This window comes from Malania oleifera, chromosome 8 (genome assembly GCF_029873635.1).
Source record: "Malania oleifera isolate guangnan ecotype guangnan chromosome 8, ASM2987363v1, whole genome shotgun sequence".
In the NCBI taxonomy this organism is placed as follows: domain Eukaryota; kingdom Viridiplantae; phylum Streptophyta; class Magnoliopsida; order Santalales; family Ximeniaceae; genus Malania; species Malania oleifera.
The window spans coordinates 94,933,137-95,005,225 of NC_080424.1; the positions used below are offsets into that span (position 1 = coordinate 94,933,137).

General features: G+C 37.8%; 2 protein-coding genes across 2 annotated transcripts; both read right to left on the reverse strand.

The window, feature by feature from the left end:
• Nucleotides 1–13,081: 13,081 nt before the first annotated feature.
• LOC131161555 (zinc finger protein GAI-ASSOCIATED FACTOR 1-like) lies at nt 13,082–16,401 on the reverse strand. The gene is made up of 4 exons (XM_058117389.1): nt 15,916–16,401; nt 15,401–15,797; nt 14,956–15,176; nt 13,082–14,293 (listed from the first exon to the last, which is right to left on the reverse strand). The coding sequence occupies exons 1-4, from the start codon at nt 16,049–16,051 to the stop codon at nt 13,341–13,343; spliced, it is 1,707 nt and encodes a 568-aa protein (XP_057973372.1). The 5' UTR covers nt 16,052–16,401; the 3' UTR covers nt 13,082–13,340.
• Nucleotides 16,402–20,245: 3,844 nt separating this feature from the next.
• On the reverse strand, nt 20,246–52,729 carry LOC131161554 (uncharacterized). The gene is made up of 16 exons (XM_058117388.1): nt 52,536–52,729; nt 51,006–51,217; nt 48,699–48,835; nt 48,504–48,614; nt 48,295–48,396; nt 47,996–48,104; nt 47,680–47,880; nt 37,730–37,898; nt 37,469–37,550; nt 37,271–37,367; nt 36,673–36,769; nt 25,332–25,425; nt 24,278–24,350; nt 21,511–21,684; nt 21,278–21,400; nt 20,246–20,746 (listed from the first exon to the last, which is right to left on the reverse strand). The coding sequence occupies exons 1-16, from the start codon at nt 52,546–52,548 to the stop codon at nt 20,582–20,584; spliced, it is 1,959 nt and encodes a 652-aa protein (XP_057973371.1). The 5' UTR covers nt 52,549–52,729; the 3' UTR covers nt 20,246–20,581.
• Nucleotides 52,730–72,089: the final 19,360 nt, after the last annotated feature.

Below are 72,089 nucleotides of genomic sequence, written 5' to 3' on the forward strand. Positions count from 1 at the left end.
AACATTCCGAACCAGATATGGGCATTACGAATTCTTGGTGAAGTCGTTTGGGTTGACTAATGCACCAGCAGTATTTATGGATTTAATGAATCAGGTGTTCCATCATTACCTAGACCAGTTTGTTGTGGTTTTCATTGATGATATACTAGTCTACTCAAGAATTTTTTAAGAGCATGAGCATCATCTGAGACTAGTGTTGCAGATATTGAGAGAAAGAAAGTTTTACGTAAAATTCAAAAAATGTGAATTTTGGTTAAGGCAGGTTACTTTCCTCGGGCATGTGACCTCCGAGGACAGTATATCTGTTGACCTAAGTAAGATAGAGGCAGTGGTGAGCTAAGTAAGGCTAGGAAATGTTTAGGAGGTCAGGAGTTTTCTGGGTTTGGCAGGCTACTACCGACGCTTCGTAGATGGTTTTTCTAGATTATTGGGTCCACTAACACAACTTACGAGGAAAAATGTGAAGTTTGATTGGACCGATGATTGTAAGCAGAGCTTTCAGGAGTTAAAGCAGCGGTTGGTTTCAGCACTGGTACTGGCTATTCCATCTGGGGATGATGGATTTGTGATATACAGTAATGCATCTTTGAAGAGTCATTGCCTACACATCTAGTCAACTTAAAGAACATGAAAAGAATTACCCTGTGCACGACCTAGAGTTAGTCGCAGTGGTGTATGCACTGAAGTTCTGGAGGCACTATCTTTATGGTGGAAAATGTGATATTTCACTGATCATAAAATCTTAAAGTATTTCTTCACCCAGAAAGATTTGAATATGCGGCAGAGAATATGGTTGGAGCTTATCAAAGACTATGATTGTACTATTAACTACCACCCATGGAAAGCAAATGTGGTGGCTGATGCACTGAGCGGGAAAACAATAGGAGTAGTGGTGTCAGCAGTGGAGGTTAAGTGCCCTATTCAGATGGATTTGGAGAGGCTAGGCATGAAACTGATAGAGGGTGATCACTAGGTATTTATTGCTAACCTGGTGTTACAGCCTACATTGAAAGAAAGGATTAAAACTTCCTAGAGAACTAATCCAGAGTTAGCAAAGTTGATAGAGAAAGTGCAAGACAGGCAAGAGGAAGAGTTCAGCATATCAAATGACGGAGCCCTGCGGTTCCGTACTAGATTATGTGTTCCTGCAAATGTTAAGGTCAAGAGGATTATCTTAGAGGAGGCACACAGATCTCTATATATTGTGCATCCAGGTAGTACTAAAATGTATCGAGATCTATAAGAATCCTTCTAGTGGAGCGATATAGAGAAAGATATTGTTGAATTCGTAAAGCAGTGCTTAACGTGCCAGCAAATAAAGGTTGAGCACCAAAGACCCGCAGGGTAGTTGCAGCCACTCTACATTCGTGAGTGGAAATGAGATCATGTCTCCATGGATTTTGTGATAAGGATAGAACACTATTTGGGTGGTCATAGATCGATTGACGAAGACCGCTCACTTTATCTCTATTAAAGTCAACTATACTATGGACAAGTTAGCAGAGTTGTACATTTAAGAGATAGTTTGCTCCCATAGAGTGTCGATATCCATAGTCTCTGATCGTGACACCCGATTTACGTCACAATTTTGGAAGAGTTTTCAGAAGGCCATGGGGTCACAGTTAACATTTAGCACAACTTTTCATCCTCACACTAATGGGCAGACTAAGAGGATGATTCAGATACTTGAGGATATGTTGTGAGCTTGTGTGCTGAATTTTGGGGGTAGTTGGACCCAGTATTTGCCACTGGTTAAGTTCGCATATAATAATAACTATCACGTCAGCATCAGCATGGCACCATACAAGGCATTATATGGTAGGAGGTGTTGTTCTCCACTGTACTGGGATGAAGTGGGTGAGAGGCGAGTTTTGGGACCAAAATTCGTATAACAGGCATACGATAAAGTCTGACTAATTAAAGACATAATCAGTACAACTTAGAGTCAGTAGAAAAGCTATGCAGATACTCGCCGTCGGGAGTTAGAGTTTGACGTGGGAGATCAAGTATTTTTTAGGGTAGCTCCACTGAGAGGAGTTATGAGATTTGGAAAGAATGGTAAGTTGAGCCCTAGGTACATTGACCCATTTGAAATACTTGAGAGAGTGGAGTCAGTTTCTTACAGGCTAGCTCTACCACCAGCCCTATTTAGAATTCACGACGTATTTCATGTTTCCATGTTGAGGAAATGCGTCCCAAACCCTTCCCACGTGATTAACTATGCAGGGGTAAAGCTCAGAGATTCATTAGCATATAAGGAAGCACCAAAGTAGATCTTAGAAAGGAACAGGAATTGTGTACCAAGAAAATTCAGTTAGTAAAAGTCCCGTGGAGGAATCAATGTCATAGAAGAAGTTTCGTGAAAGCTTGAAAAGGAAATCAGATAGAAATACCCACACCTATTTAGTGGGATACAGTAATAGTCAGTATTGTTCAAATAACAAAAGTTTTATTTTAATTAGTAGAGAATGATGAATGTATAGTTGTATTTTAGATTATAAGGAAGGTAGTGTTTTGGTTTTGAGAAAATTTTCTTTTATGAGTATATTTGTAATTTCCCAGAATCCTGAATGTAACCACGGTATTCCTCCGCCATAAGTGAGGGTAAGTAATAAAATAAGTAGTTTATTTTCCCTCAAAGGATAGTGTTCAATATAGATAGTAAATTTTGAGGACGAAATTTTATAAGGAGGGGAGAATGTAGTAACCTAAATAATTATGAAATTAAATAATAAAGAAAAGAGGGAAAAAATAAACAGTCTTCTTGGGCTTGTCAACGTGGACGCGTGTCTCATCGACGAGAGTTTACCGAGGGGCTATTTTCAGGGCATGAAACTCGTCGACGAGGCCACGTGGCAAAGGGTCTATAAATAGTAGAAAATTGGGTTTTAGCGAAAGAATTTCATTTCTCTTTTTTCTTTCTCTCTCTAACTCGGTTCTCTCTCCTTCTCTCTACGATTCTCACCTTGTTTCTTTCTGTTTCGACTATCAGAAGCTGTCACGTTGATCCTGGGGAGATTCTCTACAAGTCTGCCGGAATAGATTGTTGGTTTGGTCAACTTGATTTGTAACATTCTCAAAATTTCTCCATTTTTTTTTTTTACAAATTACTCTAATATTTGAATATAATGGGCACCCCTATGCAGCGGAAAACATAAATCACATAACCACATATACATGTATATACAATACCAGAATTCAGTATTTTCAACCATAGCTACATAATACATCCCTCTCTCCAGTGTCAACTACCCAAAAATACAAATCCCTACACAAAACTTACCCTATAACTAGGGTGACCAAGTGATCTCTATCCACAAGCCTGATCTGCTCGCCTAACTAACTCACCTGAAAAATGTTAAAGTAATGGGGTGAGTCAACACTTAGTAAGTGGAAATATGCTATTACTAGTGTGTGGTGACCGAGTCATAAAATTATAATAATAGTATTTAAAACTGCATGATCTAGAAAATCTATAAAACATATATATAAAAGCTTAAAACATTTGTATCATCTGAGCTTATTATCATTCATATTGCTATAACATACTACATACGATAAAAACTATAAAATTGTATACATATACATAACTGTGTTCTTTCCCTGGGACTTTATATGTCATGATTTGACCCCTCATGACAGGGTTGTGTGGCCCATAGGTGGGACTTAACCTGGTCGGCCCCCCAGGTAAGTCATCATACTCTACACTACCTCAGCCTGGCTAAACTACATCCACTCCTAAGCGCGGGACTAGCTGCTACCTCGTCTAACCAGCCCCCTCTACCCAGCGTACTAGGGAACTGCATCCTCTCCGAGCACTATTAGACGGTACCCACACACTATCTGAGATATGTGGTTACACTCTATTTGTATATAGCAACGGTACCATACTCTGTAAACTGTATCTATCTGTAATATCTCCACAGGGATCTAATACTATATAAGTACATCTATATATATATATATATATACCTTTGCTGTTTTCATTATGTTTCCAAAATAACCATAACGCTATAATTTTGTACTGTAAATACTGTAAAATCTAAGTAACTGTAGCATCTCGATGCTATAACTGTATAATCTGGCTTTATAAACTGTGTGTTATGGTATTCAGGAAAACATAGCATTCTGTAAAAACTATGATATACTGAATTGAATAAAATCTATATAAATCTATCTGTTAATCATCTGTGAATAACTGTATATACATGCTATATAACATGATATACTGAAGTACTGTATAAATTTTACATCAGGTAAATATCTACTCAAGCCACACAACATTAAAACATTCGTTCTATAAAAACTGCATAATAACTGTTATATATGTATCTATGAAAACTCTGTTAATATTCTTAAAACCCTAACATAGCATATTTCTCTTACCTTGTCTCTAAAAAGCCCCTACTGTACTCTAGCCCGATACCCGCAGGGTTCTCCACTCAACACCCTAAAAACCACATCCCTCAGAACAAAACATCAGTATTTCTTCGTGTATTGTATTTATTATAACTGAGGGAAAGACAAGTACCCAATAAAATGTCTTTCCCTAAGATTGGGACGAAATCCAAACTAACTCCACCAACGATCAGCTCTAGTAGACTTGTAGAGAACTTCGCCAAGAGCGTCGTGGTGGCTTCAGGTTTTCGATCTGGGGTAAAACAGGCCCAGAACCGAAGAGAGAAGGAGGGAGGGGCGTAGAGAGAGAAAGAAGAAAGAATTTGTGCCAAATAATGCTGAAAAATCTGGGTTTTCACTATTTATAGAGTTGGATTTGTCGACGAGACACGTCATCAAATCGACGAGTCCCCCAATAATTTCATCGACAAACTTCCCCCCTCATCAACAAATTTCAAACTGTCCAAAAAAAACCCTTCTCGGTATCTTCTCGTCGACGAGGCGTGGCTTCGTCAACGAGGTCCCCTTATGCACTCGTCGACAAATTCCCTGTGTTCGTCGACGAGGCCATATGTAAGAATTTCGGGTTGTTATCTCCAAAGTGCAATGTCGTCGACGAACGCAAGCCTACTGCCTCCTTCTGTTTCTGTTTCCATTTCCCTCTCTCTTTATTATTTAAATATCATTATTTTTCGGGTCGTTACATGAGTACCATCCCAAAATCAGGGTAAGTAGATTATTTGGGTATTTTTAGTTTTATTAGGATTATTTGAGTTTAGATTTTGAGTAATATGGGAATATACTGGAGTTTTGTGAAATAAATTAGGATACTATATTTCCAGGACTAGGGTATTTTTGGGGACCCTGTAGACATGGGTTGGGGACCCCAGTGAATATTTCTAGGAGCAGGGGTAAATTATAATTTAGAAAATTACGAGTATGTAGGTTTAGAGAAATATAGTTGATTTATTGGAAATATGTATTATTTCAAGATTTTAGGGATAGTACGCCGTGAGCATGAGGATAAAGTTGGAGGTGAGCCTTCCAGCCAGTTAGATAAGGGAAATATGCTATGCTAGTAAATTCATAAATATTATCAGTAAATCATAGTATTAGTTTATGGTACAGGGTATAAATTATACAGTTTTACAGATTTCAAAACATGAGTTCTTTTAATTATGTGGCCTGAGTAGATATTTGTTTAGTACAGAATTTATATAGTTTTCAGAATATCATGATTTACAGTATATATATAGACAGATATATTTTACAAGCAAATATTTACAAGATAGATATTTATCAGACAGATGTTTTACAAATATTATATAGACAAGTATTTTTACAGTATTTATAGAATGTCATGCTTTTCAAAACCATAACACTCAAAGCCATCCCTCTTTTTCCCAAAGATTGCCAAACCCTTCTCTCTCCTAAACCACACATTGTTATAAGAATACCCAAAACAAGTGGAGATCAGCCCCCTTCTTAGGCCACCACACCGTCACCAACCCAAAGTAAAAAAAAGAAAAGGGAGATAGAAGAAAGGGGAAGATAAAGCAAGAGGGGTTTTTTTTAAAAAAAAAAAAGAAAAAGAATTTGACCTTCAATTTGGACGAATCATTCAAGCGACACCAAATTAGAAAATAAAAATATTATTATTTATCTGTTGACATACTTATAATAATTAATCGAATAAATTTTAAGTGACAATTGAGCCTGAAAGTTTAAACTCGTCAAAGTTTAATTTTGTCCTATTACTTTGATCAAACAAAGTTGGGCAAATGAAGAGAGATTTAAAGCTTAAAGCAATAACAATGATGGGGATATAATTTGGCAAGCACTGGCCATAACGCTATAATTTTGTACTGTAAATACTGTAAAATCTAAGTAACTGTAGCATCTCGATGCTATAACTGTATAATCTGTCTTTATAAACTGTGTGTTATGGTATTCAGGAAAACATAGCATTCTGTAAAAACTATGATATACTGAACTGAATAAAATCTATATAAATCAGTCTGTTAATCATCTGTGAATAACTATATATACATGCTATATAACATGATATGCTGAAGTACTGTATAAATTTTACATCAGGTAAATATCTACTCAGACCACACAACATTAAAACATTCGTTCTATAAAAACTGCATAATAACTTTTATATATGTATCTATTAAAACTCTATTAATATTCTTAAAACCCTAGCATAGCATATTTCCCTTACCTTATCTCTGAAAAACCCCTACTGTACTTTAGCCCGATACCCGCAGGGTTCTCCAGTCAACACCCTGAAAACCACATCCCCCTAGAATAAAACATCAGTATTTTTTCGTGTATTGTATTTCTTATAACTGACGGAAAGACAAATACCCAATAAAATGTCTTACCCTGAGATTGGGACGAAATCCAAACCAACTCCACCAATGATCAGCTCCAGCAAACTTGTAGAGAACTTCGCCAGGAGCGTCGTGGTGGTTTCAGATCTTCGATCCGGCGTAAAACGGGCCCAGAACCAAAGAGAGAAGGAGGGAGGGGCGTAGAAAGAGAAAGAAGAAAGAATTTGCGCCAAATAATGCTGAAAAATCTGGGTTTTTACTATTTATAGAGCCAGATTCATCGACGAGACACATCATCTCGTCGACGAGTCCTCCAAAAATTTTGTCAACAAACTTCCCCCCTCATCAATGAGTTTTAAACTGTCCAAAAAAAAACCCTTCTCGGTATCTTCTCATCGACGAGGCGTGACTTCGTCAACGAGGTCCCCTTATGCGCTCATCGACAAATTCCCTGTGTTCGTCGACGAGGCCATATGTAAGAATTTTGGGTTGTTATCTCCAAAATGCAATGTCGTCGACGAAACCTACTACCTCCTTCTGTTTCTGTTTCCATTTCCCTCTCTCTTTATTATTTAAATATCATTATTTTTTGGGTCGTTACATAAGTACCATCCCAAAATCAGGGTAAGTAGATTATTTGGGTATTTTCAATTTTATTAGGATTATTTGAGTATAGATTTTGAGTAATATGGGAATATACTAGAGTTTTGTGAAATAAATTAGGATATTATATTTCCAAGACTAGGGTGTGATGACCCAAAAATATATACATGATTAAAGCACAATAATAATAAAATAATAAAAATAGTCATTGAGTTAATATCAATACAGAAGTGTTTTTCTGTAGGATCTTTGATTCCATGTTTGATGCCTAAGAAAGACCTTGTCTAAGCGAGTGCTCAGAGACCATTGCGGTTAAGTCGCTCCCTGGAGGTCGGCCTAGTCAAAATGGAATTTCATAGGATAAACAGGATAGACACTGTTTGTACAGGTAAATAAGTATATATATTCATAAAATGGTGTTTTGACAGACATAATTTGTAGAAATACATAATAAGATGATAATAATATAGGTATCATATGTGGGGCCCACAAGACTATGTGGGGTCCACATGAGTCCCGGAGCCACAAGACACTGTTTATATATGTAAATAAGTACATAAATAATGTTTTGACTGATATAAGAAATATATGATAAAATAATAATAATATAGGTATCCTGTGAGGGGCCCATAAGACTGTGTGGGGCCCACATGAGTCTCGAAGTCGTATGGAGGTTTACACGAGTCTCAAAGCTATGTAGGATGCATAAAATTGTATAAGAGTTATTCGAGTTACGTAGGATCCATTCGGGTCTCGAAGTTATGTGGGGCCCACAAGACCATGTGGGGCCCACATGAGTTTTCAAAATTCAAATTTAATTTTTGTTCAAAAATAAATAATAAAATAAATAAATACTAAAAATAGTTTAAAAGTAAAAACAATGATAATAATGATTAAGAAAAATAATAAAATAATAAAATAATTAATTAACTAATTGATTAATTAATTAGGTAAGTGATTAATTAAAAATTTATTTAATAAGAATGGTGGCAAGCACTCCCACATGGCCTCCATCCCCATCCCATACTCAACCCATATCTTGCCCATCCCTTGCCCATTCTTTAATTTTAAAAAAATTATAATTTCACCCATCTCCCCACACTTTTATAAATTTTATTTCTTCCCCAAAATTTTCCTATAAATAGGGAGCTCTCAACCTTCATTTTTCACAACAATTTTTCAAGGAAGAGAAGGATTAGTGAGTGAAAGAATTTGTGGTAGAGAGAGAATTTTTGAATAAATTCTCAATCACCCACTTTTTCCGATCTCATTTCTTAGAGATAGTTACAGTGTTCGTAAGGAAGAAGGTAAGTAAATTTTGATTATGTTAGTTTTTTTTTTATTTAAAATTTATACCCAAGTTTATTTTATAAGTAAATTTCAATTATGTTAATTAGTTCCACAAAATTTCCATGAGTTTATTTTTACGCATATTTAATTATACCAGTTCTATCTTTAATATACTTGCATCTATTTTTGGGTTAAGAAATGTTCTAATCCCCTCAGGTAAATTTTCAGCATTTCTTTCTATTCAAAAATAAAATTATATATATTTTTAACACAAAAATTGTGTGCATGAGTTTATTTTTACGTTGCATTTTTTTATGAAAATATGAGTAAAGATGAGATTTTTACGATATTATTTTAAATTGCATAAATTATAATAAGATGATTTTAAAACCCCTTATGGCAACGAAAGTTCAAAGTTACAGATGCTCGGTACCGCAGCTTAAAGTTTATACGGATTAAAGTGCACCCACACTGTTTACAAAGTGGTTATTTATGTTAGTGGATTTTTCTTGAGTGCACACCTGGTTCCGGACCAGGACTTAATAAAGAAAATCTCACTTAAAGTTTACGTATGTTGATTTAGTTTGGTCGGCCAGCTAGCTAAGTCCAGTCTTTGGACCGCACAACCCAGTCATTAGGGTAAACATGACTTACGGCAAACAGGCCTAAGGGTGGTTTTTATAATATATGTTTATACATATTTAATTACGTGTACAAAGTTACTGATGATTTGAAGGAAAAGTGTAAGTTTACGTGAAAAGAATCATTTTGGTGCTTAAATGATGATCTAAGGAAAACGTATAAAGAAAAGTATATGTATGTTTATCATTAAATGTTTATACAGTTTTAAAGTTAAAAGTTTAATTTAACAGTTATAGTATATAATTATAAAATTTTACTATTGTAATTGATGACAAAAGTTTTGTGCAGAAATTTTTAAATTTATATTTATTCTAAAAGAAAATTTGAAGTTATAGTATTAAATATTGTTTTACGAAATTTTTAAAAAGCTCATTTTGGCCACACACTAATAATAATCTTATTTACTTACCAAGCGTTGTCTCACTCCAATCATATTTTTATTTCAGATAACTCTGAAGAGCATGTTGGAAATAAGGCTTAGCAAGCATGCGGGTGGGGATTAGAAAAATAAATATTTATTAGAAATATTAGTATGATTTTAGATATTTATGTTTGTGTAATTTTCTTCTTTTGAAATAAGTGATTATAATATGGATAATTAGCGCTCTGGTTTAATAATAATTGAGTTTATTTGCTTCCGCTGTAAATCAATGGTAAAAAGTTAATATCCCAGGCCCCTCGGGGTTGGGGTGTTACATAGGGTGTTTTTGGGGACCCTGTAGACATGGGTTGGGGACCCCAGTGAATATTTCTAGGAGCGCAGGTAAATTATAATTCAGAAAATTACGAGTATGTAGGTTCAGAGAAATATAGTTGATTTATTGGAAATATGTATTATTTCAAGATTTTGGGGATAGTACGCCGTGAGCATGAGGATAAAGTTGGAGGCGAGCCTTCCAGCCAGTTAGATAAGGGAAATATGTTATGCTAGTACATTCATAAATATTATCAGTAAATCATAGTATTAGTTTATTAAGGTACAAGGTATAAATTATACAGTTTTACAGATTTCAAAACATGAGTTCTTTTAATTATGTGGCTTGAGTAGATATTTGTTTAGTACAGAATTTATATAGTTTTTCAGAATATCATGATTTACAGTGTATATATAGACAGATATATTTTACAGGCAAATATTTACCAGATAGATATTTACCAGACAGATGTTTTACAAATATTATATAGACAAGTATTTTTACAGTATTTACAAAATGTCATGCTTTTCAAAATCATAACACTCAAACATTACAGATTATTCAGCCAGATATGACAATCAGATATTACAGTTATTACAGTCAGATATTACAGTTATTTTAGTAAGATATTATAGTATTTTCAAATCAAATTTATAATATTATGGTTATTTTGGAATCATAATGAAAACAGTAGGATATCTATAAAAATAGCATATACAGTATCAGACCCTGATGAATCAAGTTATGTTCAGTTAGCACAGCACAATACCATAGCTAGTATAGATCAAAGTGCAACCACACATCTTAGATAGTGTGTGGATGGTTTCCGTCAACCATGCCTGGAGAGATTGTAGACATCCCAGAAGACCGGGTTGAGGTGGTCGATTTGACGAGGTAGTTACTAGTTTCGGACCGAGGAGAGGTTGCAGTTTGGCCTGACTAAGGATTGATAAAGTACAGTTGACTTATTGGTAAGTCAACCAAGATTAAGTCCCGCCTATGGACTGCACAACCCTGTCATGAGGGGTTAAATCATGACGTACAGTTTTCCAAGGTAAACATCTCAGTTATGTATATGTATATAGATTTACAGAATATCAGCAAATATAGTATGATACTAGAAATATGAAAAAATAGAAAACTCAAATATTACAGTTATACTTTAAATTATGATAAATGCAAGTTATACTATATATTGATTTACCAATTTTTACATTTTCAGATATTGTCAATATAATATTTACGAAACTCAGTCGCGACACACTAGTAATAGCATATTTCCTCTTACTGAACGTTATCTCATCCTAGTGGTTTAACATTTTTCAGGTAAACCAGTTAAGCTCGCAAATAAAGAGATCTTTTGTACTACCTATTTAAAGGGTAAGTGTATTCAGGGGATTGTATTGTTGAGTAGATAATACTGGGGGTGACATGTAAATATATATGTATGGTTTGGGAGCACTGAATTCTAGTATTATAAATATGGATGTATGATTTTATGTTTTCCACTGCATAGGCGTGTCAATCTATGTACAGGAATACCTCAGTGTCCATCTGGACCCTGAGATGTTATAGGAGGTATTATAGGGGTATCAGGGTAAATAAGTAAAAAAAATGGTTTTGGGTCGTTACATATTTGTTTCCGCTACTTGGTATTTTTATAAGTGTTGGATAAATTATAAAATAAACTTTCACTCATTATTTAAGAGATTGAATTTCGAACTTTTAGTTTGAATTGTGTAAATTTAGACGGAATGTGACATAAAATTGTTTTAAATTTCATTAAAAATAATATAAATTTAAATTCAAAACTCCAAAAAAATTACCAAACAGAACTATTTTACTTAAATCGCCCTGAATTACTTAAAACCTATACTTGTATACACCAGTGCTTAAATGGAAATAATTAATGGGACAAGTGGAGACCATAGAAATGAGATACGACGAAAGAAAGGAGTGATAAATGAGTAGTGTTTGGCCTTTCTCCGAAAGAGGCAACTGCAGTACAGCTGTAGGCCACCAAATTGCCCATCTCAACCACCACTTCAATGAAATTGGCATATGGCAAATTCCAAATAGCGCAAATGCCCCACTCTCTCTCTCTTTCCCCTATGTATGATTGCGACTCATGAAGATGGGAGGGGTCAAGACTGAAGACCCACACTTGTTTGCCAACCCCATCACACTAATTGCCTCTTCCCCCCATCCTATTTCTCCTCCCTCCATTATCTTCCCTTCCAGGACTTCCTCAATTGTCCCCTAGCTTCATTTTTTTTTTTTTTTTTTTTAAATGATCCTTGTTCAGTTTGGTCGAAATCAATAGAATAAGACAAGCATGTATAATCATAAAATCTAATATAATTTTGTTTTACTCTATTTTCTTTTTTCCAAACAAAACATTACCTTCTTACCAAATACCCATCACATCTAAAAGCATTGTCCTAAATCAAACTTAACATTCGTCCTGAAATCGTACCACGCGAGCAATTAAGAGAGAATGGATGAGGAAAAACAAAGACATACCCCCATTGGACTTTGAAGTGTGAACAGAAGCTTAACAGCCCGCATCGTTCATAGTTTGGTCTCTTTCGTAAATTCAAAGCACCGACAGGGGAATATTATAAGTATTCAGATCACAGACCTGAGTCCCGGAGAAAACGAAAACCAAATCCCATAATTTGTCTCTATATCCATAGCCCTAAACCTTGACCTACATATAATACAAAGCTCATTCTAGGCCTTTTGAATTTGATTACTATTTTTTGTTTAGTATTCCAAAACCCTTTTCTGTGTGGAAACCGCACATGCGTTTTGCGAATTTCAAACTGCCGACATTGACCACCTCCCGCTGAGTTAAAAGCCAATGACGACATTCGCACTGAACCCCCCAAAATCTGCAGGCCCGCAAACCATGCAAAATGCAGCTTCTTCTTCCCCTTTCCCCTTCCTTTCTTAATAGTTAATATGATTGATATATGGGAGACTGCTGGCATGCATCTACTAAGTAATTGTCTGGACAGAGCCCCTCCTTCAATTCCCCACTCCACGCACTTCCACCAAACACTCCCACGTTCATGTCTCCCCGCATTTACAATTTTTACTCCTCTCAAAAAGTGATCCAACATTAATAAGTTATATACCAAAAAAGGCATTTGCCACAGCACAATTTAAAGACGAGAAAAGGGGGGGAAAAAAAAAGAAGCCAAAAACCAAAAAGCTCCCTACCTCTATTCTCGTTTCAAAGGACCCAAAATGACTAGGTAAAACAAAAAAAAAAAAAGGGTATTTAACAAAGAGGGAGAACTGAAGCTTCTGTTTTGCTAATTACCGGTCACAAAATAACGCCGGGGTTTAAATATATTGGAGTGGTGGACTAGAGCAGCGCCGGCCGATTGGGCTTCCTCTCCGGCGGACCCTCCCACTTCTCTCCGGGAGACTGAGAACTGGCTCCTCCAAAGGACGCGGCAGCGGCGGCTGCCGTTGCAACATCAATGCCACCTCCCATGGAAGTCAGCAGAGCAGAGAGTTCTCCGGTGGAGGCGCCTCCGGCGCCAATGCCCAATCCCAGAAGATCAAGCGTGGTGGGCTTGTTCCCGAACAATGACGGAGGACCCATCATCAGGTCTGTCAATGCGGAGCCGGTGCTACGGGAGGGAAGACCGAGTCCGAGGCCGGCCGCGACAGATGCGGTGCTCTCGGGCTCGATCTGGCCAGAGTTCCACTGCGTGGTAATTGAGCTGGTGGCAGTGGTGGTAGTGTTGGTGGTGGTGGTGGTGGCGGCATGATCTTGCTGGCCGGAAGTCGGGGAGGAAATTGCGAGACCGAGGCCGTGAAGCCACGAGCCCTTGGATGCGGCAGCGCCCATTTGGGCGGCTTTTTGGAGCAATGCGGTGGCAGACATGGCGGGGGGCTGTGGGGATTGGGCGTAGTGACGGTGGTGGTCTTGGTCGAGCGCTGGGAAGAGGGAAGAGGAGGCGTTGGAAAAGTAGATGGGTGAGGAGAGACAGAGGGAGATGGGCTCTGCGGTGGGGATTGGTGCGAGGCTAGTGGTGGGTCGCTCAGTGCACTTGGTCAGGTGTTGGGCACCAGAGATGAGATTAGAAAAAGAGGATGATACTTGTGGCGACTGTGAAATCACAGTTGTAGTAGAAGGCGCAAATACACTTGCAAACACGCTGGGGGTTCGGGTGCTACTGCTGCTATTGCTGGCCAAGGTGGGATTGCCACTGCTGCTGCTGGTGGCGGTGGCAGTGGTGGTGGCGACCGCGGTTAAGCGCATTGGGGCGGTTGTTCGCGGCAAGAGCCTGACTGGGTTTTCCGGCAGCTCTGTTACCAAGAAAAAACATGATGAAAAAGGATTAGAAAACTTAAAGAGTAAGCACCCAAAAAATAAAAAAGGGAAGATAATGCAACCATCACAAAGCTAGTTGATAGCCGATACACACACAAGGAAAGCTTTTCTAAAGATACTTTTTAAAGCGTGGAACCCCAATTAACAAGTAAGAAGCAGCAGCTTGAACTGTAAAAAGGCTTTTGTTTAAAAGGAGAACCAATCATGGCTTCCTTTCTCACAAACAAGCCAACCCCTCTCTTTTTCTTTTTCTGCTTTTCGACCTTTGGGCTGGTTCTTTTTATCGCGCATCGATTGAGAATTTAGAACAAGCCCTTAGGACAAAAAAAAAAAAACCTCTCTCGGAGCTCAACCTTAATCTCAGATAACAACAAAGATCTTTCGTTGTTTTTCATTTTCATTTTTTTTGGGTGATAGGATGAGAACAAAGATCAGTAGAGCAGTAGATCAAAGGTAAGGTTTAGAAAGGGTCGCGTATACTAAACCAGGAGAATAATTGAAAACAAACAACATTACCAATGGTTCAATGATTCAATCCCATGTCCCAGCAGAAGCGTACAAAACGTCCTCTTCAAGATAGACATAACTATTTTATAATGTATGGACTGGACCCTTTGGTTTAGTTTTGGTATGTTACCTGGGTTTTGGATCGACAAAACCGGCGTTATTACATTTGTTGCGGGGCAAACCGGTGGCGTCGGAGGCGCCACTAAGGGCGGTGGCGGAGGAGGAGGCGAACTTGTTGTCTGAAGCTTCACATTCTCGTTGGCGTTCTTAGGAATGGCAAGGGTATGAGCTCTAGCACCTTCCTCGGCCAACGCATCGCAAAAAGCTCTGTGGGTGACAAAGCTGTCCCTCCTTTAATTAACAACAGCAGCAACACAAAATACACCAAAACATTAGAAAACATAAAATACCACACGAACGCCTATAAATTAACATTTAACAACGGGAAAGTAAAGAAAAAAAGAGAGAAAAAAGTAGGGAAAATTTCTTTTCCTATGGTTTCTCGGGAACCAAACAGGGGGATGAGGATATAAGAATCAATCAAAAGGAAAATAATGATTCGACGGAAAGGAAACCTAGAGAACAAAGTTCCGCAATCGCATTTGTATTCTCTGGTACCACAGGTCTTCAAATGCGCCTTCCAGTCGGACTGCACGGCGTACTTCTTGGAGCACCTCTCGCACTTCCATTTCTTCTCGCCGTGTTTCCTGCAAAAATGCTTCTTTATGCCGGTGAGATCGCCGAGAGCTCTGGACGGACTGTGGTGCACGCACGACGGCTCCGGACACACGTATACTCGTTTCCGAATCTCTTTGCTGGTTCGCTGCCTCAGCTTCCAAGGCAGGTTGTGGCCTCGCCGGTGAAGTTGCAGATTCTGGTCTCGTTGAAATCCTTTATTGCAGATCTCACACACAAATCTGTTTGTGGCCATTAGAGTTTTAGGAGACAAAGCAATCACCTCTGCATTTGGATCTGGGAGAATCGAAAATTGAAAGAGCTCTTAATTTTTTTGTGAATTAAACCATTTTTCAGACTGACGAAGCTATTAATCAAATTATCGCTGGAAGTGTAACAATTTTACTAATCTTACCAGGCATTCCAGGGAGGTTTCGCTTCTTCTTTGGCGGTGCCTCAGCTGGCATAGTTTGATTTCCCGAAGAAGACACGCTTGCTTCTGCAGAAGCCGTTGAAACAGTCACCGGCGACGAGTTCTCCAGCTCCACCATAGTTTCGACTATCCAATCTGCCAAGAAAAATCAGAATCGAAGAAAACTGAAAGACGAAATTTCTCTCAAACGCTCCCCAATCTCCGAGCACAAATTAAGTAGCTTAACCACTCAGCTCTCTAGGGTTTCAACACCCAGCTCTCAAAACCCAAAACCCTAACCTCTCCTAACTCTAACTACAACTATCGATAAAGTTCCTTGACCATACTCCCACCGTCCCACTAGCCAGAAGATCGTGCTCGGTGAACAACCGTCGCATACGGCGGCGGCTTCATTAGCGGATAAGAATGACTAAGAAGATGCAGACAGGGAGACGAGAGAGAGAGGAGAAAAGAAATTTGAAGTATTATATTTAAAAAAAGTGGGGGTAAAATAGTTAAAAGCGGCGTCAGGTAACCATGGTTAGAGATTTTGGCTGCACTGTTAACCATGGTTAAGGGCCTAACCCAGAGTCCAAGTCTGTTGTATCCAGTCATCGGTTGGCTGCGAGAGCAAATCGAGCCGTCCACGTGTCGCAACGCGCCAACGGACGACACATGTCGGAGGAAGTCGGACGAAGCGGTGGTTGTCGTTTAGCGCGGGGGTTTGAACGGGGGTTTATTATTATTCCGTGTCTTTTTGTGGACTATTCTGAACACCGACGGGGTGAAAGACGGTAATGCCCCCACCAAGCTGCCCAATTTGTTGCGCGAGAGGGGCAGTGCGGGGATTTCGGTTCCCGATCCTTTTTTTAAGCGCAACAAAAAATTTTGTTCTCTTATAAGGCAAGTAAAATTAAAAAAGGAAAAAAATGAAAAGAAGGGAACCTGCGAAAAAGTGAAAATGTGTTTTTCCGGGTGGCAATAATAACAGTAACGGAAGTAATGAGGCGATAAGGACGACGGGAGGGAGATGACAATTTAGGGTTTTGTCGTGGGGTGATGCTTGGGCTTTCTCGTGAATCCTGGTGTTGAGTTCAACAGGTTTGGCTTTTTTGAAAAATAAATAAATAAATATTATTTTTTGGGATTGGTTTACGATTATTGATTTTAGATTGGAATGAAAAAATAGTCTATCTTTCTATGTCTTTTTTTTATATATATATTATAAATCCGAGGTTTATAACATAAAAGTTTTAATTTCTAGAGGTTTTAATTTTAAAAAATTCGAGTTTCACTTTACTTGTCATTTCAATGTGTGGGCCTTTTTTATTTTTTATTTTCAAAGAGCTATAGCAATATTGAGAATTTTGAGAGAATTTTTTTTCCAATTTATTAAAAAAAATTCTTAAAAGGAAAATTTATTAAATGCACTGACGCTCCCTTGTTCTTCCCACTTTGTCATCTTTACATTCATTTTCTGTGGGCCCTTTGAGAGTATGAATTTTATATCTTAAATTTAAATTTAAGTGGATTTTGATAAATTTTAATATAATTTTATATTATATTTTATTAAAATCTTATATAAATTTAGTATAATTTTGTCATATGAATGTATTTTCTTCGAGATGGAGATGACACATACAATTTTGTCGTAATTTTCTTAAAACAAAAACCCACAAAATTACTAAGTGGAGAGGGTGCCCTCGGCATGACATGGCCTTTGAACAGTTTGTTCTATTCCTTTCTGCTCCCTTTGAAAAAGAAGCCAAAAACTTTCGGCAAGAGTGTCTTTGGAGGAGCTCCCCGTCCAGATTCGGAAAAAGACACAAAGCCATCCCTCTTTTTCCCAAAGATTGCCAAACCCTTCTCTCTCCTAAACCACACGCTGTTATAAGAATACCCAAAACAAGTGGAGATCAGCCCCCTTCTTAGGTCACCACACCGTCACCAACCCAAATTAAAAAAAAAAAAAAAAAGGGAGATAGAAGAAAAGGGAAGGGTTTTTTCTTTAAAAAAAAAGGAAAAAAAATTTGACCTTCAATTTGGACGAATCATTCAAGCGACACCAAATTAGAAAATAAAAATATTATTATTTATCTGTTGACATACTTATAATAATTAATCAAATAAATTTTAAGTGAAGCCTGAAAGTTTAAACTCGTCAAAGTTTAATTTTGTCCTATTACTTTGATCAAACAAAGTTGGGCAGATGAAGAGAGAATTAAAGCTTAAAGCAAAAACAATGATGGGGATATAATTTGGCAAGCACTAAGCACATGATTGGCAAAGGGAGATCGATCCTGTCTTGGGATGGCCGCTCAAAAAATTTCAGATGGCCTAGCCTATGAGGGCCGAGTGCTAACCCCTGCTGCGTGCTGAGGGACCAGTGGTGGTGTCTAATTGTTATAATAGAAGCATGATCGCATGAGCATTAGCCATGGGGATAAAGATAAACATTGGTGAGGATCCAATGGAGGTGATTCGATTTTCAAAGCGATCTACTTTTGACGAGTAGCAAGGTGGAAGATTTGATCCAATTATCCAAAGTCGTACACAGTACACAGCTGGAGGGGGAAGGTGCACAGCCATGACCCCCCACCTCCCTCAAATGTCAACATAGTTTTTTGTTTTCCTTTCTTTAAAAAAATAAAATAAAATAAAATGAGTGATGGGGCTTTGGCGCAATCATCACCCCTTTGATTATCTGTTTTCGCTTTCACCTTGCTTTTTTCTTCCCTTTACTGATTCCAATACGCTGCAATGCCTGCATTGAAGAGTTTTTATTGCTATTTTTAAATAATATATTAAATAATTTCCAGTTCGGAAAAAGTATTCTCACACTCGCGTAATCTCTTGCTACTTGACCTAATGAGATTTGCCTAATGAGATTTGCCACGTGTCAGGCAAATCTCCCTGGACCAAACAAGTTGATGCATCTTGCTCGACACTTCAAATTAACTTTAGGTTGATTATGAACAAATTTATTTTTAAATTACTTAGACTTAAACTAGTCCTGACGCGTGATAAATCTTGGTTTTGATCTAATGAAATTTGTTTAAATCTCATTATACTAAATAGCAAGATTTGTTTAAATCTATACCAAGTAACGAGATTACGTGAGCATCATTCTATGAATAATTTTTTCGAATAGGATATTATTTAATATATTATTATAAATTAATAATAAACTGGAAAAAAAACTCCTGAATCTTGGTTTGTTTCACACCACATCTCTGTGTGCGCGCGTATATACATCGCCCACCTTTTATAGCTTTACAAAAATGGGTGACCGCTAGAGCCAACCTAGCTATAATGAATTGGGGAGACAGACGGGTCAGTTGCCACCTGTGTATGCATGGGTCAATGCTTACTCATGAATATATATGAGAGAGAGAGAGAGAGAGAGAGAGAGAGAGAGAGAGGTCAAAAACTTTTGGCCATTGTTATATCTTCAACCCAGTACGCCGTACAGCACCAGTGAGAAAATCCATTCGGGCATAAAGTGAACAATCTCAGCAGTAGTGCCGTTTGGTGAAAGGTATGCAGCAACCATTATGAGGTCTGAGAATAAGTTGCACTAATCACTATTGATATTTGGTGAGGACTAGAGTGTGTCACAACCAGCTTATGTGGGAAAAATGTTCGGCAATTCAATAACATTAACAATCTCTGCATCCAAAATATTGAGTTTGTTTTTTATGGAAGGGAGGGAAAATTACCACATCGTTAAGGACATGTTTGAGGTGTCCCATAAATTGAATTGGTTCACAAAATGGTAAAATCTTTAAAGACAAAAGTTTTGTATTTCCAAGACGTGTAGTAGAGAAAATGGAGTCTTAATAATAAACTATAGACCCATAAGAGGAAGAAGTCATTTCATTGAACTCTTAAATTAGCCCTTAGTCAAGAGAAAAGGGGATCCCATACCCCACAAGAAATAGGAACCACGGAGAGTAATATTTTCGCACCCATTAAACAAATATATTTCATCCAACTAAAACAAGTCCCTAAAAAAAAAATCAACCAAGCATTTTTTAGTTCAGTTGATGCACCCAACAGTAGCTTCGAACAATTCAGAAAATTCAAACAATACTAAATTTTTGGACGCTTGCAAAGCAAAAATCATAAAATAAAGGGATTCAAACAAAATAGAAACATAAAATAAAGTTGCAAACGCAATTTGCAATGCAAAGGGAAACTCATCCAGCACGTCCATGTCTCCCACTCCTAACAAAAATTAATTTGGGATCCCTAATTGTCCAATGTACCTAATTGTCCAATGTATCGCTAAATCACGCCAAGCAGGGCCATATATGCCATCACAAACAGGATCTGAGTAGAACCAATTCCAGCATGCTGGCCAGAATATGACACTCTTTTATTTCGGTGAAACCGAGTGTTTACAAATGTAATGATCTTGGGCTCTGCTATCATTTCTTACACAGAATTTAAGGACCTCAATAAAATTAAATTACTGTATGTCTGTAATTTTCGCAAGAGGTGTTGGTACATATTCCAACTTTGTCAACCATTTCCCCTCTCTAAGCATAGAAAAGTTGCTATGGACATGAAAATACAAATACAAACACAGTGAAAAAGAAAAATAAACACGAAATGGGGGAAAAATAATGTATTGGGACTGATGTGTACTGAAGATCTCACCCCGACATTACATTGATTGGCATGTGCTGAAGATCTCACCCCGCATCACATCAATTGGCATGTGCTCCAGTGTATAGCGTTCAGGACCTAAGTACACACCAGTTTTCTCCAGAAGAGCCAGCCCCTCCTCTCTTCCGAATCTTGAAGTGTAGAGCTTTAGGTACTCGATGTCCTATAATACAACACCAATCAGCAGTTTTACAGTTACAGCAACCATGGCAAATTTGGGATCCAAATTTTGATGGATGACAAACTTAAATTCAATAATTAATTCAAAATACTGTAAAAGTTCTGGAAATTGATGAAAAAACACAAAAGACTCCGAAGATTCATGAGAAAATAATATTACAAAAAGAAATGCCAAATAAAGAAAAGATACAAAAATTTAATAAACTACATCATTATTGAGACCCAATTAAAAAGAAAAACCTCCTAGCAATTGAACCTAATAAACTGTTTTAGGATTAGTTTGAATTCACTTCTTAATTTCTAGAAACAACAAGATCCCCCAAGGAAACCAAATAGTTACATTTGATGGGATTTTTTTTTTTTTTTTTTTTATGAGGGGAATTACCCTTAATTTTGCATTTCAAGTGCTTGAGAATTTTGTCATTGAGATCACAAAAGCACACCCATACCTAAATATACACTTCAACATAAAAAAAATAAATGACCATTCAAGGAATGGCCTAAAAGAGTGTACCTGCAAGCCACTCAGAATACGCTCTAATCTAACTGAAGCAACCAGTTTATGCGAGCATGAGAACACCTCACCAGGGTAGAACAAAACACCGTCACCGGGAGGCAGGCCACGTCTAAATCTAATCTGTTCATTAACACACCTTGCTTTGTGAAAACAAAAAAAACAACATAGCAACAAAGAAAATTCTGAAGAAATCCACGCGCTATGTGAAAAAAGTCTCCAAGCTAACATACCTCAGCACTGGCAACCGTTGCCTTCTCATAACAGTTGGCGCCCCAATATAAGAAGCCCGTGCCACCTTCTTTCCATACACGCCACATCACAGCACGGTGTTGTGTGCCTCGCATACCAAGATGCCAATTGGGATGAGGATCAGATGGTCCCATACACACATATGTCCACCATTCCTGCCAAGACGACAAAATTGCTCATGTACCAACTACTACAATGCCACATTGCCACTAAAGAATTTTATCAATAGCGTCCAAATCCAATAGGAAACAATTAACCCCCTCCCCCCCCCCCCAAAAAAAAAAGGGGGAAAATAAAAGAAAAACGAAATAATGAAAAAATAGCTAAAACAAAAACTTGGGTTATCTTTTTAGCTTCTAACTAACTTCAAATCTCATGAATTCCTCAACAAACTTTAAATTTTGGCAACCAAAAAATGAAATAAAATCAAAGAAGAGAGATTTTTAAAGAGGCAACAGTGCCCAATGGACAAGTAATCCACTTCAGATGCAAGCCTCAGCACACTTCTAACATTTGAACTCTAGAACAACACCTCAAGTTTCAGAGTTCTTCAATGGAACCAGTAGCTAATATCTCATGGATTACTCAATTGTATCTAGAAGCCAGTTAGGGGAACAAAGCCATAAATACGAAAAGGATTTTTCTGAACGAAGACTTAAACCAATACCAAGGACTTCAGCGACAAACCCCACCACCAGCCCTTACCAAGAACCTCCAAACAGACCGAGAGAGTAAGTAAAAGACCAGGAAGACTGTCTACCCTAGAAGCCCACCTAGTATCCCGCACCACAAACTGGCCCCTAGATGCTTGAGAAGAGGGCAGGCATTCCCAATCCTTAAATCGCACACCCCAAATACTCCTAAAAAGGCATATATCAACCTCCTGGAGTTTACTTTCTTGTAACAAAACGTCAGAGAGACACAAAATAATCTCCCAGACTGCCCTACGTTTATTGACATCCCCAAGAGCCATCACTTTCCAACTACAAAACTTCATTAAACAAATGACAACGCCCTCCACCCCTACCATTCTTTTTCCCATTATTAATAGAAGCATTCAACTTTTGCAACTCCCTCTCAACTCTTTCTTTTGCCTCTCATAAGACCTAGGACTAGGAGACACCTTTACTCTAAACTCTCGATTGAACACATACACTAACTTCAGCCCCAAGTCCTTGAGAAGCTCACAGGTAGACTTAAATAACATGGCTCAATGTAGTAAGAAAGGATTTGGCAAACACCTAAGGATATTGTTCTAAATTGTGCATAAAAGCGAAAAAGAATTCATATAGCTAACCCCAACTAGGGTGCTTACAAGGCTTGGTGGTGGGGGTGGTTGTTTAAACTTCTTCAATGCAAATTTTCACCCCCCCCCCCCCCACCAACTCATTTTGAACAAAATCAGGCCAATCACAATATGATATATTGACACTAATCATTAATGAAAACAGATGGATTGTAATTAACTGACAAAAGGATTTTATTGCGACAGTAGTTTAGAAGCACAACTGATTGTAGCACACATGCATAGAAGAGGATTAACAGAAAAAAAAAAAAAAAATAAGGTTTGCTGCGTTCTATCCCCACCCTTCTGTTCTTCCATAATTAATATCTCCGCTGTACCACAGAACCAGAATTACCCATGACATTGTTCTGCTACTCTGCTTAATCAATATCATAAAGTTTTCAATCACCTGATTGTTAGATTTCTTATCAAAGGAGCAAACTTGTGCTATCAGAATTTTAACAGCAACAAAACCCTCCTGACAGATGAAAAATGGTACAGGCCTCAGATCTGTACCAGTTTCATGTGTGCGCATGCTCTGGAAAAACTGCAACACTTATAGGGCAGTTAGAAATGTTAGACCTGCGTGATTTGCGTTTCTGTTTTCACTTTTTTAAAGCCTGACCACACAACACAATTTTTTGTTACATGTCAACGGTCTCCAAAATTCAAAATACGCTTCCAACATACATCACAACAATGGTTCAAGGCTGCACATAAAAAGAAAAGGGAAGCGGGTGGGCTAATGGCCCTAGCACACTTAGATCCATTTTTAGAAACAGAATTTAAATGAGCAATGACTAAAAAAACACATTATAGAAAGGCCAGTGCAAGGAACAAATTTAACGATGCAGGACCACCACAAAATGGGTCCTACTCAGGAGATTTTTGTTTGTTTGTTTGTTTGTTCATTTTTATTAAAAATATATATATATAGAATCAGAGAGATAATTAGAATCAAAAGTCATCATTATAGAATCTTGACAGAAGATACAAATAGAACTCCATTGTAAAGTAAAACAGATTCACTGAGTCCTGTTTAAGGTGATAGTTGAAACCTAGAATTCCAGCATATAAACTAGGGGCATGGCACCTGCAACGTTGATGCAATTAAATTTTACATTTTTTAAACAGTTGACCCTCTTAAAATTGAAAGAGATAGAATAGGGCAGTCAGAGAATTTGTAGGATGATGGGGGAATTTATAGAAGAGGGAGAGTCAGCATTGTTTTTTTTCTTTTTAAGCATCATAAGAAATTATGCCATTTTTATGGCGCATATAAATCATGGGTATCATTGGAAGTAACTTCAAAAATGGAATTGGCCTTATAGATTCATATAAATACATCAGATTCACCCATCGACTCAAAAAAAATAAATAAAAATTAGGAATTCCAAATTTTATTTCTTGCTTTGGGGAAGACAAAAAATGAAATCCAAAGGAAAATATCATCCCTTATTTACCTCACCATTCTCTGTTTGTATTTCTGCAGTGATATCCTTAACCAAATCCTCACGGTTACCAAGCACCCACTCACTGCAAGGGGGGCAAAAATACAAGATGTTTTTCAGATACAAGAGAATGTGTTACCAACAATCACTGAAAGAAAAGTATTAATGCCATATAAAATCGTTCCAATCTAACGCTATTCACTTACATAAATGTATAAAACGCTAATCTTGAAAAGTAAGCCTAATGTGTACAAAATATAATTTCAAAATTTAAAAATATTATCATTTGGTTGCCCAACATTTTCCTGTAGCATGTGCGCTGTTTTCCTGTAGCATGTGTGCTGCATGCCTCTTTGCTTGCTCAACCAAGTGATGAATTATTCAAGCAAGATCACATATTTTCAGACTATATAAAACAATGTTTTAAAAGGCAAAGGGGTAAGGCGAGGTGCTTAACCCTTGAGAGCAAGGCGTAACCCTTTTGAGAATTCTATTCTAAGAAAAAATTATGCAAATAAATTACATACATTTAAAAAAAAAATTAAAAAAAAAATTAAAATCACAAGTATAATGTAAAACAAATCAAATATAACTTGCAAACTACATGTTGGCCACTAAAAAATTGCAAACTTAATGAATCATGACAAGAGAAAACCATAACATTACAAAGTTCATATTATTTTCAAAATCTAAGACACAACTCTCACTTTTTTGGAAATGTTTAGGTTTAAGAGTTCCAGAAACCAACTCATATTATGACACTCATTTTATATAAACATGGAGTTAATATTTTCTAACCAAATCTAAATTGAGAATCACACACTCAAAATGCATAAGCCTCAATGAGAAATGCATAAAAGGCATGCCTTTTGTACAAATGCATAAGCCTCAAAGCGAAATGTGTTAGCCTTTTTGATATTTTAGGTTGAGCCTCAAGGCATTTTAGGCATGCCTTGCCTTGAGACGAGCCTCAATTGAGCCTTTCAAAATTGTGTACAAATATGTGCACGCATATTTACATGTTTATGTATTCAGCTTGTATGCAAGTTTTCTGATCAGCATTTACCTTGTACAATAAATTTGGGTGTGCGGACGTAGAAAATTTGGAACTTTCACAAAAGACTCAAATGTACTGGGCGCAAGAGGTGCATCACTTGGCCCTGCGTAACAGAATAAACGGTTAAACCATCAAAAAACATCTTTAGAATCATGTAATACATTAAAATCAATCAATCACACTAGAAAAAACTCTAAAAACATAATGTGTAAGCTCAAACTGTTGCTTTGACCTGGCAATCAAACTAAACACCATATTCCGATCTATATTGATGGGCCTTTTCAATAACAGTCAAGTAGACGCACTGACATTATTTCCCTCCCTTCAATTGCGAATAGCCAATCAAGCCAAAGAAGGATGCTACACTAAGCTAATAAAGAAGCATCTTTTGCAAGCTGCTCAGAAATGCCTTATTATTATTTTTTTTCCCCTCAAAATATAACCACCAATAACCATCTCCCATCAGCATGCACACTTTTAGAAGCAGACCAATATAGTAATGGATACCAAATTCAACATAAACAGACCTTTTGTCATTGTATTGCACCACAAGTGCCTAGTTTAAATCTTGAATTTCTAATGCCCTGACATTTACAGTAACCGTATTCTCTTCATGCTGACATCAGCATAACAAACACAATATGTTTATTTCTTATGGAAAAAAATACAGGGAAAAAAAGAGTATGTCTAAAAATTGCATTGATGGGACTGATGAAGAAAAATCAGAAGACACAATCCCAGATATACAACATAATAACTTGGCTTTCATAGTGTCATAGCTTTTTCCCTCATGAGATCTGCATCAAGGCTCACTGAGAGAGGTGTTTGTTGGCCTAACATGGCTTACTAATCTTGTTTTGATGATAACAAATAAAATGTAATTTAACATGTTTTGTTGAAAGTGATGATACTTCAAGAATCAGGTTTTTAAGCTCAAGTTCAAAGTTATCACAAAGCTCATTTCAAGAATACAGGAAAAAGAAATGAAAGCTCAAAGAACATATTCCAAAGACACCTTGATGAAAGCTTAGAGAATTGATGGAAGCTTAGAGAATTGAAGCTCAGAGGCAAGATGGATTAAACAAATGACAAGCATGAAAACTCCAAGCTTAGAATAGAATTAAATCTTAAGAGAGTCTCTATGTAAGTACTTCATTCAAATGATAATTTGATTGAATTTGAAACTCATTAGTAAACTCATTGACTAAGAGGACCATGTTTTGAAAAAGCCCGGAAAATATTTTTCAAAAGTCTCAAATTATTTTGGGAAAAGCAAAAGAGCAAAAAGAAATAGGAAACAAAATGAAAAATCAAGTTTTTTGTCTGTCCAGGCGACTGACAAAGTCAATCCAGGCGACTGACAAATAAATAGACTGATTTTGAGAGAACCCAAGAGGACCCAGGCGACTGACTCATTGTTCCCAGTCAACTGACTCCTTGCTGAGTTTGAAATTTTCAGTGTTTTAATGAATCCAGACGACTGACTTTTTATTCCCAGTCGACTGACTCTTCAAAATTTCAAATTTTAAATATAACAGGAAGTTTCCAAATTTGAGTTTTTGAATTCTAAACGTTATGAAAACTTGGGAAATACTCCAAGTCACTTGGGGAACACGAAATACTCTTGTTTAAACATCTATAAATACCCTCCCAAGGCTAAGGACTCATACACCAAGCAATACACAGCAAACAAGCTCCTGCTCTCAAAGCTCTCTTGCTCTCAAATTCTCTGAAGTTCTCTACTGAGTTTGGCTGTGAAACTCTCACAAATTTTGAGCATATTCTGAATTCTTTCAATCAAAAAAAAGAAAGCTCACGGTGATATACTTCTAAGGCTTCAAATTCTTTCAATTATTATTTTTGAATTGAAGTATATTGTAGTGCTAAATTATTATACTAATCAGCTCTTGTTGAGAGTGTTTTTGCACACCAAATTTGTTTCTTGTTTTTCTTGACAGTTTGGGATTGTTGAATCGTTGTACCGAGCATGGGGTATCGCTTAGAGAGGGGGCTCGACCCTAGTTGAAGGAGGGATTGTAAAAGGCTGCTCTTGCCCCCAAAAGTGTGTGTAAGGTTGCTCCTACCCGTAAAAGAGTGGTATAGTGGAATCCTTAGGTGTGTTGCCTAAGACGAGGAGGACGTAGGCGGGTATAGCTGAACCTCATAAAACTCGTGTCTCACTCTCTTCCCTACTCTCATTTAATTTTCTGCATATATAAATCCATGGATATTTATTTAATTGTTGGAAATTAATTTGTTATTGAGATTGTGGAAACTTTAATTAAAGAGAGTATGTTGATTGATCTTTTGCGGAAACCTTGAAGAGAATACGTTGATTAATCGTTTGCGTAAACCTTGATTAAAGGAAGTGCATTGATTGATTAATACCAAAGCTCATTAACAAATTAATTGGTTGCATATTTCATGTTACATATTTAACATCAATATTTGAGTTTGGGAAGCTTGGTTGAATTTTCTATTGTGTTTCATATTGAAGAAATCAAGCCTTCCTTGTTTATAAAGGTTATTCATCAGTTATATATTTAAGCTCAAATCTAAATCTGAATATTGGAAGCATTGCTGAAATTGTTGAATGCACAGCTGATATGAATCTTGTGAAATAAATTATTCTATTGAAACAAAATTACAAGATACTCAAGATAACTTTCAAATATCAATATTGTCTTTGAAGTATACTGAAAATAAAATCTGATCTAAATATTCATCTATTGAAATTCTGAAAGTTTAATTAGCAATATTATCTCTTGTTGATAAGAATTGAGTGAAGAGTGTGATTGTTGAATATATATATTTGTTGAATCAAAACTAAAATTGAAGAAGGGTTATACTTAACTAAAAGTTTACAAAGAAAATTTTAAAACCCAATTCACCCCCCTCTTGGGAGTACACCTTACTTTTCAGTATTATTATCCAGAGAGACCACTAGATGTAGGACAGTAAGAAACAGAAACAGAGAGAAAGATTGAGGACGAGAAACAGAGAGAAGAAGTGAAAAAAGAAAGGAAAAAAAGAGAAACAACAAGACAGAAGAGAGAGAGAGAGAGAGAGAGAGAGAGAGAGAGAGAGAGGCAAACAGGAAACAATTCTAAATTCAAAATGTGATAACTGTATCATACAACATACAACCAAGGTATTTATACCTAACATCTAACTAAACATATAATTACATAGTAACCCCAACACAAAAGGATAGTTTCTTAAATTTGCACTGAAAATAAGTATGTCAAGTAGGCAGCCTAAATGATGCAAGTGGTCCTCCGGCAGAAAGGAACCTACCTTCAGAGAGTGTAAGTATGATCCAACAGCTCAGAAGCACTCTCAAAAAACAACATCCTCAGTGAGCCATATGGCATCAGAACTAGGAAGTCAAGAATCCATCATAGAATAGACACCAATATGTTGTGTGGCTAAGAAATGGTGGCCGCAGATAATGCAATATGGTACAATGATGCTGAGGAAGACTAAACCGACTACAAGTGATATGAACCCTAAAATTACTACAATGCACACACATCAGACTACTGAACATAATGCATGTGATTTGACATGACCTACATGATATGATGAGGGATTATGGGCATGAACAAGGATTCATGCAATGAATGAACCAAATGAATTCATATGAAAAGGGCAGATTTAAAAAAAAAAAAAAGTTCGAAGTAGGAAACTTAGAATTATGCAAATTACTAATTTTCCTAATCATTTTAAACTTTAATCAAGGTAAGGGGAGAATTTTTGGCTACCTCACAAAAGACTGCACAACTCGCAATGAGTCTCAGCTTAGTCATGTAACGATCTCAAACTAACCTCTCAATCTCTCAAGTCTCCACAAAACAACCCGAAAACAGATCATTATGTATGGGACACTGACAATTCAACTTCTAGCAATTCAGATCAAAAGATCACGCATGCTTGCAAAATACCATGTCCGGAATCAAAAAATCACACTGCATATCAAAATCTCAAGTGCTGGATATCATTCACAGACTCACATGTGCATCACCAGCAAGTGGGGTGCATGCGCAGCCGGACAGTAACTTCGGCCAGCAGGATGAGGGACAGTAACAATGCATCTGCAAAGACTTTGAATGCCTTTGTAATTTTAAAATTTCAGTGATCTGATCTGAATCAGTGATGGCAGAAATGGAGATACAGTGATTGTGGTTTGGCTTTGTGGAAGAGTGTTCAGCAGTGTAAGATTGTGGATTTGAATCGGCACTGATACCAAATTGACATAGGACAGTAAGAAACTGAACCACGGAGAGAATTGAGGGAGAGGAACAGACAGAAGAATTAAAAAGAAGGGGGGGGAGAGAGAGAGAGAGAGGAGAAGGGAAGAAAGAGAAGGAAGCAAAAGAAAGGAGGGAAAAAAAAAAGAGAAATAGAGAAGAGGGAGAGAGGGAAACAGGAAACAATTCTCAACTCAAAATGTCATAACTGTCTGAGACAGCACACAAAGTCCTCATACCTACATCTAACTAAAACACATCATTACATAGTAAGCACAATGTCTCTACATATAAAAAGCATGAAAGAATTGTATGCACTGCAAATTTGGTTAACTTTAATGTCCAGACCATTTTATCGACCTGAGAAGAGTCTGAAGACTACTTTAAGGGTCATGGAATGAGGTACCTGCCTTCCTCCGTTGAAGGAACACATGAAAATATCTTCTTTTTTTTAGTTCTCAAAAAAAAAAAAAAAAAAAAAAAATTCAATGTCCTGCACTGGAAAACTGAGGTATGGGCCAGTGTAAAAAAAAGATTAGCTAGGCCCAGAAGAACAATATATGCAGTAATATACTTAGACCACAGGGTCAGTAGAATTTTATAGACAGATGAGAGCCAAACCTCATGCATTTCCAATGTGGGATAAGAGGCAAGTCTTTAATAGAGAGATGAGAGCCTGAATCTCTTACGCATTTCCTATTTGGGATAGGGAAGGTTGAGTGCTGCAACAAACTCCAGCAGGCGGGTAGGCGGGCAAGCATTTTTTTTTTTTTAATAATAAAAGAAGCTATATTAGATAGCAAGAAGTAGTGGGCAGGCATTGTCCCACATAGGAAAAATGTAAAGTAGGGGAGCCTCCCCACCTGTATGAAATAAATTATAAAATAAATCTATTTGGAAGCACAGATTTGAGTAAATTATGAATAAAAAAGTATGTAAATATGTAGTAATTATTCAAATTTTCAATTAAGGTTATCCAAAAAAATTTTTATTTTTTGATAAAAAACGATGAACTCTCTGCATTAATATTTTTTTAAAAAGAAAATACTTTACTAGAAGAAAAAACAACAAAAAAGATGAAAATATACAATGAACAAATAAGAAAACCCTTGACAGAAAATTGAGAGTCGGACCCTATTCCTTTTATGTAGCTAACACAAGAACGTTATTTGAAGAGAAGCTCAAAATGCCATAAACATAGTTCTCTAAAGCATGCTCCACCTTAGATGATGAAATATCCTTCTTTGAGCCTCAAACCTGGACCATACCTTTCTCTTCCCATGGAAGATGAGTGTGAATCCATGTCAAACTTTTGTGAGGGATGCAGTCTAGATAATGTTTAGTACATATTGGTTCCTTGCATCCTTAATGTTTCTGCTAAATTAATGACATATTCCTTCTTGTGCAGAGAGCCTTTCATTGCACAAGTGATAGAAACGTTACCCTTCTTGAACCTTAAGCTTCATTTCATGATATAAAACCCTCTCCATATCAATGATAGCCCTCCTGAGGATCCAGATGAGGCTATCGCTCTCTTCCTACATTTCTTGCAGACACACTCCAACATTATTTCAGCCTTTTGGCTTTCTTCTCAAATTAGCTTTTTTCAAGCCACCTCATCTCTCTGTGTATTAATATTGTGCCTCTTTGTCATTCTTCTCTTGGCAGATGATAGTTGCAATGATTAAACAGTGTTGGGAATATTTACTAAAGAGTCAGGGTTCTTTAAGATGTAGGTGAAGTATAACTGATACTAGAGAAGCGAAGAGCACCGAGAGGAAGATTATGAACTCATTAACCTTGGACAATGCATGCAGGTAAGAAAGGGTAGGATGATGTTGGGACATAAGGACTATGGAGATGTTGGGATAAAGAAAGGGTAAAATAAAGTCGCAGGGTGTGAGGTAGTGATGAGGAAGGCCACTGTTTTTAGAGTGTTAAAATTTAAAGAGAGAAGCTCTAATATAAGAGAGAGAGCTTTTAAAAAGAGATCCTCCAAATCAACTAATTGGTGGTGTTCAAAGTGATAAATGTGACTATTATTCTTCATTCAGTCCATGCATTAAATTGTTGTCAAATGATTGCATTTTTGTTATTTATCTACAACTTCTTTTCAAGCCGTGAAAATTTCATTCCTTTTATGAAATGTTGTTAGATTATGAATTAAAATGCTACACGATTATATGACTTTTTAGTGATCTGTCAATTACAATCCTGAATAATGTTAAAAAATTGCTGGCTTACAGATGACAGCCAGCGTAAAATTTGTCAGATCACTATGATATGAATCCTTACCGAATATTTGCTGGGACGTCCCCTACGAGCGATGCGTTGCACTTGAACCACCCAGGTATAGCGAAAAGTGGGCGAGGGTGGGCTAGGTTGTCGCCCCAAAGCGACGCGCCGTGTCGGCGCCTGGGTACGATGTCAAATATGCAAGGGTTCCTGCATCATTCAGGACATGAGCAGGTAAAGATGTTAGTTCAAGGAACTAGGATTAGATTAGCAACTTGGAATATAGGGACATTTACGGATAAAAGCATGGAAATTGTGGATACAATAATTAGAAGAAGAATTAATATAATTTGCCTTCAAGAAACTAAGTGGGTGGGGGAGAAAGCTAGAGAAATCGATAAATCAGGATTTAAACTTTGGTACACTAGAAAAGAAAAACATAAGAATGGAGTAGGCATTATTATAGACAAAAACTTAAAAGATAGCGTTGTGGATGTAACTAGGGTAAATGATAGAATTATAAAAATCAAGATAGTATTAGGACAAGAGATAATAAATATCATTAGTGCTTATGCTCCTTAAGTTGACTTAGCAGAAAATCTTAAGAGACAATTTTGGGAAGATATGGATAGTATTATACAAGGCATACCAGGGACTGAGAAAATATTTATAGGAGGAGATCTGAATGGACACGCAAGAAGAGATAATAAAAATTATAAGAGGATACATAGAGGATATGGATATGGAGACAAAAATGAGTTTGGGAAGATGATCTTAGACTTTGTTATGTCATGTGATTTTAGTATAATGAATACTTACTTTAAGAAGAGAGAAGAACACTTAATAACCTTTAAAAGTGGACAAAATAGAAGTCAAATAGATTTTTTTTTAACTAGGAGGGTAGATCGTTTATCATGCAAGGATTGTAAAGTTATTCCAGGTGAAAACCTAGCCACACAACGTAGAATCTTAGTGTTAGATATATGTATTAAAAAATGGAAGAAAAAGGATAAAACAAACAAGTGTAGAAGAACTAGATTGTGGAACCTAAAAGAAGAAAATATAATAAAATTTAAAGAAAAAATGATCAAATATGGGGATTGGACCATAGAGGATGGGATAGATACAAATACTCTTTGGAATAGATTAGCTAGTTCTATTAAAAAAATAGCAAAAGAGATTTTAGGTGAATCAAGGGGAAGATTCTTGAATAGCAAAGAGAGTTGGTAGTGGGATAAAAATGTACAAAAAATCATAAAGACAAAAAAAAAATTGGTATAAAACATGGCAAAAATGTAGAAATAGAGATAACTTTGAAAAATATAAGGAGGCAATAAAAGATACAAAAAGAGCCATTAGTGAAGCTAAATATAGATCTTTTAATAGTTTGTATAATAGATTAGGTACAAAAGAAGGGGAAAGAGATATATTTAAACTTGCTAAAGCTAGAGAAAGGAAGAGCAAGAACTTAGAAAATTTAAAATGTATAAAAAGTAAGGATGATATTGTCTTGATTAAGGACGAAGATATCAAATAAAGATAGCGAAGTTACTTTAGTAAGTTGTTTAACGAAAACCAAATAGAAGGCTTAAACTTAGAATTGTCAAATGAGGAAAAGACTAAAAATATAATATTTATTCGCAAAATTAGAGTTAACGAAGTTAAGTTTGCATTAAAAAGATGAAAAATGGGAAAACTATGGCACCAGATAACATCCCAATTGAAATTTGGAAATGCTTGGGTGATAACGGAATTATATGGTTAACTAATTTATTTAATACAATTGTAAAAACTAAGAAAATGCCAATGGAGGAAAAGCACTTTAATACCTATATACAAAAATAAAGGAGATATTCAAAATTGTAATAACTATCGTGGAATTAAACTTATGAGTCATATGATGAAAGTATGGGAAAGGATAGTTGAACAAAGATTAAGCATAGAAACGAATATCTAAGAAAATCAATTTGGTTTTATGCCTGGAAGATCTATCACGGAAGCCATTTATCTTTTAAGAAGATTGATAGAAAAGTTTAGGAAAAAGAAAAGGGACTTGCATATGATATTTATTGACCTTGAGAAAGCATATGATAGGATACCTAGGAAAGTTCTTTGGTGGGTTTTAGAAAAAAAGGGTGTATGTTGTAGGTATACCAATGTCATTAAGGATATGTACGATGGAGTAATGACTAGTGTAAGGACTATAGATGGAGAAACTAGAGAATTTCCAATTACCATAGTTGTACATCAAGGATCTGCTTTGAGTCCTTATCTTTTTGCTTTAGTGATGAAACAATTGACTAAGAGTATTCAAAAGGAGGTTCCATGGTGTATGTTGTTTGCAGATGATATTGTATTAATTGACGAAACTAGGGATGGAGTAGAGGCTGAGTTAATATTATGGAGAGAAGCTTTGGAATCTAGAGGCTTTAGGATAAGTAGAAATAAAACAGAATATATGAAATGTAATTTTAGTAATGATAGGAGGAATATTGGAGACAAAGTTAAACTTGATGATGAAGAAATAAATAGCACTTGTAGATTTCGATACCTTGTATCTATTATGCAAGTTGAAGGAGAAATTGAAGATGATGTAATGCATAGAGTTAAAGCAGGTTGGGTAAAATGGAGAAGTGCTTCAAGCGTGTTATGTGATTGTAGAATACCCTTAAAATTGAAAGGGAAGTTTTATAGGACAGCTATAAGACCAGCTATACTATATGGATCGGAATGTTGGGCGACGAAGAAACATAATATCCAAAAAAGTAAAAGTTGCCGAGATGAGAATGCTGAGATGGATGAGTGGTATAACATTGAAAGATAAATTAAGGAATGAACATATTCGTGGTCAGTTAGGCGTAACTCCTATAGAAGATAAGATAAGGAAGGAACGACTCAGATGGTATGGACACTTGCAACGTAGGCCACATAGTGCACCTATGAGGAAGAGTGACTTAGTTATTGTGGGAGGGCAGTAGAAGGGGTAGAGGTAGACTTAAATTAACTTGGGAGGAGATAGTGAGTAAGGATTTAATATCCTTGAATCTATCAAAAGAAATGATCCATGATCGCACAAATTGGCGGAAAAGGATTCATATAGCCGACCCCACTTAGTGGGACAAAGGCTTGGTTTTGTTGTTGTTGTTGTTGTTGTTACTATCCTAAATGATAAATCTTTTATGTCGTTTTTTTTTTTACCATAAAATTTATAATTCCTCTCTTTATTTAGACTTGTTTTACATGCCTTCTTCATATGAAACTATAACATTCATCTAATAGGCATTTCTGTAATTGGGGCATAGCTACTGTAATGATGCTTCCTCAGTCTTGAGTTAGGTACTATGGATCAGATGGATGAAGTTTAAGTGGGAGTCTACATTAGTTGTACAAATATAGTTGTATTCAGTTTCTATTTATGTAATGGAGTTTAAATTTAGGGAATTTTTTTATTATTTTTTATAGAGCTGATATTGGCACTCCAAAAAAATAACATGACACTTTCACATGTTTCTGCAACTAAATAAATTATTTTGATAGAAATGTAATTAAACTTGTATGCGACATGAAATCTCTCATTGTCTTTGAAATTTATTAGAATACCTCTTTACCTAAAGTTGTCAGGTCGTGGACCAACAATATATATCAAGCTTTAACACTCCCCTACACATTCAATCCAACAACATGTGGAGAGATAAACACATGATAAGTAAAACCTATGATAAGGAATACAATAATTTTTTAAACACCACACAATAAACATGGGCAACAAGACTAGAACCCAGGACCCCCTGGTAACCAACTCTGATACCATGCTAGAATACCAATATACCTAAAAGCTTAAGCTGTCAGGTTGTGGACCAACAATGTATATCATGCTTTAACATAATCGACCTAGGTATTTACAAAATTACAGTCAATATTGAGCTGGGCAAGTGCATTGCAGGTGCCCCTCTTAGTCTCCTACTAGTAACAAGAAATTGCATAATACAAACAAAAGTATAATGCATGCACAGTTTCCAAAATCTATGCCAGAAATAAGTACGCTGGCAGCCCATTAACAGTCCAATTCAGTCAGGTGGAATTCACAAAAGAATTGGCAAAAAAAAAAAATCAATTTAATAATTGTAGGTTTCAGGTAAACAAGTTCTCTAGATGTCCAAACCTAGACAAAGATATTATATGGCCAGAACAGTTAGGCCTCTAAGTGGATCACATGCTGGGAAAATATAATGCAATAAGATTCAATCTGGAGAAACATCCAATTTAGATGATTAAAGTTAGAATCAGTCCCATTCGAATCAATAATCAGAGATCAATCTGATCCAATTCAATTATATTTATGTTAGATCAGATTTGAATATACGAATAATCTATAACTGTAAATATATCTGCATGAAACATATTGACATACAATGACATACAAATTTACCAAAATTTTGTATGCCTCCACACACACAACTAATATAAACAAGCATATTTCATGTATTATATACTAAAAGGTTACTCTCCAAAAATGATTAACCATTCATTCAAGTCTGATTCACCAGTTCCAAATTATCATGGATCAAAGACATTACAGAGTTAAAAAGAAGGGAAAAAATACAATTGTGAACCAATCCACTGCAGCCTAAGAATCAGAATAGATTTTTAGTAACAGTGAATCCACAAAGATAACCCACTAATAGTTCCAAGCTCTAATGTCCTCACAGTACAAATCCCCCCAGGCTCCAATGCCCTCAACAAATTCTCCCAGCCAACACTGCAAGGTGCTAGAACACACACACCAAGTTCACTCATAGAGAACTGAAAAGCAACAAAAAGGATAAGTACCTAATAACTTATTAAAAGGGGCAGTAAATATTTACCACAATAATATGTAGTTAGAACACGGGCATCCGGAGCATAAGCATGAATCTCAGCTGCTATGTTCCGAAGAGATTCATATTGTTCCAGGTTTAGTGGCTGATAGAAGTAAATCATGAATGTCAGTGTATCATAATACATTTTTCTCTCTCTTTTAGTAAATGAAGAATTTCTTTTGAAGAAGATAACAAAATTAGGTACAAGAAAAATTAAAAGAATCCGCACTAATGCGGCTCAATGGTTCACAAAGTTCCGCACATGATGCCTCAAAGTTGGGCCAAATTTCCATGAAACATTATCATAAAATATGCTTGGACCGAGTCCATGAGTCATAAAATCAAGGAGCCATGTGTGAAATAACTGGGGAAAAAAGAAATAAAATCAGGGAAATTTTTCTAACATAGCTAACTTTCCACAAAGGTAAAGAGAAATTAATCTCGAAGCAGCACACTTTATAGTTTACATTTCCCAAAAAAAGCAAATGGCTGTACTCAATGCAGAATGCAAAAGTGATCCCATGGGTACTCAAGTCTCAACAATGTGAGTTTTAAAAAATCCATGCTTCAGGAAGATTTGTATGTTTGACCAACTTGAACATACCTCATCCCACAAGTAGAAATAGGCTTTCTTCCAGTGAGTCTTTGTCCTCAAGATCTCAACTTCTTTCTGCACGAAGTCCTTTGCTGCATCACCGCCACTGCATGTCAAATAGTTCATGGAAGCAGATCAGTGCTTGCTGGGAGAAATGGTTGGTGGGGGCAAGGGATGGCAGGACAACATGGGCAACCAACTGTATACCCAGAGATTACTCGATTATGTGGTACAGCATAGGCTGCTAGGCGTGGATCTGAAAAATATTCATCTGATTTTGGATGATCAACTGCAACAAGGAAAAAATACATTAGACTTGCCAACTCTGCCTTCTTAAGTAATTTAGTTCACAATAAGTGATTGTAATTTCATGAAATTAAAGTTTAGTTACAATATAATATCAACTAATATAAATGAAAAAGTGGGTATAACAGCTCAAGTTAAAGTTGGCCTGCTTCACTAATTTACCTGGCCACGGGGAAGTGTAAGTCAGAACACGCATGCTATCTCCCCATCTGCAAAAATATGGGCTGATTCTATATTGAAGGAGCCACTTGAAATGCAACTCTAATGCCTCATACCACTCATCACTCCCATGCTCAACATGGAAACGATCCTCAATTACAGTATCAGATATCTAAAATAAAGTTAAAGAACCAAGCAGTTAATTACAGGTTACTGATCCACTACCATATATACACATCAACCTTAAAGAAATAATAATATTTCTTGTTGGCTTAGATTGCCATCCAAAGGGCAAAAATGCAATTTAATTTGTTGATAATATCAATGGTGTGTGCGGTGCTAAAAAAGGGACACAGGCACATGTAAGATGCGATGCTTGCCATTGAAAATCTGCTCCAAGTATCTTTGAAACTTGCTGCCAATAATAGCAATCTTTGAGGGATCTAAAAAAAAGACCCTACTTTCACAAACGAGGAGAGAATGCAAAAGGCAATCACATAAAGAGCAGAAAACAGTAACTTTCCCTGGGGTTTGGGAGAAAGACAAGGACCTCCCCTAAGGTATCAAAAATCCCACAGACCTCCCCTGACATTTGATTTTTGTGATACTTATACCCCTCAAAATATTTGTTTTTTTTTGAGAAAAATAAGGAAATTTTTGTGTCTTTTTAGCAAATCTCAGGGGAGGGGTTTGTGGAATTTTTGAAATCTCAGGAGGGGTCCCTGGGATTTTTGAAACTTTAGGGGAAGTCCTTATCTTTTTGCAAAACCTCAAGGGAGATCAATGTCTTTTACCCTAACATTTAAACACACAATGATCAATCATGTAATAAAGCAGAATAGCCATCTAGCCAGCATATAACAACATTGGAGAAGTGAATGGACAAGCTTGAAACACCAGAGATCTTGTTAGTTGAAGTTCTCTTGAAACGGTGTGATCACCATGTTATAAAGTAGTTTAGATCTGAATATGCCAGTTGGTCAAGCTGGTTCTTAATAAGGTTTTTCAGTTTTAAAATTGAAAATAGTGTTTTCAAGTCTCGTTCTAAAGATTGAACACCATCTTCACATTCTAATTCCCTATCTGCCTTTACCTATAAAATTTACATTTTCAGAAAAAAAAAAAAGAAATTTTATTAAAGTGAAGTGGAAGTACAAAAAGACGCTTAAAAAATCCTCCTTAGAATATATAAGAACAAACACAGAAAGATGAAAAAAAAGAAAGAGGAAAATATCAATACAGCACTGCCCTACAATCATACTGTAAGTCTGGAAAAGACAATTCTTTGAAAAACCAGCTGCAAAGCATATATGAAGGCATCTTCTTTCCCATAATTATATCTGTGTTCAGCTCCAACCAAATCCCCCACAACATGGCCAAAAGCCTACTCCTCCAAAACGTCAAACCATCTTTACTCCCAAAAACTGAAATGAGAAAGCCAATAGATCCTCCACCAACTTTGGACACGTCCAATTCTCTCCAAATAGTCTAAATAAATGCTCCAAAGCCCCATACTCCCATGAGAAGGAACAATGAAGGAACCAATGAGAGACAGATTTTGAACTATCAAAACATGAAGAACAATCATCTGAAGATAACCAATGAGAGATAGATTTTGAACTATCAAAACATAAAGAACAATCATCTGAAGATAAAGCCTTAAAAGTCCTCCTACTCTGCAACAGATTGTTAGTGTTAACTCTATAAAGAACAAGTGTGAACAACTAACCAAATAAAAGCCTTAATGTTAGAGTAGACATTTTGGCCTTCTAAATAGTACAATGAGACAGGAAAAAACATGTTTGTATGTGTTAAATACTCAAAAAGGTTTTAAAAAAAAATAAAAAAGTCTTGCAAGAATACTCCCCAAAGTATCAACGACCAACTATGGATAGTCTGTCCTAGAAGGACAACTACCCTCCAACAAACATAATAAGGAAGTGAGCTCCAACACCTCCTTATCATCAAGAGACCTAAAAAAATGAAAATCCCAAGAGAATCCATGATATAGGATCATTACGAAAGAGGACAGCCCATACATGTGAGGAAAAGTGCAAACTGCAAAGCGCACAATCACCCACCCACGCAAATGTCTACCCAAAACTGAATGTGGTACTAGTTACCCACATAGATTTAGTATAAGGAATAAAAAGAGGATATATCTGCAAACTACACTTCCAAGGACTCTCAAAGGAACATCTCAACCCCAAATTAGCATCCCTACCATTACCTTGCAAGCTAAATTTACTTCTAATAACTTTTGAGTCAAAGGTAAGACTCATCTAGAGGAAAACACCAAAACCATTTACTATTGTTTGTGGTGTGGCTTTTATACTTTGGATTTCATAAACAAAAAAGAAAGAAAAACATGAAGGGGCAGCACAGTAGGGACTCGTCGACGAGTGCCCTGTGATCGTTGATGAGGAGACAGCAAGGACTCATCAACGAGTGTCCTGTGCTCGTCGACGAGAAGATCCCGAGAAGCCCAAAAGTTCAGAGTTTCTGAGATACCGAGAGCAGAAAAATGGGATCGTCGACGAGTGGATAGATTCGTCGACGAATCCCCTATTCTCGTTAACAAGAAGTTCTGGGCTGCGAGCAGTTTTTTGCATTTTGAATTTTAAACGTTGGGGTGGTTGGGTAATTGGAGGGAAACCTCCTAGGGACTGTTATATATGTCATTTTGGGCGTGTATTGACAGTGTGTGTGATCATTTGAGAAGTGTATTGTATACTTTGTGATTTTCTCAGTGAAATTCTTGTGTCATTGCTTCCGTGGATGTAGGTTTTGCCGAACCACGTAAATCTTGTTATTGTTCTTGTTGTTTATCATTTTTTGGTTGTGTTTCATTCACTTGTTGTATCTATTCTGCAGTGCATCTTAATTATCCCATCCACATTGTAATAAATTGGTATCAGAGTGATTGTTGTGATGGCATCAGGATCTTCTTCTACAAGATTTGACATCGTCAAATTTGATGGAACCAGGAACTTTGGTTTATGATAGAGGAGAGTGAAAGACATTCTTGTACGACAAGGAATGGGAAAGGCATTACTTGGTGTTCAACCGGATGGAATGGATGAGGCAACATGAGGAGATTTGCAAGCAAAGGCCGCTTCTACAATACACTTATGTTTGGCCGACGAAGTACTCTATCGGGTGATGGAGGAGGATTCTCCAGCAACTATATGGCGAAAGTAAGAGAGTCGGTACATGTCCAAATCTCTTAATAATAAACTTTTTTCTTAAGCAACATTTGTATTGGCTTAAGATGGTTGAAAGATCAAACTTAGATCAACATATTAATGCTTTCAATCAAATTATTAGTGATTTGATGAGAGTTGATGTTGAGTTTGATGCGGATGACAAAGCTTTAATGTTGTTAAACTCTTTGCCCTCGACTCATACCCATGAAAATCTTGTGACCACTCTTACGTGGGGAAAAGAAACTCTTGATCTTGAAGAGGTAACAAGTTCTTTGCTAAATTTTCATCAAAGTTTGAAAATATGTGATGAAGGAGAAAGACTTGTGGTAAAGGGTAATAACAAGCGAGGCAAGGGAAAATCCAAATATGGATCAAGTCAGAAATCCCAAAATCAATTCAAGAAGAAGAAAGAAATCAGGTGTTATAAATGTGGTAAAAAGGGGCATGTGAAACCGGAGTATCCAGATTCGAAGAAGGAAAATTCTGAGAAATATGAGGGTACTTCAAAATCTGTGAATGTTGTTCAAGAAGGAGGTTCAGCGTGTAGTGATGGTGATGTTCTATCAGTTTCAACGGGATCGGAAAATCTAATGGACTCTTGGATACTTGACTCGGCATGTTCTTATCACATGACTCCTAATAAGTAGTGGTTCAGCACTTACAGGTTAGTAAATTCTGGATCAGTTCTTATGGGTAATGATGCTTCTTGCAAAATCATTGCCATAAGAAATGTAAAAGATAAAATTGTTTGATGGTGTTGTAAAAGCATTATGTAATGTAAGACATATACTAGAGTTGAGGAAGAGCTTGATATCACTTGGAATTTTGGATTGTAATGACTTTAATTACAAGTCCGAAGGTGGAGTTCTGACGGTATGGGAAGGTAATCTGACTGTAATGAAAGGGCAGAAATTGGATGGGAATATCTACACATTGCAGGGAACTACCGTTGTAGGTGGAGCTGCAGCCATAGATGCTGAATCAAATGAGACCGTCTTGTGGCATATGCGCTTTGGGCATATGGAGTAACACGGCATGAAAGAATTACACGAGGAAATTGATGAAGGGCTTGAAATCATGTCAACTGGAAATTTGCAAGATTTGTGTTCTTTGAAAACAAAACAAGGCAAGGTTAAGATCAGCTATACACAAGACAAAAGGTATTCTTGATTATGTGCATTCAGAGGTTTGGGGTCCAGTTAGAGTTGCATCAAAGGGTGGACATGTGTATTATGTGAGTTTCATTCATGATTACTCACGGAAGATCAAGGTTTACTTCATGCATCAAAAATCATATACGTTTACCAAGTTTAAGATTTGGAAGGCTGAAATGGAAAACCTGACAAGAAGGAGAATCAAAAACTTGAGGTTGGACAATGGGACCGAGTATGCTGATTCTCGATTTATGGATTTTTGTGCGAAGCAGGACATCAAGAGACATTTTACAATTTGTCGGACACCTCGGCAAAACGTCGTGGCAGAACGGATGAACCAGACTCTTTCTAAAAGGGCTCGGTGTCTCAGATTAAATGCAGGGCTACCAAAGAACTTCTGGGCCGAGGCAGTATGGCTTGTTTTCTGATAAACCGATCACCAAGGGCGACACTAGAGGGTAGAGTGGCAGAAGAGGTTTGAATGGAAAATGTAGTAGACTACTTTGAATTGAAGGTATTCAGGTGTCCAGCCTATATTCACGTATCTAGTAAGGAGAGGTCTAAGCTTGACCCAAAATCTCATCGTTGCATTTTTTTGGGATATCTAGAGGGTGTAAAGGGGTACAAGCTATGGGACTCAATCGCAAACAAAGCGGTGATCAGCAGGGATGTAGTCTTTGATGAGAAGGCTATGGTGAAGCGTACTTAAGAGTGTGATGAACAGAAACAGGAGCCAGAAAGCTGGGGCAGTGATGAACATGTTGTGCAAGTGGAGTTGGAAGCTCAAGGCAATGGAAATGATCATGGTGCTATGGTTGCAGGGAGCTCCAACTCGAGAAACCAGCAACTCGACGATATTCCTATACAGAGATCCAGACGCACTACCAAACCTCCACCAAGGTATGGATTTGAAGAATTAGTATCTTATGTTTTCCTTACTAGTTGCAACGATCCAACTACATTTCAAGAGGCAGTGCACAGCCAAGAGAAAGATAGGTGGATGGGTGCAATGATTAAGGAGATAGAATCACTACATAAGAACCAAACTTGGAATTTTGTGGAGCTTTCAGGATGGGGAAGAGACCAATAAGTAGCAAATGGGTATATAGGAAGAAGGAAGCAATTTCATAAAAGGAAGGAGAGAAATTCAAGGCACGGTTGGTGGCAAAAGGATACTCACAGAAGAAGGGAATATATTATGATGAGATCTTTTCTCCAGTGGTCCGACATACTTCTATCAGAAATGTGTTGGGGTTGGTAGTCCATTATGATCTTCATTTGGAACAAGTGGACGTGAAGACGGCATTTCTTCATGGTGACTTGGAGGAACTAATCTACATGGTACAGCTAGAGGGATTCATTGAACCGGGAAAAGAAAATTTTGTTTGCAGGTTGAAAAAATCTCTTTATAAGCTAAAACAGTCTCTAAGGCAATGGTATAAACGGTTTGATTCTTACATGATCAAGATTGGCTACAAGAGATGCGAGTATGACTGTTACGTATATGTGAACAAACTTGAGGATGGTTCTCTTATTTTCTTGTTATTGTACGTCGACGACATGTTGATAGCTGCAAAAGATTTAACTGAGGTGAATCAGTTAAAAGACCTGTTGTATAAGGAATTTGACATAAAGGATTTTGGCTCAGCCAAGAAAATAATTAGGATGGAGATTCGCCGTGATAGAACTGCAGGAAGATTATGGCTATCTCAGGGCGGTTATGTACAGAAGGTGTTGGAAAGGTTTAGCATGGCTGATGCAAGACCGGTGTGTGTACACCTCTAGTGAATCATTTCAAGTTGTCTACTGCAGATTGCCCAAGTACGGATAAGGAAATCCAGGACATGTCAAAGGCACCCTATGCTAGTGCTATGGGGAGTTTAATGTATGCCATGGTATGTACGAGGCCAAATTTGGCTCATGCGGTAAGCATGGTTAATAAGTTTCTCTCTAATCCAGGAAGGCAGCATTGGGAAGCCGTTAAATGGATACTTAGATACTTACGGGGTACATCTAGATATGGCATTATGTTCGGCAAGCAATAGGGTTGTCATTCAGTTATGGGGTTTGTTGATGCTGATTATACTGGAGATATGGATGACAGAAGGTCTACAACGGGATATGTGTTTACCCTTGTAGGAGGACCAGTATGTTGGAGATCCATGGTACAGTCTCTAGCATTATCCATGACTGAGGCAGAATATATGGCAGTTACCCAAGCTGCAAAGGAAGCTTTATGGCTTACTGGTTTAGTCAGAGAGCTGGGATTACAGTAAGATGGAGTGGTGCTGCATTGTGATAGTCAAAGTGTCATTTACTTGGCGAAAAATCAGATATACCATGTTAGAACCAAGCACATTGATGTGAGATTCCACAGGGTTCGGGAATTGATTGTTTTGGGTGAACTTGTGTTGGAAAAAGTTCACACATCTGAAAATGCAGCGGATATTCTGACGAAATCTGTTACTTCTGAGAAGTTCAAGCATTGCTTAGACTTACCCCACATCTCCAATTGATAGAAAGGAGACATACCCAACCGAGCGATTCAAGTTGAAGGTGTGGAGCAGTTAGACATGTTTTTCGAGATTCTCCTAAGGAGCGTATAATCGCCAAGGTGGAGATTGTTGTTTGTGGTGTGGTTCTTATACTTTAGGTTTCATAAACAAAGAAGAAAGAAAAACATTAGGGGGCAGCACAGCAAGGACTCGTCGACAAGTGCCCTGTGTTCGTCGATGAGGAGACAGCAAGGACTCGTCGACGAGTACCCTATGCTCGTCGACGAGAAGATCCCAAGAGGCTCAAAAGTTCAGAGTTTCTGAGATACCAAGATCAGAAAAATGGGATCGTCGACGAGTGGATAGATTCGTTGACGAGTGTTCTTCTTGGTCTCGTCGACGAATCCACTGTTCTCGTCGACGAGAAGTTCTAGGTAGTGAGCAGTTTTTTGCATTTTGAATTTTGAACATTAGAGTGGTTGCGTAACTGGAGGGAAACCTCCAAGGGACTTTTATATATGTCATTCTGGGCGTGTATTGACAGTGTGTGTGATCATTTGAAAAGCGTATTGTGTACTTTGTGATTTCCTTAGGGAAATTCTTGTGCCATTGCTTTCGCAGATGTAGGCTTTGCCGAACCACATAAATCTTGTTGTTGTTCTTGTTGTTTATCAATTTCTGGTTGTATTTCATTTACTTGTTGTATCTATTCCGTTGTGCATCTTAATTATCCCATCCATATTGCAACATTTACCCATTACATCAATGTTCTTAGAAGCCAACCTACCATGGCCCAATCCCCTCTCCTTTGAGGACCCACAAAAAATCTCCCAACTAATGATCCTTTTACTCCCCCACCCTAGGCATAAGAAATCCCTCATTACTCTCACTTAATATTTCTAGCAACCTCCACAAGAATTCTAAAAATAGAAAAGAAATGGAGAGGAATATCAGAAAGACAAGCTTGGATGAGGGTGACACACCCACCTAGGAGAGTAAAACAGCCTTACTCCATGGTTCCACCCAACCGCTTGGACACCTTCTCCACAACAAGATTCCAAAAACCAACCAACTTAGGATTTCCACCCAAAGACATACCTAGATAAGTCAACGGCCATTCTAGAGTACCACACACAACTAAAGAGGACAACTCCACATATCTAGACTCACTCAAGTTAATACAAGCTAAACACTGCCCAAATTTATTTTTAGAAACTGAATTCTCAAATAATTGCAAAATAGTGATCACATTTGAAAAACTCTTTATGACCTTCCAAGCAAAAAATACTAACATCCTCAAACTATAGACTAGACACCACCTCCTCACCCCCCCCCCCCAACCTTTATAACTGAGTGATGGTTGAAATCAGGTTAGTTGGAAAGACAAATTTCTCTCACGGAGGGAGGTAAACTGACTGCTGTCAAAGAAAATCATTATTCTGCCTTCCCACTTTCTTTCATTGTCCATAGTCTCTGACATCACAAATAAGTTGGCATCTTAATAGTGTGTTATCTTTGACAAAGTTGTATGTTATCTGAGTTACTATTTGAAAAAACAACATAAACAATATTTGTAGTCCACCAATGCCCTTAACAATAACCCTATAACTAGTCATAAGTTATAACAACACTCTTTTGGTAAAATTGTTCATTGTGCTTAGTGACCCAAGCAAGTATTGGTCCACAAGTTCCTCAAGCGTAATCATTCCCAAATTCCAATGCTATTAATGAACTTTTTAAAGAAAAAAACCACACATTTAAAATTCTCCAGAACACCCAAAAGCCACAACTACATAGACCTAATTATTAATGATGATGATGACAATGACAATGATGATCATGACAAGAAGAAGTTTGGTTACGGGAAACTCCTTATTAGGTTATGCGTCCATCTCAAAATATTGATTCAACACTTCTACCACAGAACCTCGATAAAACCTCACTCTAATCATGGAGCAATTTACTCCCCTCCTCATGATAGAATGGTGCTCCTATCATTATAAACCGTAAAACACTTTTAATAGACATGTGTAAGAGTTTACTATTTTTTACTAAATAAAGATGGAGTTATAATGTAATTTTGAAACTTTTTAGGGATTGTTATGAGAAGTATTGTCTTTATATAATTATAATACTTTATATATTAAAGTCAGACATGTTTTCTTTCAAAATATTATGTGTTAGTTGTTTAATCACCACTTCACCTAAAAGCTTAAGCCTGTTATGTTGTGGGTCAACAATGTATAACAAGCTTTAAAACTCCACTGCACATGCAGCCCAGTTGCATGTGGAGAGATAAACTAAGTATAAATAACACTCATTACAAGGAATAAGATAAATTTTTACCACAACACAATAAACACAGGCAACATGAGTAGAACCTAGGACCTCTTAGCAACTAAAGCTCTCATACCATTTTACATCACCACTTTACCTAAAAGCTTAAGCTGTTAGGTTGTGTATATCAAGCTTTAACATTATTTAATATTTTAGAGTCGATACAACTTTTTCCAATATTATACATAATTTATGCAGACATTCTTAAGGTTTGACTCTGCTCTCAAAATTAGTGAATTAGTACACAGAAAATCCAGCAATTAAACATGGCCCTAGATGCCCATGGAGCACCATTTGCTTTTGTAAAAGCTCTTGAATAGCGTAATGAAAGGATCACCTTGATCCAGCAATAGAGACGCAACAAACCAAATAAATTGTGTAGTAATGAAGCACAACACTCCAATATATTCAAGCCCATACAAGTCAATCGCCAAGTAGGCAAGTACTTAATCCAACACAAGAGCATGACCAAATAAAAAGTAATTTCTGCTATTGACCAGACTGGTACATGCAACACGGATAAAATGTATCACCAAAAAAAAAAAACTCAATTGAAACAGTGCCATAATTTTTTTTTTATTCTTAAAAAAATGTACACATGGTTGAGAACAAGAACACCAGGGAACAAACTGGAGTATAATTTCTGCGTTTTAAAAGACTCAGTTTTCCTCCACAGCTTGTATCAAAACTAAACTTTTAGGTAAGATTTAGAAAGAAATCAAAATCCTTCCAGATATAAACTTCAATAAAATGCAGGATACACCAAATACAGCTGGAAGTGACGGTGTTGCAGGGAGAGCAAAGTCCCAAACTGTCAAACTTAACTTCAGACGTATTGAGAGATTTGAAATAGCATCTTCATCCATCAAATCAACAGGCCCATTATCTGCAGAGAACTCAGAAAATGAAGGTGATAGAAGAACTCTTCTTAAAGATGCAGATGCAGATTTCACTCTTTCCACCTAAAAGGCAAAAGCTTATATGAGCAGCTTATAAAAACTAAAATTCAAATAGAGAATTTTTTTTTTTTTTTTTTTTTTTTTTAAAGGATATATAGTTTCACAATCATAAATCTACCACTTCATCCGATGGTTTTCCGTCAATGGGCTCCATGGTGTCAAGACAGTTCTTAAGTTCCCTGTACAGTTGATGCTTCTCAGCTTTCCCAAGGTTTTGTGCCGGTGATCTGTGAGGAGTTAAACTGAATAAAATGCAGAAATTTGTGTCTAAATTTTATGCTGCAATGTAGACAGGAACAAAAGCTTGACAATTTTGAACTAAGAATATGTTGAGAAACATCGTAAATATTAGGATTTTAGCAGAATATGCAAAAACAGAACTAATATTTAACTGAAGTAAAGAGGATAGACTATCACTCTGCATCTGCCTTCATTGCAGCAATGATGAGCTCTCCTTCATATTGGCCAGGAGGCTGTGCAGTAGGAACATCTATGGAAACCCAAATTGCTGTTGTCTCTCTGCAGCAAGAAAGGAAATCATAAGAAGTGGTTCATTATTCCTTGGACAATATTTACACTTGGGAAAAAAAATTATGACATTAAATCACAATGCAGACTGCAGGTACCCTGTAAGCAGGCTTATTTGAGTGGTTGGAAGATCAAGAGGCACAAGAGCATCTGGAACACCTAAGATGGGCACCACACGTCGCAAAGTCAGAGAGTGTCCAACGACCAACCTGCCCGCAATATCAACAACATCATGAACTTGAAGAATAAACCCTAAAGCAAAACCTGGAGCAATGTGCTTTCAAGATACTAACCTATCACCAGAAGTGGAGCATAAATCACTACAATGAACCTGTACAACTCCTGCAATACCAGGACCGCCCCAAGAAACTTTAGGACGCATGGCTATTTGAACACTTTCCCTCTCATTTCTAGCTGCCAGAAGTGTTATCTTCAAAATAAACCAAATTTCAGAAACTGGAGCACTATGGCAGCTGAAAAACAGCAGATGATATTCCTTTCATTTTCATCCCAGAGTACAAAAAAATAGATAGTTCTCTAATAAATTGACCAGTGATTGCCATGGGTTTATGCTCAAGATCGTTTCATGTCCTATATCACCTCATTAACAACAAATGCAGGGAAAATATACAAAAGCAGTAACTCTGAAGTAGTCTCAATAGAGTGTTCCCTCATTCATTACTCAAAAAATGGAAAATAATCAAATGCAATGAGCACAACTTATTCCTCGGGAGATACTGATTGACATGTTGCAAAGAAATCAAAAAAAGTGCACAATTTCACCTTTACCCACTATAAAATGCAAAAGACAAAAATCAAATTATGCTTCCTAAAACTTGGGAAAAAAATCAAAAATAATAATCAAACACTTCCCCCATCCACAAAAAAATAATAATACATGAACCAAATGAAAACCTTAAAGACGTGGCTATGGCTAGACTGTCAAGATTTCCAAACAAAATTCTTTGCATGAATACAAAAATCTGCCTTGAAAACAATGAGTGCTTCATAATTAATTATTACACACAAAAAACTACTAAGGCTCCGCCAGAACTTCTGGCAATAAAGTAATAGTGCCCAATCAACATTTCTCTAAAATTCTTTGAAAGGGATTATTTACCAGTGCCAGACAGTGCAGCCTGTCCACAAAGTCAAAAAGTTTCAAAACAATTATACAAAAATATTCAAGCAATGACAATAACTCTTAATGCAAAATGGCCTTCCAAATATGTAGAAAAGAGAAAGCTGGTCACATAAAAATGCGTTTTTCAGTTTTTTCTAAAGCAAACAAGCAAGAAAACAAGCTATCAACCTCTTCCTTGCCACCATAATTTCATTCACGGACTAGAAATGAGTTCACTCACACCTTTCAGGGTTGGAGAGGCTCAGAGTGCAACCGGTTTATGGCAACCAGCCTAAACGTGGCGCTATCAACCTCTTCCTTGCCACCATAATTTCATTCACGAACTAGAAATGAGTTCACTCACACCTTTCAAGGTTGGAGAGGCTCAAAGGGCAACCGGTTTATGGCAACCAACCTATAGGTGGCTAAAGAAGCCAATGGCAAGTGAGGTCTAAATAGACAAGCTTCCAAACCATGGGTAACAACCACTCTCGCAAGAAGGATGAGTCCTAGCTTAATCCGAACTCCATCAAGTGATTCAAGCATATAACATAGCAATCTAGAGACTGAGATCAAGGACCATGAACTAAACTCTAGTCAAGTTACCACCCCTAAGATTCAAATTTCTGATCTCATTCTCTGAAAAACAAGGGAGCAACCCCTTACTGCAAAGTTGGACTGCTGTGAAATGCTATATCACAGGACAACATCCTCCAAAATTTGGACTGCCGTAAAATGCTATATCGTACAAAAAACCAGAACAGTAATAAACAAAAATCATAAATATTAACCAAATAATCAGTTTAATGGAGCTTTAGCTGTCCATTAAATTAAAAAATTTTGTCAACAGCTTGCAACATTAAACTGTCAAAATTGTTTTGAAAAGGTGAGTTGGAAAGAATGGGAAAGTACCAATGACAAAAAGCATCAGATTGACAAACTAGATTTATATTGCCACATAAAATCTCATTTTAAATTCCAATTAGTCAATTACTAAGTGATCTTCAAGCATGCATCTCAAAGAACATTGTGCATCCAGTAATGCACATAACCACTCTATAAAGCATTCTCACAACTCGTAGGCACATGCAAAGAAGAACCCAATTACACCATACATCATGCATGCCAATTAGTCTACAAATGTGCCTGAAAATCTATGAGAACCAACTATGTATATTAGGTGGCATTTACATATGTAATTTCTCACATTGAATTTTCAACAAAGGCTTCACGAACTCATGCATCCACACAATTAGCCAACACGAACAGGCAAGCATCAGAGTGTTAATGTTAATTCATAACTAATAAAATGACACAATATTTGCACAAGTAAACCACATGCATGCATGATCAAAAGCATGTATATGAATACTTGGAATTGAACTCATTCCAGTGAAATATTCTGGTCAAAATAAAATCAGCTGCATACATTTAACATGGGAAAAAATGTTAAAATGTATTTAAAGAAAAAACTCACAGGCACCAAAGGCCGAGGCATCTCCTGTGGCCCAACTGTTGCCGTGCTTGGCATGAACCATGCATGCAGTAAATCTGCAGAAGGAACTTCTGTGGGATCAATTGATCCCTTCAATGGTTTTGAACTGTGTAAACCACCATCATTCCACCCATAAGCCGTCCCTCCTCCAGAAACACCTTCAACTGGTGGCACAATGGCATCCTGTGGGGTCCCTGTCAAGTGAAAAAAAGGTACATTATAAAAACTTTTTAGAATAATTTTAAAATACCACTCAAGCAATTCAAAATAAAAACAAGTAAATATACACACAAAAAAATCATAGATTATAAGGATCCATTTGGTTTTTTTTACACACACGAGAGAGAGAGAGAGAGAGAGAGAGAGAGAGAGAGAGAGAATTTTCTATATAAACAAGTAAATACTTTATCAGCTTATGGGTAATGACGAGTCTTGGGCCTGGAACGTTTAAGCAAAATGAAATGTAGGACATCATAAGCATTAATGCACAAGCAATCCAAATATACAACAATCCACTTTTATAGATAAAATTCACATAGATTTGAAGATACGGGATTTCCCAAGCTGAATATCTGTGGAAGAGAAGGTGAAATCACCACACTCAGCACAAAATCGCACTTTCATGACAACCAAAAAGTTAAGACAGTGAGTAAAAAATGATGTGCAAGTCATTCTTGGGCGTTTATACCTGCAAGTGCACATGATTACAAGTAAATCCCTCGATTCACCCTCAACTGAATAAGCATTCAGTGATAATGGAATTGAATTCACAAAACCCGAACAAAAAGTTGATTCCGCGCCTAAATCATACTAAGTCATACAAGGTGATGTCCTTAAACGAAAAAAAAAAAAAGCAGCTCATGAAAAAACCTAGAAAAAAATTTACTAAATCTCTCATCCATCTGTAATTCAACCGCAAGAAAACAAGGGAGAAAACAAACGTAGTTTATCGTACGTCACTGAAGGCATACACATCCCCTAAAACCCTAATCTGACAATCGTAATTGAAGCGCGTCGATGGAGCACGAGGAAGAATTATTTAAAAAAGAGTGATGTGATGACCGAAATGCTTGAATATTCAGTAACTTTAACCAGGAAGAGCAATTGACTAACCATGCAATACTAATCCAACAATCCTTCAACTGTCAGCCTCCCAGGTAATTCAAAACAAAAGAACAAGGCAATGACTGAACACTCCGCTAAGAACAACGAACTAAGAAACCCTACACCCTAGAACAAAAGTCTTAAAAAACATGAATTGGAACTGAACGGACCGCTTCATTACCAAGAACGGTAGGGAAAAAATGGAAAAATCTAACAATTTTAGAAAAGGCTGCAGTTGAATTGGCGAATTCATGATTCCAAGTTTACTTCAAATTTCTTCTCCGTTTCATTCATTTATACCGTGTCTCCGCAACCAAATGATCCTCAAAGAACAAGTAGATCAGAACAGAAGCGCCATGGACGCCACAAGAAGAAAGAGATTAGAAGATAGAAGAAGCTAAGATTGACCTGTATTCTCCATTCGATCTGAGGAATTTCGACTGTATCGGTTCCTGCGATTGTTGCGTCTTGAGAATTCAGGCCGCGCAACGAGTCGCAGGTGATCGCGCTTATAAAGCAGAGCAGCAAGGCCGGTTATGTCATGTTGCGTGAAACTAACACTGTCACTCTTTAAGTGCGATGGGTTTAAGGCTACCGCCACTCCGATTGAAGTCGGGTGTGCGTCAAAATTAAAATATTAGCTGCAAAAGCAAGGTGTCACGGACCCCCAAAATGGGACTCAAGTAAGGGCCGTGTGGCACTCGTTGAGAGCTCTCCCTCGACAAGTCAGCCAACTCTCACACGTTCAAGCCTGCAAGCACGAGCACCAGGTGAGTCTCAATACTCAAGGAAAACAAGGAACAATAGGATTTCACATGAGCAATATATTCTTCTATACCGAATAAGACTATAACAATCAGAGACATCATAATCCAAGGCAACAGAACACCATAATGAAAAGAACTACTTGTATTATTCATCTACAAGAGAATCACCATACAAGCGATAATACAGATATTCATATATTCATTCTAAATCCCTGAAGAATACAATTATAGCAGTATCTCACTCCCCCATTTTCCCCATTACATTGTCACACCCTAACATCCTCCCCCACTCAATTTATCGACGTCCTCGTCGATGTGTTGTAGACGGCCTTCTCATTCTTCTGATGTCGATGTAGATGTCGTTGACTACGAATTTCTGAAATCTTCAATCTTCCGTATGGCATGCTGAAGGTTGTCTGCTGTTTCCCAACTATTCTCTTCTTCCCCCAGTCCTAACCACTGAACCAGAAATTGTTGTTGTTGACGACCGTCTAGATTGACAACTCTGTCTGCAATGATCTCCTGGACTTCTTTGGTGACAGGATGCCTTCTGGAAATTGTTGATCTCCTTAATTTTTGTCGGTGCGGATCTGCTTCATCTGTGTGGAATGGCTTTAAATTGCTTACATGAAACACGGGATGAACTGGACGTCTGTGGCTTTTCATCCACTCGGGTTGCTCAAGCTGATAAGATGCATGTCCCACCTTTTCGATTACTCTGATTGGACCTTCGTAACGACGTAACAGCCTTTTATCCTTGCCACGAAGAAAGCGAAATGTCTCCGGCGGCACTTTTACAAGAACCAGATCTCCAGCTTCAAATTGTTGTGGTCGTCTCCCTTTGTCAGCCCATTTCTTCATGCGCTTGGATGCTTTTTCTAACTGAGCTCGGGTGACTTCGATGTTTTGCAACCAATTTTTCGTGAATTGGTAGGCTTTTGGGCAATTTCCTTTGTATGGACCATCCAGAGTGTGTGGAAGAGTCGGTTGTTGACCTGTCACAATCTCAAAAGGGCTTTTATTAGTTGTAGAAGATTTCATAGAGTTAAAACAGAATTATGCCGTGTCTAGTAAAGTAACCCAATTCTTCTGATTGGAGTGAACAAAATGTCGCAAGTATTCTTCCAGCATCCCATTAAAACGTTCAGTTTGACCATCTGTCTGTGGGTGATAGCTCGTGGAAAGATTAAGGTTTGAACCCATCAAGCGAAAGAGTTCACCCCAAAATCCCCCCGTGAATCTAACATCCCTATCACTAATTAAGCTTTCTGGAACACCCCAATATTTCACCACATGCTTGAAGAATAACTGAGCTGTCTTCTCTACTGAACACTGCTTCGAGACTAGTACGAAAGTTGCATACTTTGAGAATCGGTCAATCACCACCAAAATTGTGTCAAACTCCTCTACTTTTGGCAACGAGGAAATGAAATCCAAAGAGACACTCTCCCATGGCCTAGCAGGAACTAGCAATGGCTCCAATAAACCTGAGGTCTTCTTTCTTTTTACCTTGTCTTGTTGACAGATCAAGCACGTTTTAGTATAACTCATCACATCATCTTGCATATTTGGCCAATAGTACCCTTGTGTAATCAAAGCATGAGTTCTTCGCCATCCCGGATGACCAGCCCACAACGTATCATGACACTCTTTCAGTAAGGTTTTCCTCAAGTTTCTAGCTTTAGGCACGTAGACTCTCCTGCCTTTAGTCATTATCAGTCCATCTTCTACCCAGAATTGTCGTGTCTTTCCTTCGTCTATTAGTTTGCTTAGTGACTGCGCCTGCTGGTCTGTACTTAAATGTTCCTTGATAAGATTCTTCAAAGGTAGCGCCACCCTACTAGTTGATAGATGACTGATGATTTTCAATGCTGCCAACTTAGTTTTTCTACTTAAAGCGTCGGCCACCTCATTCGTCTTCCCCACTTTATATTCAAAAGCAAAATCAAATTCAGCTAACTTCTCCTGCCAACGGGCTTGTTTTGACGTTAGTCCAGGTTGTGACAAAAAATGAGTAACTGCTACATTATCGGTTTTTACCACAAATTTGGACCCCAAAAGATAGTGCCTCCACACCCGAAGATAGTGTACCACTGCGAGAAGCTCCTTTTCTTGTGCTGTATAGTTCCGTTCGGCACCCGACAATTTTCTACTTTCAAAAGCAACTGGATGCCCTTCCTGCAAGAGAACTCCCCCTAATGCAAAGTCTGAGGCATCTACTTGCACTTCAAACGGTTTTGTCACATCAGGAAATATTAGCACAGGATCTCCTACAATCTTTTCCTTTAATTCAACAAATGCTGATTGGCACTCTTCTGACCACCCCCATGGTACCCCCTTCCTCAATAAATTCGTTAACAATACAACTCTTCTAGAGTACCCCTCTATAAACTTTCGGTAGTAGTTGGCTAGACCCAAGAAAGATCGCAGTTCTCTAACGAATGTAGGTGCTCGCCACTCCTTGATAGTTTTTACTTTAGCTGAATCCATCCGAATCTGACCCTCCTCAATGATATGCCCCAAGAATTTAATACTCTTTTGAGCGAAAGCACACTTCTCCCCTTTTACATATAACTGATTTTCTTTGAGTTTTTGAAAAACCTTTCGAAGATGATCTTTATGTTCTTCTAAGGATGCGCTGAAAACCAATATGTCATCAAGGTAAACAACCACAAACTGATCAAGGTAGTCCCGAAAAACCTGATTCATTAGAGAACAAAAGGTAGCGGGTGCATTTGTTAGCCCAAAAGGCATGACAAGGAATTCAAATGCTCCATACCGTGTGACACAAGTGGTCTTCGGTTCATCTCCCTCAACAATGCGCACTTGATGATATCCCGACCTCAAGTCCAGTTTCGTGAAATATCTAGCTGTACTTAACTGGTCAAAAATATCAGCAATCAGTGGAATAGGATACTTGTTGCGCACGGTCACCTTATTAAGAGCCCGATAATCTATATACAAGCGCAAACTACCATCTTGTTTCTTCTGAAATAACACTGGGGCCCCAAAAGGTGCTTTTGAAGGCCGAATGAACCCTGCTGCAATAAGATCATTCAGTTGCCTTCTAAGTTCAGCTAACTCAGGCGGTGCCATTCGATAAGGGGCACGTGCTGGCGGCTTTACTCCTGGCAAAAGTTTAATTTCGTGGTCAATCTGTCGTCGAGGTGGTAAAACCCTGGGTAGCTGTTGCGGGATCACCTCCTTGAACTCTTCTAAAACTTCCTTAATCTCAAGTGGATATTTCCCTACTTCTACATCTTCTGAGACTATTGGTAGAACCACGAAAGAAGATTCTCCCCTTTTTACTCCCTTTTTGAATTGGAGGGCTGAAAGCAACTTCCTCTCATCGAAATTGTTGTAGGCTGCGGGGACCGCACAAGGTGCACTTCCCATTATCACAAGACAATCCGTTAGCTCCCGTAAGGAGACCTCAAGCTCTATTGGCTCTCCCCGTTGGGACGAAAGAGATGGCAATATGCCCTCAATATGTTGTAGCCTACTCTCAAAGGCTTCCAACTGCTCGATACTCTTCTGGAAGGCCTCAAGCTCTCTTGGCTGTTTCTCTAGGGATTTCACACTTGGAATGAATTTTTCAAGTTCCTCAAGTCTCTCTACGACTTTTGATACCCCATAGAGATTTTCTCTAGGGTTTTCTTCGGCGGCCTCAAGCTCTGTTGACCCGCCTTTCTCTTTTATCAATGTTGCCACCAACCCTTGGAGGTCACCGCACGTTGTCTCCAAGGTTGCGAGTTTTGTCTCAAATGCCTCAATGCGCTTCACTCTTCCTGACTTATTTCTCCTAATCCCACGCATGGTGCTCGCACACACTGTGCTCTGATACCAACTGTCACGGACCCCCAAAATGGGACTCAAGTAAGGGCCGTGTGGCACTCGTTGAGAGCTCTCCCTCAACAAGTCAGCCAACTCTCACACGTTCAAGCCTGCAAGCACGAGCACCAGGTGAGTCTCAATACTAAAGGAAAACAAGGAACAATAGGATTTCACATGAGCAATATATTCTTATATACCGAATAAGACTATAACAATCAGAGACATCATAATCCAAGGCAACAGAACACCACAATGAAAAGAATTACTTGTATTATTCATCTACAAGAGAATCACCATACAAGCGATAACACATATATTCATATATTCATTCTAAATCCCTGAAGAATACAATTATAGCAGTATCTCACTCCCCCATTTTCCCCATTACATTGTCACACCCTAACACAAGGCCATTAGTGAGTCATGTGTTCGACTTGTCCGAGTCCGTTTGTCAACAAAACTGAGTCGACGTTCAACTTCCCCGCTTAAGGCTCGAAAAATTGCTTTATTTTTTATCTTAATGTTTTAAAAATTGTTATAAAAAAAAAAGCATTAATTTTCCAGTTCTACAATATTTAAATGAAATAAATAAAATAGTAAAAAAAATTGATAATAATTCTTGTAAAAATAGTTTTATTTTATTTTATTTTATTAATAAATATAACAAAATATCTTATTTTCTAATTTTTAAAGTTTATAAATGAAAAAATATAAATGAAAAAATTAGGAAATATATTTTTATATTTTTTTTAGATTTTTAACTCTTATTTTACGTATGAGAGTATGAACTTTGATTAGTATAAATTATGTATTACATAAATTTAAAATCAAACCCCAAAATTCATAATCACAAATAGGTTATACAAGCACAATTGAAACTCGAAAAATGTTTGAAAAAAAAATTGTAAGAAATTCAATTTTACACGTTTAGCCATTAAGGAATGTAAAAGGGAAATAATATATAATTAATTAATTAACAAAATTTTGATTATACATCATTAGTATTTGACTTTTTTAAAAAAATTTAATAATATTGGAATAATAATTTGTTTCAAATAATATTTAATATCGAGAAGAAATGCAATGCAATTTTTTTTCTTTTTTTCTTTTTCTTTATTTCTCAAACAATATCCTTGATCCAAACAAACCTCCTATAATTTTTTTAAAAAAAAACAACCTCCCTTTTTTAAATTACTTTGAAAGCTATAAATAAAAATTAAAAATTTATTTTGCACAACAAAGCAAACGCTTCATTTCTACCTTTTTAATCAAATATTGGAAAACTAAATAATAAGCTAAATTTTTATAATTTTTTAGAAAATTAAAAATAAAAATATTTTTCAAAACTAAAATAGGAATCCCCTAACCCATGCACTCTTCTTGTTGTTTATGGTGTATGACTCTTATACTTTGGATTTCATAAACAAAGAAAAAAAAACATAAAGGGGCAGCACAACAGAGACTTGTCGATGAGTGTCCCGTGCTTGTCGACGAGAAGATCCCAAGAGCAGAAAAATTTCAAAGATCCTGAGATACCGAGAGCAGAAAATGGGCTCGTCGACGAAAGCCCTGTTCTAGTCTACGAGTGTGCTTGCGCTGCGAGCAATTTTTTGAATTTTGAATTTGAACATTGGGATGGTTGGGTAATCAGAGGGAAACCTCCGAGAGAGTGTCATATATGTCATTCTGGGCATGTATCGAGTGTGTGTGTGTGTGTGTGTGTGTGATCATTTGAGAAGTGTATTGTGTATGTTGACCTTATAGGTCATATCCTGTTTTGATTATGACAAATATTTTGGTATTTAATGTATGGTGAGTTTGTATGCAGGATCAATTAAAAGTATCATATGGTGCACGCACATGGACTTGAGGAAGATAAAGACCCAGAACATTCATTTTTTGTAATTTAAATATTAAGTTTAATTTGGGTATGTAATATTTAAATAGGAAATGTCTGTAATAATTAATGCACTGCATGCATGATAGGACAGGTAAGCTCAAAGACCTTATACTAACCATAGGTCTAAATTTATTGCATGAAAAAACCTCCACATATCTTAGAAATAATTATTATGAGAATATGGGTGATTTCAAAAGAAAAATATGACTTAAATGCAAAATTCTATATGGTCAGTCAACCAAACCAAAATACACTAAGACCCTCAGTCGACCGAACCTCCCTAGGGTCAACCGTTGACCAATTGGTCGACCAAACCTAAACACACATAGCATTTCGGTCGACCAAACCTCTCCAAGGTCAAAGTTGACCATTTGGTCGACTATCTCTAAAATGAATTGCAACGCTTTGGTCGACCAAATTGGTACGTGGGGAAACTCCAAAGCCCTGTTGACCGAACTTGAAGTAGAAAAATGTCCTGGTCGATCGAACATCCCAATTCGGTCAATCGAATTTGGTCTAGTCGACCGAACCTCGGAGGTTCTGAAATCGCCTCAAGACTGGTTGACCAACTCTTCAGTTCAAAATCACCTTGGTTGACCAAACTGAGCAACTCGGTCGACCGAACATTAAAAATGGTTGACCGACCCTCTCAAGTTGCTTGGATTTTACCAAGATTAAAATGAGGTTAATTTTTATTTACCCTATTTAAACTTTTTCCAAAATTTCATCCATGTCCCCAACGATTCAAATTTTTGGAAACTCTATATATCCCTTCATTTGTGCAGATTAGTGAGAGATTAGGAAATAAGATTATTAAAAATCTTCTAAATTTTTTATACTCCCATTTGCCATACTACATATTTTTCAAGCCAAAATTTTCACACTCTTTTTTATTCATCTTTGCAAAACCATCTTTGATAAAGAGAGATTTTATTGTATTCTTTTCATTTGCATTATTATTGCAACTTGAAGAGTAAATATATTTGTGTGCTTCATACATTATTTTAAAGCTAGCATACTTTTTCATCTATTATTGTTGAAATTATTTTTTAGATAGTTAGCTTGAGTTGATCCCAGATTATTTCATTGACAAATATTATCTTGGGATAACTCTTTTCAACTTGAGGATCTTTGCATCTTTGTTGCAAGATTCAAAGGCTAATGTTTGTGCTTATTGCAAAAATATTTTTAAGAAGCTAATTTTCACTATCTCTTGAGTTCATTGCTGAAAATATTTTTGTGGAGATAAAGATAGTTGAAGTATAAATCTTTGAAATATGTTTTATTGACTTCCATTTGTTTAATTCAAAGATTTATCTTTACACTAACTGTAACGACTTGCTTAATTTCCACATATATGTTTTTTTTTTTTTAAATTTCCCTTTTAAAACCCATTATAACCTATCTAGTAGATCATTATCAATCTGAAACCGTGTGTACCAGGGATATAACAAACACACAAAACGGAAGCCTAAGCAGTAGGAAACATAAAATCATAATATCATAAACACCAAAACCATTCGTCACAATACCAGAGTTATTACATCCATTACATTTATATACACATCCCAAAAACAAAGTCCTAGGGACATTTCCCACAAAATCCAACCATCCCCACCAAAACTTACCCTTCAGAGAGGGCAGATCAATAGTACTAGATCTACGGAGCTTTATCCACTCTCCTATCAGGGGCTTCTGAAAATTTCATGTAATTCGAGGTGAGACACCTCTCAATAAGGGAAATAAACTAATACTAGTATGTGGCAACATGAGTATTTTCGTGTTCTATATGAAATCATACATAAACATATCAGTATAATTGTCTGTATCATATATGGGAAACATATATTCTCATATCATGGCAGAACATACATAACTTCATAAACATAATACTAAAACAACCCTAGTAGGTTAGCTGACTGTTGTCATGTATTACCCCCACATGACTAGGTTGTATGGCCCGAAGGTAGGAACTGATAATGGTTAGCTAACCACTGCCAAGTCAAAAGTATAGTCTGTAAGTTCGATGGGTCTGCTAGACCTAGTCCATACACCAGGGGCGCTCACACTTCTTAAAACCACATCGACTATCCGTCCTCACGCTACTCCATACAGCAGCGTTAACACAATATCGTGATGATCATGAACATATAGTAGCGGTACGTGCAAGTGCTAGCCTAAACCAAGCCAACCAGGTTCTAATAACATATAGTATATAATGAAACTGTGATACATGAATATTTCATACCATTAATTACCAAATCAATATCTTCATATCATTTTGCATATATATGTATATCATGAAAATCATCGGCCCATACGCTGGTATTTCATATTTTACCATAACTCGGCCTGTACGCCAGCAAATCATATCCATAGCTTGGCTCGTATGCCGGCAAACATATTTATAGCTCAGCCCAAACACCGGCAAACATATCCATAGCTCAGCTCGTACGCCGGCAAATCATATAAAATTCTCGGCCCGTACGCCGGTTTTTCATTATAAAAATCCATATCTTTATCATATCCCTAGAAAAACAGTATTTTATTATAATTTCTACTTATACCACACGAAATAGGTTTCATACATATTTAAACATATCATCTTTTACAACAGTATTTCCCAAACGTAAAGCATATATAAATATATTTATTTTCCTGAAATCAAATGTTGTAATAACATACATATATTTTTATAAAATAACTAACTTAGTTTATCCCATTACCTTATTCTTGAAAAGCCCCTAAAATAAGTAGTCCCACACCCGCAGGGTTTCCTGAACAACACCCTGAAAATGACATTCCCCATAATTAAACTTCAGTATTTCTATGTGTACTACGCTTTCTACAACTGTCAAGAAGTCAAATATTGAGTAGAAAGTTTTATCCTGAATTTGGGATGGTTTCCAACTCCGCCCCACCGAAGATTCACTCTAGCAGATTTGAAGAGAACTCTCCCAAGAGTGTCATGGTGGCTTCAGATCGTCGAACCGGCAGAAATCTGGCCCAAAAATGAAGAGAGAAGAGAGGGAAACCGAAGGGAGGATAGAGAGAAAGATTTAAGCCAAAAATTCTGCTGAAAATGAAGTTTAACACTATTTATACATTGGCCTTCGTCGACAAGCCATATCACCTCGTCGACGAGGTCATGAAGGAAGTTCGTCAACAAATCCTATTTCTCATCAATGAAATTCAGAAATGAAAGGATTGCTCTTCTGTATTTTCTCATCGACGAAACGTACCCTCGTCGACAAGCCCAATTGTAACTTCGTCGACGAACGCCTGTTGCCTCTTTCTTTTCCTTACCAATTTCAATTTCCTCCCACTCTATTATTATTTAAAATACCATAATTTCACTGGGCCACTACACTATTTCTCATGTTACTCGATTGATATATTCTTTTGAGAGATTAAGTCCATAGGTCCTAGTCTCTAGTGTGCTTAATATTAAAAATATCTTTGTTGAGATATTTGATTATGATGTTAGAAAGTCCCTTGATCATTTGTTGATTATAATATCTTAAATCAAAGATACTACTCTCACATATACACATTGACATGCACATTGTTAAGAGTTAATGCATTGGTTAACAAAATCTCACTTGAGCTTAATATCCTATCATACGTGAGTGTATTAATTGATTGTACTTACTGGTACACATCTGTTTAGTGTAAGAAGCATATTTGTTTGTACGAAAAATTTTATATCTGTTGTATTCCAAGCATGGGCCTGAAGAGGGAAACTTTCCCTGTGAAAAGCCTCGGATTGGCTTTGACCCAGTTAGGAAAGTTAGGTGCACCATCCTATTAAGGTTTTGTATTAGGTGCCGCTCCACCAGTTAAGTGAGCCTTAATGGAATTCTCTTACTTGTGAGCTTGAGGCAGGGACGTAGGCAGTATTGGCCTAAACCCCGATAACATATCTGATGTCAGTTTTATTTTTCGTAATTTTATATCTGCACTAGTATGTTTGTGTTTATTGTCCAAATATTTGATTGGTTTTGTGATTACATAGAAAGACCCTAGGTATGTATAATACTAATTGTGGAATCTGGTTTAAACAAGGAATAATTTTTTAAATACCCAATTCACCCCCCTCTTGGGAATACACCAATTCCAACAATTGGTATCAGAGCCTCGTGGCATTAATTTAATCGTTTTTGCTAAAGATTGAAATGTCTCTCATTGGTGTATCCCCATTCGAAGAGAGACGATCACCTTCTAGTCTTCCATTATTTTGTGGTGTTAACTACACCCACTAGAAAATTAGAATTAGAATTTTTATAAAATCTATGGACTGGAGTGCCTGATATGTGATCGATAAAGGAATTTGTATACTAGTTGTCATGCCCCGAACCCGACAATGGGACCCAGGGTGTGATGTAAAAACCTAACATGTCCCTGTATCATAAAAAAACACAAATGATACTATAATGAATGAGGGTCCGACCCAGTGGGTTTCCCATACACCATAACACACTCACATACACGACAAATACTCAACGGAAAAGTTCATTCCATACATACATAGTACCATACCATAGTCTATACAAATCGAGTCTAAGCTCCATATTACAAAATATAACTCAGGGTGCCAACAATACCCAAAATGACAACCCAGTTACAGTCCAAGTACTTACACAGGTACTCTATGCAGTAAAAAGACCATCTCATTCCCAACACTAGGATGCTAGTTCTGGTTACTCAAAGGACCTAAAAATAAGTACATACGATAAGGGTGAAACACATCTTAGTAAAGCAGAATCAGGTTATATCGGAGTGTGGCATATGAGTGTTATCATGACATAAAACATACACAGTTCAGTTCTAGTATTTCCACAAAACAATTCCAGTATAGCTCTCAACACACACACACATGATCAATCAACCCGGTGTCGTCACACCTTTCAGCACGAAGTCGGCCCGCATTACACGGCGTAGCCCCAGGCTCCTATGGCATCGTACCGGTACATATGGTGGATCCACACCCTTCGGTGATCAGCCGATAAGAGGCGATATTTCACGCGCTTGAATATAAAGTCGGACACTCTTGCCACTGGCAGGTGATATTTCACACCCTCGGATATAAAGTCAGACACTCTTTTACAACCTGGAACAATTCGGAACACACATTCCTATATCTCATTTCAGCAAATCACAACTCAATACATATTCATATAACAGTTCATTCCACACTTATTTGGTTATCACAAAATTATGATTTTCAAAATACAGTTTAAAACAAGTCAAGGCACGACAATCCCTATAACACAATATATTCAACAATATATCTACAGTTTTCCAATGAAACCAGATATGCAACCCAATGCCCCCTTTTTCCCAAAACTGTAACATGAAAACCCCTTAATTTTTACCTGTTAGATTTCCCCAAATAAGTAGTCAAAACACACATAGGATTGTGAACCACAGTTCTACCTAATCCGATTTCAAAAAAATACCCGATATAAACAGAATCCCCTTACCTTTCCTCGAAAATCCAATACGAACTCTACGGCTCCTAAATAATGAACCGAGTTCCCAAAACCTATAAATCACAGTACAAAAATCACTTACAATCTTACTCTCTACAGATTTACCGATATGGAATTGAAAATCGAGTCTTATCTCAATTTTTGGGTCAAAACCCGAAGACCTCAAAATGAAGATTCGTTCCACAGAACACATAGAGAATCCTTCCCCGATCCTTACGGTAACATCGAATTGTCGATTCCAGCGACGAACGACGAAGAAATCTAGGGAGAAGAAGAGATGCTCAGAATTCTAGAGAGAGAGAGAGAGAATTTTGATAACTTAGCTTCTAAGCAACCCAAAAGGATATTTATAGCACCTTTGACTCGGCCAACCTCGTCGATGAGGTAGCATCTTCGTTGATGAGCCAGCGAAGGAAACTCGTCGACGTCGCAGTGGTCTCATTGATGAGTCTGATATTTCTGGATTTCCCAAAATCTCTTGGCTTCTCCTCGTCAACGAACCTCTGCATTTCGTCGCCGAATAATAGAAAGGCCTTCGTCAATGAAAACACTGGATTTGTTGACGAAGCCTGCTTAAATTACTGTCTCACTCTTTTATTATTTATTTATTCCATATCTCACAGGTCGAATTCTTACAACCTCCCTTGCTTACAAAAATGACATCCTCGAAATTTGTAATCTCTCATTTACGAACACATCCACACAACCAAATATACATACCCAACTTTAGGAAAAGCCAGCGACCACTTAGAACGCAACCTCGTCACAATACATACATACCCTCGCTTACAGTAGAGGAATACCATGGTTACATACATATACCGTCTCAAGAGTTCACAATAACACACACTCCCAGTGACTAACCACCTATCACAATACAATAGCAGCATTATTCACACGTACACAACTAAACTACCTCTCAGAACAACTGTGGATACTTCCGGCATATCTCCGCTTCCAATTCCCAAGAAGCTTCCTCAACCTCATGAATCCACCACAATACCTTCACTAACGGTATACCCTTGGTACGTAGCTTCTGAACTTTACAGTCCAAACCTGAACAGGTACCTCCTCATACGCTAAAGCATCCCCAATTTCCAAGTTCTCATAACTAATAACATGCGATAGATCCGACACATACCTCCTCAACATGGATACGTGGAACACATTGTGGACCCTCGAGAGCGCTGGGGGTAGTGCAATCGTATAGGCTACCGAACCCACTCACTCAAGAACCTCGAATGGTCCGATATACCTCGGGCCTAGCTTACCCTTCTTCTCGAATCTCATCAGCCCTTTCATCGGAGCGATTCTCAAGAATATATTACCCCCCACCTCGAATTCCAACTCATGGCGGTGAACATCCGCGTAGCTCTTTTGCCGACTCTCAGTAAATTTAATCCTATCTCGGACCAAACCCACCTTCTCAGACGCCTGCTGCACGAGTTTAGGTCCTAAAACCTGACGTTCACCAACCTCATCCTAATACAGAGGAGACTGACACCTACGACCATACAAAGCCTCAAATGGTGCCATCTCGATACTAGTATGGAAGTTATTGTTATAAGAAAACTCTACTAGTGGTAAAAACTATATCCATCCACCACCAAAGTTTAACACGCATGCTCGTAACATATCCTCCAAGATCTATATTGTTCTCTCCGACTATCCATCAGTCTGGGGGTGGAACGTTGTACTAAAAGTAAGCTTCGTCCCCAGTGCTTCCTGTAAGCTCTTCCAAAATCGAAAGGTAAACCTCAAGTCTCGATCTGACACAATGGACACTAGTACCCCGTGCATTCTGACTATCTCATGCACGTACAGGTCTGTTAGCCTACTCAAAGGGTAGCTAACCTTCATTGGTAAAAAATGAGCATATTTTGTCAACCTGTCCACAATTACCCAAATGACATTCTGCCCGTGAAGTGCTAGCGGCAATTTGGTAACAAAGTCCATGGAAATGTGCTCCAATTTCCACTCTGGTATAGCTAAGGGCTGTAACGGCCCTACCGGCCTCTAATGTTCAGCTTTCACCTGTTGACACGTCAGACACTGCTCCACGAACTGAGCAATGTCCATTTTCATATGACTCCATCAGAAGGTCTCGCGCAAATCCTGATACATCTTCGTGCTACCAGGATGTACCGTATACAAAGAACGATGCGCTTCCTCTAGAATTGTCCTTCTGATTTCGTCGTCGTTTGGAAAACACAGCCTAATTCCAAGCCTCAACACACCTCCCTCAGAGATGTTAAAATTCGTAGTCAACCCCTGTTGCACTTTCTCCACAATCTCAACCAACTCTGCATCACTAGCCTGCGCGGCTTTAATACGCTCAAACAAAGTCGGCTGGTTCACCAAGCTAGCAATGAAAGTCTGATGTTCTCCGACCACCAACTCTATGCCAATGATTTCCAGATCCTGTCTAATATGATGCTAAGCTACAACTGCAGATATTGCCACATGCTCCGACTTCCAACTCAGTGCATCAACTACCACGTTAGCTTTCTCCTGGTGATAACTGATGGTGCAATCGTAGTCTTTGATTAGCTCAAGCCACCTTCTCTGCCTCATGTTCAACTCCTTCTGCATGAAAAAGTACTTGAGGCTTTTTTGGTCAGTAAAAATCTTGCACTAAAAACTATACAGGTAGTGTCACCAGATCTTCAGTGCATAAACTATGACAGCCAATTCTAGATCATGCGTAGGGTAATTCTTCTCATATTCCTTGAGTTGCTAAGAATCATAAGCTATTGCCTTAACTTGTTGCATAAGCACACATCCCAAACCCCTTAGAGATGTGCCGCTATAGATCACAAAATCGCCATCCTCAGAAGGAATGGTCAAAACCGGAGCAGTAACCAGTCGGTGTTTCAACTCTTGGAAACACTGCTCGCAATCTTCAGTCCAATCAAACTTCACATCCTTCCTGTTCAATCGTGTCAGAGGCTCAGACAACTTAGAGAATCCCTCCACGAACTGACGATAATAACCTGCCAGTCCCAGAAAACTCCGAACCTCCTGCACACTCTTCAATCTCACCTAGTCTACCATAGTTTCAATCTTGTTAGGATCAACTGAGATACTGCCCTTAGACACCACATGGCCTAAGAACGCGACTTGATTCAACCAAAATCTACATTTCTTCAACTTGGCATACAATTTCCTCTCTCGAAGAATCTGTAGCACCAACCTCAGATGGTTTTGATGCTCTTTCGTACTCCTTGAGTATATGTTGATGAATACCACTACAAACCGGTCTAGGTACTCATGGAGAACCATCTTCATCAGATCCATGAACATAGCGAGAGCATTCTTCAACCCAAAAGGCATGACTAAGAACTCGTAGTAGTCGTATCTGGTTTAGAGAGCAGTATTCGCAAAATCCTCGGATCTAACTCTCACCTGATTATACCCTGATCGTCAGTCGATCTTCGAAAAGACCTACGTCCCTTACAGTTGATCAAAGAGGTCATCAATACGAGACAATGTTCTTCACAGTCACCTCATTGATCTCCCGGTAATCAATGCACATGCGCATCGACCCATCCTTTTTCTTCACGAACAATGATGGAGCTCCCCAGGGCGAAACACTAGGTCAGATAAAGCCCTTGTCCAGTAATTCCTGCAACTACTCCTTCAACTCTTGAAGTTCTACTGGAGCCATCCGGTACAGAGCTTTAGAGATTGGTGCCTTGCCAGGCAGCAACTCTATCACAAACTCCACCTCATAATCTGAAGGTAAACCGGGTAAGTCTTCTAGAAACACATCCGAGAACTCGTTAACCACTCGAATATCCTCGAGCTTCAACTCATCCCGCGGTGGTTCCTTCACGCAAGCTAGGTACCCCTAACATCTGTCCAAGAGTAACCTCCTCGCCTATAATGCCAATAGAATCTGTGGCGTCGAATGCACACACAATCCTACAAACTCATACTCCCGCTCCTTAGGAGGTCCGGACACTACCACTTTTTCACGACAGTCGATTATAGTATAATTGGAGGATAACCAATCCATCCCTTGTATGACGTCAAAACCAGACATATCGTACATCACAAGATTCGCCGATAGCAGCCTTCCTTGAATTTCCACTAGGCAGCCTCCAAACATCCTCCTACAGGACGTTACACTTCCAGATGGTGTAGCTATAGATAACCCCTTTCATAACTTGGGTCTCAACCCCACACAACTTTACGAAACTCACAGATACAAAAGAATGGGTTGCACCCGAATCAAATAAAACAACAGCTCTATTTGAAAGTAATAACAAGGTACCTGTCACTATATTCCCTGCACGGTCAACATCCACCGAAGTAAGAGAATATACCCTCGCCAGAGTTGTGTTCGCCTGGACGGTTCCCTGAGATATCTGATTGCTACCCCAATTCACACTAGATGAAGGCGTGCCTCTCTTCAGTGCGTAGCAATCACGAGCCATGTGGCCTGATTTGCTGTAATTGTAACAGTTACCCCCAAATGACTGACACTCACCATCATGCCATTTGTGGCACCTGATACAATGATCGCGCAACTGGTTCACCTGAGAACCCTGACGTTCGGTATTCCGCTGGTAACCTGAGCCATAGTTCCTCTTCTTCCATGATCCCTGATGAGAACCAGATGACACTGGCCTCTTCTTCGATTCCTGATCCCCCTCATCCTCCCAAATGTTGGTCTCGATCACAGTGGCCTTATCCACCAAAACTGAAAACTCATGGATCTGTAGCATTCCCACTAATATGCGGATGTCTTTCCTCAAGCCCTTCTCGAACCTCCAAGTCTTCTCGTACTCGTTCGAGATCAAGCACGACTGGAAACGGGATAGCTCTATATACTAAGCAGCATACCCTGCATCGTCATATCTCCCTGTTTCAGAACAGAGAACTCATCCACCTTAGCATCGCGTGTGGAGGCCAGGAAGTATCTCTCGAAGAACACTTCATTAAAACGGCTCCATGTCATCTCTGTTGGATTGGATCTCTACTTCTCCAGCAGACTCACCGCAGTCCACCATCGCCTAGCCTCCCTAGATAGTTGGAAGGTAGCATAGAAAACCCTCTGCTTAGCTGTGCAGTGTAGGGCCTCCAGAATCCTTTTGGTCTTCTCGACCCAGTCCTCCTGAAAATGTCGGAGGGTGCACACGTGTGAACCTATCGATGGTACACCCCATAGCAGTAGAAGAATGTTCACGCCTCCTAACACTCCGCCCGATCTCTTGTGTAACCTACCTCGTCAATCCTCGAGGCACAGAAGGAGACTCATTGCTCGCAGTCCCCTTGGAGTCACTATCCAAGTTGTTGTCCTTGAGCTCCATTCTGAAAAATAGAATAGGAATTAGTTAGAATTCCTACATCACATACAGTTTACACAATCATTGACATCTAATCATGTTAACTACCAACCTCACGGGTCTAGGTCTGTCTTATCACACCGACATGAAACCATTAATGGTTTGCCATGGTTTTACTGAAATCATCATTCTAGGAAAAACACAGAACACCGCCAACGAGTCCCTATCTAGCAACAAAATAACCCTCGACCTATTCTACCCATTTCCTACATCATATACTCTGGTATGTACACATAGCTACACCTAACCAAGTCTACAAGACCTAGCAACTTGATTAGTTTTGATACCAAGCTGTCATGCCCCAAACCCGGCAATGGGACCCAGGGTGTTATGTAGTAACCTAACATGTCTTTGTATCATATAAAACACAAATGATACTATAATGAATGAGGGTCCGACCCCGTGGGGTTCCTGTACACCCTAACACATTCACATATACGACATATACGCAGCGAAAAAGTTCATTTCATACATACATAATACCATACCAGAGTTTATACAAATCGAGTCTAAGCTCCATATTACAAAACATAACCCAGGGTGCCAGCAATACCTAGAATGACAACCTTGTTATAGTCCCAGTACTTACACAAGTACTCTACACAGTAAATTGACCACCACGCTCCCAACACTAGGATGCTAGTTCCGGTTACTCGAAAGACCTGAAAACATGTACGTACGATAGGGTTGAGACACATCTCAATAAGGCAAAATTAGGTTATATCGATGTGTGCCATATGAGTGTTATCATGACATAAAACATACACAGTTCAGTTCTAGTATTTCCACAAAATAGTTCCAATATAGTTCTCAACACAAACACACATGATCAATCAACCTGGTGTCGTCACACCCTTCAGCACGAAGCCGGACCGCATTACACGGTGTCCTCAGCACATGGTGTAGCCCCAGGCTCCTATGGCATCGTACTAGTACATATGGTGGATCCACACCCTTCGGTGATCAGCCGGTAAAAGGCAATATTTCACACGCTCGAATATAGAGCCGGACACTCTTGCCACTGGCAGGTGATATTTCACACCCTCGGATATAGAGTCAGACACTATTTCACAACCTGGAACAATTCGGAACACACGTTCCTATATCTCATTTCAGTAAATCACAACTCAATGTATATTCATATTACAATTCATTCCACACTTATTTGGTTATCAAAAAATTATGATTTTCAAAATACAGTTTAAAACAAGTCAAGGCACGACCATCTCCATAACACAATATATTCAACAATATATCCACAGTTTTCCAACAAAACCAAAGATGCAACCTAACGCCTCCTTTTTCCCAAAACTGTAACATGAAAACCCCATAATTTTTACCCATTAGATTTCCCCAAATAAGTAGCCAAAACACACACAGGATTGTGAACCACAGTTCTACCGAATTCGATTTCAAAAAAATACTCGATATAAACAGAATCCCCTTACCTTTCCCTGAAAATCCAACACGAATTCTACCGCTCCTAAACAACGAACCGAGTTCCCAAAACTTATAAATCACAGTACAAAAATCACTTACAATCTTACTCTCTACAGATTTACCAAAATGGAATTGAAAATCCAGTCTTACTTCAATTTTTGGGTCAAAACTTGAAGACCTCAAAACGAAGATCTGTTCCACAAAACATGTAGAGAATCTTTCTTTGATCCTCGTAGTAACGTCAAATCATCGATTCCAGTGACAAACGATGAAGAAATCTAGAGAGAAGAAGAGATGCTCCGAATTCTATAGAGAGAGAGAGAGAGAGAGAGAGAGAGAGAATTTTGATAACTTAGCTTCTAAGCAACTCAAAATAATATTTATAACACCTTTGACTCAGCCAACCTCATCGACGAGGCGACATCTTCATCGACGAGCCAACGAAGGAAACTCATCGATGTTGTAGTGGTCTCATCGACAAGCCTAAGATTTCTGAATTTCCCAAAATCTCTTAGCTTCTCCTCGTCAACAAACCTCTGCATTTCATCGCCAAACAATAGAAGGGCCTTCATCGACAAAAACACTGGCTTCGTCGATGAAGCCTGCTCAAATTATTGTCTTATACTTTTATTATTTATTTATTCCATATCTCATGGGTCAGGTTCTTACAGGTCCAATATACCTCAGGCTCAATTTGCCCTTCCATCCAAATCTCATCACCCCTTTCAATGGAGCGATTCTTAGAAATATCTTACCCCCAACCCTTGAATTCCAACTCACGATGGCAAACATTCACGTAACTCTTCTGTTGACTCTGAGCTGATTTAATCCTATCCTTGATCAATCTTACCTTTTCAGATGCCTCCTGTACGAGTTCGGGACCCAATATCTATCGTTCACTAACCTTGTCCCAATATAAAGGAGACGGACACCTCTGACCATACAATGCCTCGAACGGTACCATTCTGATACTAGCCTGGAAGCTGTTGTTATAGGCAAACTCCACTAATGGTAGAAACTGAATCCAAGTACCACCGAAGTCTAATACACAAGCCCATAACATATCCTCCAAGATCTGTGTCGTCCTCTCTGATTGTCCATTAGTCTGGGGGTGAAATGTTATACTGAAAGTAAGCTTCGTCCGCAGTGCTTCCTGTAAACTCTTCCAGAATCGAGAA

Coding starts and splice junctions, on each gene's coding strand:
- LOC131161555 (XM_058117389.1), bottom strand. CDS start 16,051: ATGGTGGAGCTGGAGAACTCGTCGCCGGTGACTGTTTCAACGGCTTCT. Junction 15,177..15,400: donor TGCGGAACTTTGTTCTCTAG/GTTTCCTTTCCG, acceptor TGTTAATTAAAG/GAGGGACAGCTTTGTCACCC. Junction 14,294..14,955: donor TTTGTCGATCCAAAACCCAG/GTAACATACCAA, acceptor TCTTGGTAACAG/AGCTGCCGGAAAACCCAGTC.
- LOC131161554 (XM_058117388.1), bottom strand. Junction 48,105..48,294: donor GCAATGAAGGCAGATGCAGA/GTGATAGTCTAT, acceptor AACTCCTCACAG/ATCACCGGCACAAAACCTTG. Junction 37,899..47,679: donor CACTTCCAGCTGTATTTGGT/GTATCCTGCATT, acceptor ACTTTATTTTAG/ATATCTGATACTGTAATTGA.